Below are 72,089 nucleotides of genomic sequence, written 5' to 3'. Positions count from 1 at the left end.
TATACTTTCTGAGTCACTGACTCAAAACTAGCATACACTTTTCACTGTACCCATCAGACAGTGCTAGGACTGGTGCATTCTGCTGTGATTTTAGACAGAGTGGGGTTGATTTACCAAGGGCAAACAGGTTGTTTACTTTGCAAGGAAAGTTGAACACAGAAAGGTAATTATCCCCAGAGTTTAGAGAATGAGATAAATATCTGCCTAATTCCATCATCATCATGTGCAAAAATGCTGTTTTTTTATTTTCCTTGCATATGATCGGGTATTCTTTGCAAAGTGAAACTTCACCACGTTCACTAAGCTCAGGGCAAATTGCCTTGAAAAGTGCAAATTATCTTGCAAAGTGAATTGCCCATTTGCCTTTTGTAAATCAACTCCATTGTGCTCTTCAAATGCTGCTCCATGTAATTGAGGCATGTTTTTCAGACCTATTGTAATGCATCATGCCTCATCCGAAAGACAGAATAAATAGAATCTATATTTTACAGTTGTCTTTGAAGACAGTATGATTTTTTTTTTCTTTATGACTTACTGCAGCTATTTAGCAGTGTTATGTTGTGTATTTACAATAGATTTCAGAAATTACGCCTGCAGTGTCTACACATGTAGTTACATCCCAGACAGAAGATATCCCACATTTTTTGTTAACCCATTGCAAGAAATAATCTCAAATGTAGCACTTCCAAGGATACATTCCACTCATAAAATCTTCTTTTTAAGACTGTTTTTCTCACTTTTATTTAAAAAAAAGTTAAAAGAAAAAAAAATGTTTTACCTACCCAGGGGTTGTTCAACATTTCTCTGCCATAAGCAAATTCTTCAAACTCCAGACTCTTCGGTTAGTCCCTTGCCTCTATCCTCCAAACAGATCTCTAAAATCTTTGTGCATAAAGGCATCGCTAGCTTGACTTCCACCCTGACCCCTGGGTGGAGACTTACTCTCTAATGGAGCCTTGCACTGTTGCCAACATCTGTCCTAAAAGGAATATACATGCCTGCACAATCAGTGTGCTTGTTGCTGGCAAAACTTGGACCCAGGATTGCAAACTTCATCCATCCCAAGTCTCTATAAAGCCTCTTCTTCAGGAATCCCCCTAAATAAGTCTCGTGCCCTGTGATGAAAAGCCTTGGGATGGGGCGTGGAGGATGTCCCAACGCTCACACACGATGTGGCAAGTGTTTTGATTCTATTGCAGAGAGTTACCATATCATAGTCCATTAAGAGGGACACAAGCGTTTTGGCACCTAACACATTGTGGGAGGTAATATCATTAAGGTGAGAGCACACCTGGTGGTGGTGGTTCACAGAGAGTTTTTTTGTGTAGCACAGAAGTGGAAATAGATGTCTGATACAACTACACATCTTGAAGACTTGGTGATGACCTGTACTCTTTGATATAATATGGACATTCCTTCATGCACATTATATATATAATGTTGATATTATGTTGTGTTGGATTTTGATTTTGTTTATGCATATGTATTGTGTGTGCTACATATATAACCATACACTATAATGTCAAAAGTATTGGGACGCCTGCCTTTACATGCACATGAACTTTAATGGCATCCCGATCTTAGTTCGTAGGGTTCAATATTGTGTTGGTCCTCCCTTTGCAGCTATAACAGATTCAACTCTTCTGGGAAGGCTGTCCACAAGGTTTAAGAGTATGTCTATGGAAATGTTTGACCGTTCTTCCAGAGGCGCATTTGTGAGGTCAGGCACTGATGTCGGATGAGAAGGCCTGGCTTGCAGTTTCTGTTCTAATTCATCCCAAAGGTGTTCTGTCAGGTTGAGGTCCAGACTCTGTGCAGGCCAGTCAAGTTCCTCCACCCCAGACTTGCTCACCCATGTCTTTATGGACCTTGCTTTGTGCACTGGTGTGCAGTCATATTGGAACAGGAAGGGGCCATCCTCAAACTGTTCTCACAAAGTTGGGAGCATGAAATTGTCCAAAATGTCTTGGTATACTGATGCCTTAAGAGTTCCCTTCACTGGAACTAAGGGGCCAAGTCCAACCCCTGAAAAACAACCCCACACCATAGTCCCCCCTCCACCTAACTTTACGCTTGGCAAAATGCAGTCAGATAAGTACCATTCTCCTGGCAAACACCACACCCAGACATGTACATCAGACTGCCAGACAGAGAAGCAGGATTAATCACGCCAGAAAACACATCTCCACTGCTCTAGAGTCCAGTGGCAGCCTTCTTTACACCACTGCATCTGACACTTTGCATTGCACTTGGCGATGCACTTGCATGCAGCTGCTCAGCCATGGAAACCCATTCCATGAAGCTCTCTACCCATTGTTGTTGTGCTAATCTGAAGGCCACACAAAGTTTGGTGGTCTTTAGCTACTGACTCTGCAGAAAGTTGGTGACTGTCATTTTACGTGGCCTACCACTTCGTGGCTGAGATGCTGTTGTTCCCAGTTGCTTCCACTTTGTTATAATACCACTATCAGTTGACTATACCTTTAACAGTACTGTTCATTGTACCAGGTTGAATTCACTGAGCTCCTGAGAGCTACCCATTATTTCACAAAAGTTTGTAGAAGCAGTCTGCATGCCTAGGTGCTTGCTTTTATGCACCTGTAGCCATGGAGGTGATTGGAACACCTGAATCCAAGTTACACTAGTGCAGCACTGATCATGATTTATATTAACAATTAATTGTATTCTAAAATTGTTTGTTTAATGTATTAAAAAGCAATACTAAAGCCTAAGCTTAGTAACAAATGAAAAAAACTAAAATCTGCACAGGGGACATTACTTAAAGTCAAGATGTATACCTTGTGTTGCTGGCTCGTGCATTAAAATCTTCCCCCTATGATCCACTCCCCACCCTGCCAGCATAATTTTTAGATTCAGTGGGAGTTACTAGAGCTGACAGAACTGTGATAGACCCTCATCAAGATAGCCAACTATGCCCGCTCTTTTTTTGTCCAAATCCCCCATTTATAGAAGCCATACTATAGCTTCTATGAATGAAATGTGATCTATGAAAGGAGGAGGTAGACTTATTAACTCCCGCCAGACAAAAAGATTACGGCATACTGACTTTTGTTTTTTTTTTGTAACTAAACTGAGGCTTAAAGGATCGCAATAAAGACTACAAAAGAATGAGGAAAGGTCACAGGAGGACTTGAATATCAGTTTGTCATGCATTGTCTAAATATACAATAACATGTTGCCTGCACTACATGGTACCTGTCCTGTCTAATTTGCTAGATCAGACAAAATAAACTTCCCAAAATCAATGTTCTGAAAAAGCATAGCTATCTGACAAAATAATTCTGTCAGTCACGTTGGCTCAGGTTACAGTGCTCAGGACCCTCAGCAGAATTCCTTACGTGGATAGACGATGGATAAACTTGATGTGTTTTCCCTAAAGCTATCTCTTTTGTATTATTCATCCTGCGCAACAGGTAGCAGTAATTATTTATATGGTACTTTACCACAAAGCAGTCATGTATCATTTGTTAAGTGATAGTATAAAATGCCTTGCTTGGGAGTTTGTGTGTTGTTGTATTATAGGAAATAAGTCAATGTTGCTGTGTTTGTGGCATGCAGATTATTGTATGCCTGATCAAACTGTATTTAGACATCATGCTGCCCTAGGCATTCCTGAATGATGGAACTCTTTTCTACTGGCCCCACCATTTCATGTAATTATTTTGGTAAAAACAAATGCTGGCAGGAAATATAACTGTTGAAGCCCAACTGAGATTTCAAAGAAATTGATTTATATATTTGTCCTGTAAAGCAGCTTCAGTGTGAGTAGAAAATCCTGTGTCCTGCACTAGGCTGCAGAGAAGAATTGTCTCTGTAGAAGGCCAGTACTCCCCTGGGGAGTCACGGCTAGAGCCCAGCAATCAGTAAAGCTCATTCTCCATGCTGATTGCTGGGCTCTAGCTGTGACTCAGGCCACAGCAGAAAAACTGCTGCTTCCATGCAAAGACAAGTGTTCCTTCTCTACACATACATGACACAGGATTGTCTACTGTCTGACTACAAGGAAAAATAATGCTAAGATGCTTAGAACCTACTGTTTCCCTGCACACCAAATTTATATCAAGCATTTCAATTGGGCTTTACCAGTACAGACACAAATGAGAGCAAGGAGAGATGGTTTTATATTTTTTGCATTAGTCATATAATTAGTCTTTTGACTTTTTTCTCATGCTATAGCCAAGCTTTTCTCTTTACATCCACCATGAATTTAGAGACCAATGTCCGGAGGTGTCCACCAAAGGGAAACTAAATAGGAAAAAAGATCACATTTTTGGTTCTGCACCTTTACCTTGCTGCTATATGCACTGGCCCATAGGTGTTATTATGGTAAATGCAGCCCTGTGCGTTATACAAAAGGCTTTAATAATTATCCTTATTCACTGTAGCCCTAAAATAAACACAAGATACTATGTCTGCTGGCACTGCAGCATTTAACCACATTTGAATATCTCACTCCTAGTCAGTTTAAAGTGGAACTAAACCCATCGATTTAACATTTTAAAAAAACAGTTACATTCCCAGCATGCCGGGAATGCTAACTGTCACATTTGCTTGTGCTCCCAACCAAAAGGTCAAACCAGCAAATGGCAGGTGTCATAATCTCATCACATGTGCAGCATCATGGCAGTTGGGGATCAAACAGAGGATAAGATGGCCACTTCCTTGGCTAAAAATGATAACATTTAGAATATAATTTAGTGTAGAATATGATAGTATAGTAGTATAGAATATGTTTGCAATTTAGTGTGCTTCCTCAAAACTCATACAGACCTTTTTATACATTTGTGCAATTCCATTGCTATTTCTTTTATGGGGTCAAATAGGATGTTAACTCACTCCCCATAATATGGTTTCATTATTACTGTTACTTTTTTACTACCTTTATTGCTTTATGATTGTTCTGTTGCATTTCATGTTCTTATCATCACAGTGTTGAGCCTTTTATAAAGAAAGTGCTCGTTTCTAATGTTCTTAGTTATGTTTTATGATTGTTCTGTCGCATTTTTTTTTTCAAAATGTTTTAAACCTGTTTAAACTTTTTAAAGTGAATACTCAGTTCTAATATGTTTAATGTTATGCATTTGACAGGACAAAAGATACAATTATTTCAAAAGCTGTCTTTCAAAAATTATTTAAAAATGCTGTTAGACATCCCATAATTTGAGATCTAACTGTTCGGTAAGCAATTTTAGTGTATTCTATGGTGGTGTGCACAGCGGTGAAGAAGCTGATTCACATAAGATCGCTTGGTGCTGCTTTCCCTATTTATTAATGCACTTTTTTCCGCACAAAGACTTTTTCAGCTCTTTATTTGGGTGGACTATTCATGAATTTTGGACACACAGACATATATATATATATATGTCACTGTATGTGATTGGATTGAATTCTGGACTTTTCATTTGATTAACACTTCATACATTGGGATGTTTTCATTTAATTTATGTATGCACTGTAACCCTCTTCTTTTTGGATTTATTTATGCATGTTTTTAAGTTAATCTTATGTTGATGGAGTTGTTTTGTGGGACTGGCAGCCCAACATGATTGTTTGGTTTGTCTAACCCATATTTGTAGCTTTACCAAATCCTACAGCAGATTCAGGTAGTGTTTATTAGCGTCACTTTCACAAAGTGGCATTATTAATGCACCAATTACCACTATTTCATAGATTATGAAATTGGAGATAAATAGGATCAACTCTAAGTTAGTGTATAAAGAAAAGCAGAGTGTCTGCCTCTCTATGCTGTGCAGAAGTGCGGCATATTTTACGCTGTACAGAAGTGCGGCATATTTCCCCTCCCCTCTTCACATATCACTGGTTGTTATAGGCACTGTTGGCTTTTAGATTTATTTATTGCATTTTTTGATGATTATTATTATTATGTATTGATTGAGTTGTTTTGTGGGATTGGCAGTATAACAAGTGCAGCTGCCAGCAGTCCTAAGGTTTTGTAAAGCTTTCACAATTCCATGTCAATAATTTTTTAATATTGATTTGGTGTTGTGATTTTAGACACTTTTAGCTCAAGAAGTTTGCTTTATAATTATGCAAAAAATGGATGGCTGGAAATTTTCAGTAAATCCCATCCCAGTATGGCACCATTAATCTGGCATAGGAATTTTAATGATGCCATACCGGGATGGGATTTACTGATTTCCCCCAATAGTTACTACTTTATATTAGGACACTATTTGTAACTAAATTACAGTATTTAAAGCTTCAAGAAAATTTACTTTTTAGCCCCCATTCCCACTGTAAATTACATGCATATACAGGTGTCAAGTGATTTTTCTGCCAAAACACCACTGCCAGGAGAAAATACATTTAGAGAGATAGTTAAATGTCCAGTGTGCATGAGGCTGAACATTTTTGACAGAAAAAATAGCTTATTTTAAAATGTTTGCATTAAACATAAAAAAGATTCAGTTAGCCATAACAAATGCTAAAAACTACCACATATACAGTATTTTCACATATTATGTCCATATGTGAATAATAATATCTAACAGGTAATACTTAAAATGAAACTCTTTGATGATTTTCATCTGAAAGTTGGAAATTGTACACATATATTATACATTGTGGTTTTGGACAAATAAAGATAAGAATTTGAAAAAAGATACGAAGAACAGAAAAATATTTAAAAATGGCTTAAACCATGTCAACTAAAAATTAAATACAACAAAATAGGCCAAAAACCATTATAGGTAATTGAGTGTTTGATTTTAGAAATGGTATCAAAAGTTGAACTTCAAGCAAGTATAATAGACACAAAAAAAGATATAGGGATATCCTGAAGAAGTCTGATCTGATTGGATGAAACATGATGGAATACTTGTCATCATGCATGTGACATCACCACGTATGGTGGTAGTTCTGGCCAGCACAGACTTCATGACTGTATACACGACTTCTGTCATCTATCACTAATGAGGGCTCTAGCACCAGATACAAGATGGAAGGCCTTCGCAGCAAGAACCGCACTCTACATCACAATCTGGTGGATCACAGGTATACTACAGTGCCTTACCATTTCATCACAGGCGCCGATAGAAGGCAACTAGGGAATGCAGGTTCAAGTGAGCTATACATTTGGGCCCCTTACTGCTGAGTCTGGGTATAGGGTTTTTTTCAGACACAATATAGCCCAGAAAGATTCCTAGTATGCACCTGTTTATGCCCAGTACTCCATAGAGGACTTATACAGCCCACACCTACTCTCTGGATAAGTTTGTATGTGGACACACCATGGACACATTGCACTTTATTTGCTATTCATTCAGCATGAGCATTACACTCTAAACCACTGTCTTTGACTATCAGGATATCTTGTGGACGTGAATAGACACTACCTTGCATAGACCATCTGTTTGGCCTTCTTATCCACTTGCCTGGTGTACTGCCAGTGTCAATTTACTGACCAGGCTGTTCCCGCCTTACTCTCATTCATCGAACATAGTGTTAGTAGTGAGGGTAAGTGTGTGTGATATTAGTATATGTGTGCTGGCTGTACAGCTACAATGGTGACTAGACAAGGTTGTCTTTTTATTTATTCATGTGTGGTTTAGTAGTGGTTTTATGCTCTTTTGTGCCTTTTATATTTCTGTGATACTACAGTCTTAAATAAAGCCCTATACTATATAATCCACATGGTACATCTGATAACTTCCTTTTAGGCTTCTATCAGCCTAAGTGTGTAACTGTATTTGTATTTGAGTTACTTGGATTGCACTGCTATATTTTTCAGGTGAGATGGTGGGAGATTGGTGGTTGGTATTCCTATATTTATTTTTACCACCTCTTTGGCATTACTCAGAGTGGTCCTCTGCATCCTTTTTAGCTTAGTTCAATAATAGACACAAAAGAATGAAGCTCTGCATTCAATTGTACCTATTTTATGTATTTTATCCACTTGTATACCGGGCACTATTACCCCCTTCCTGCCCAGGCCAATTTTCAGCTTTCAGCACTGTCGCATTTTGAATGACAATTGCGCGGTCATGCAACACTATAGCTAAACAAAATATTTAGCTTTTTTTTTTTAGACAGATAGAGCTTTCTTTTGGTGGTATTTAATCACCACTGGATTTTTTTATTTTTTGCTAAATAAACTAAAAAATACTGAAAACTTTGGAAAAAAAAGTTTTTTCTTAGTTTCTGTTACAAAATGGTGTAAATAAGTAAATTTTCTCCTTCACTGATGTGCGCTAATGAGGCTGCACTGATGGACACTGATAGGTAGCACTAATGGGGAGGCACTGGTAGGTGGCACTGATGAGCATTGACAGGCATCACTGATGGGCACTGAAAGTCAACACTCATATATGGCACTGATGGGCACTGATAGGCGGTACTGATAGGCAGCACTGATAGGCGGCGTTGGCTGGCACTGATTGGAACTGTTAGGTGGCACTGATGGGTACTGATGGGCATTGATTGGCGGCACTGATGGGCACGGATTGGTGCACTGACTGGCACTGAAAGGCAGCTCTGATGGGCACTGATATGTGGCATTGATTGGCAACGACTGGTGGCATTGATGGGCAATGACAGGTGGCACTGATGGGCAATGACAGGTGGCACAGATGGGGCTACACTGATCTTTGGGGCTACACTGATCATCAGGGCACAGATGATCAGTGTAGATGTCCTCTCTGAGGAATGCCACTTACTGGCTCTGCTCTCCTCTTCTCACACGCTGTCAGCGTGAGGAGAGGACTGCTGATAACTGGCATTTCCTTATTTACATGCAATCAGCTGTGATTGGACACAGTAGATCACATGACAGAGCCGACATCATCAGCTCTTTACTCCGATTAGTGATCTGCTGTGTCCCAGGGACACCACCGATCGCCGTGCCACATGACCCCGGGGGTACACATGCGCAGTTAGAGTGGGAGGACGTCATATGACGTCCTCCCAAAATGAGAGAACTGCCGCCCTTCTGTCATTTCCTTATATGGCGGGAGGGAGGCAGTTAAATACATTAAACATTATGAAATACCTGAATTTTACTTTGTATCAGTCCCTATACAGCAGAGCTCAGACAGTGCAGCACAATAAGCCAAACTGTTGTGCTGCAGTGCAAGCAACATACTGATTATTATTATTATTATACAGTATTTATAAAGCGCCAATAGTTCGCTCAGCACTGTACATTACAAAGGGGAACAGAACATGTGACAGAACAATACCAATACAATGCAAAACATGAGGGGATTGAGGGCCCTGCTCTTTCGAGCTTACAATCTAGGAGGGAGGGGATGGTGGCACAGGAGGAGATAGCTGTGGGGGATGGAGTGGTAGGAAGAGTGGAGGAGGTCGGCAAGTTAGCAGGGGGTGGGGTAGGCTTCCCTGAAGAGATGGGTTTTCAGGGTGCGCCTAAAGGAGAGGAGAGTAGGTGATAATCTGATGGGTTGGGGCAGGGAGTTCCAGAGGATGGGTGACACCCTGGAGAAGTCCTGGAGGCGGGCATGGGAGGAGGAGACCAGGGAACTAGAGAGAAGGAGGTCTTGTGAGGAGCGGAGTGTGCGTGCTGGGTGGTACTTGGATATTAGGTCAGTGATGTAGTTCGGGGCAGTATGGTGGACAGCTTTGTACGTCAGCGTTAGGATTTTGAATTTGATCCGTTGCGCAATCGGAAGCCAGTGGAGGGATTGGCAGAGGGGGGTGGCGGAGACAGAGCGGTTGGAAAGGTGAATGAGTCTGGCAGCCGTATTCAGGATCGACTGAAGTGGGGATAGCCAGCGGCGAGGCAGGCCAGTGAGGAGGGAGTTGCAGTAGTCGAGTCATGATATGATGAGGGAGTGGATGAGCTGTTTAGTGGTTTCTCGGGTTAGGAACATGCGTATTTTGGCGATGTTGCGGAGGTGGAGTCTGCACGAGTTTGTTAAAAATTGGACTTGGGGTTGAAAGGATAGGTTGGAGTCCAGAATGACACCAAGTACTCTGGCCTGCAGGGCGGGTTTGATGGTAGCGTTGTTGGATGTGACGGAGAAGTCAATGGGGGGTGGTGTCCGGGCTGGGGGGAAGACAAGAAACTCGGTTTTGGAGAGGTTCAATTTAAGGAAGTGGAGTGACATCCAGTCTGATATGTCGCTCAGTAGGTGTGTGATTCGGGCTGAGACCAAGGGGGTGAGGTGGGGGGTTGAGAGATAGATTTGTGTGTTACTCGGCATAGAGGTGGTAGTTGAAGCCGTGAGAGTGTATGAGTTGGCCAAGGGAGGAGGTATAGATGGAGAAGAGAAGGGGCCCAAGTACAGAGCCTTGAGGGACCCCAACAGAGAGGGGGAGGGAGGGGGAGGTGGTAGCATTATAGGTAACGCTGAAGGAGCGTTGTGACAGGTAGGATGAGAGCCAGGAGAGAGCAGAATCTCTGAGGCCGAGGGAGTGTAGTTTTTTGAGGAGGAGGGGGTGGTCGACTGTGTCGAAGGCCGCAAAGAGGTCAAGGAGTAGGAGCACTGAATAGTGGCCATTAGCTTTGGTGGTTAGCAGGTCGTTGGAGAGTTTGAGTAAGGCAGTTTCGGTGGAGTGTAGGGGACGGAAGCCGGACTGTAGGGGATCGAGGAGGTTGTTGTCGTTGAGGTGAGAGCATAGGTGGGTGTAGACTAGGCGCTCGAGGAGTTTAGATGTAAATGAGGGCAGGGAGATGGGTCTGAGGTTGTTCGGGTCATTGGGGTCCAGGGAGCGCTTTTTAAGTATGGGGGTGATGTGTGCATGTTTCAGAGGGGAGGGGAAAGTGCCGGAGGAGAGGGAGAGATTGAAGATGTGGGTGAGGGAGCGTAGGATGGAGGGGGAAGGAGGTCGTAGGAGTTGTGAGGGGATAGGGTCGAGGGGGCAGGTGGTGAGGCGGGCATCAGAGAGGATCTTGGAGACTTCCTCGATGGTAGTAAGGTCAAAGGTGCGGAGTGTTGGGGGAGCTTCAGTATGAGGAATGTAGGGTGGGGTGGAAGAGGAGGTCAGAGCAGTGGTGGGACCGTGGGAGAGGGGTGATGAGGGGGTAGCTGAGTGAGGGTGAAGGGGGTTGGAGAGAGTTTGAGCAGCGACAAAGTCCCTGCAGGTTATGTCGAGGGGGAGGGGGGATAAGGGGGTAGCTGTGTGAGAGGGGAAGGGTTGAGAGGGCGTGTGAGTTGCGGCAATGTCCTTGGGAATTGTGTCAATCTTGTTTTTGAAGTGATTGGCAATCTCAAGGGCAGTGAGTGAGGTGCTGGGTGGAGGTGGGGGTGGAGAGAGTAGAGAGTTGAAGGCAGAGAAGAGTCGGCGAGGATTGGAGGAGAGGGCCTTGATGAGGGTCAAGAAGTAGGCCTGTTTGGCAGCATGGAGGGAGGAGGTGTAGGTGTGGAAGGCAGATTTGTAGCGGGTGAAGGCTTGTTGGGATTTGGTTTTGTGCCATAGTCGCTCCAGGGCACGACTGTGTCGTTTGAGGGTTTTGGTGTGATCAGTCTGCCAGGGCTGGAGCGGTCGGGGTCTGATGTTGCGTGTGGTTAAAGGCGCTGGTGAGTCAAGGGCTGTTGAGAGCACATTGTTGTAGGCAGTCATAGCCAAGTCAGGGCAGGACAGGGGGAGGATGCGGTCATGGAGTTGATCAGCTGCAGAGTGGAGGGAGGCAGGGTTAAGGTTGCGGAGGTTACGGCTGGTAGTAGTGTGACATTCGGAGGGGTAGGCGTTGGAGGACGAGGAGATAGAGAAGGTGATCAGGTTTGTGGTCAGAGAGAGGGAAGGGGGTGTTAGTGAGGTTGTGGGGAGCGCAGCGGTTGGAGAAGACGAGATCAAGGATATTACCGTCAGAGTGGGTGGTGGATTGTATGCACTGTGCAAGTGTAAAGGAGGAGGTTAAGTGGAGGAGACGGGCTGTGTCCGGGTTGTCGAGGTTGACAGGGATGTTGAAATCCCCAAGGATGATGGTGGGTAGCTCAGAGGAGAGGAAGAAGGGTAGCCAGGAGGAGAAGTCATCCAGGAAGCGGGGTATGGATCCAGGAGGCCGGTATATCACAGCAATCTTCAAGGGGGTTGGGGAGAATAGTCGGACGCAGTGGGGAGAAGGATAGGGAGGGGGGGTTTGGGAGGACTCGGAAGGCGCTCTGCGGTGACAGGAGCAGACCAACCCCACCACCTTTACGACCGTTGGGCCTGGGTGAGTGGGTCCAGGTGAGACCTCCGTAGGAGAGTGCAGCAGGGGAGGTAGAGTCAGTGGCCTGGATCCAGGTTGCCGTGATTGCTAGGAGGTTGAGGGAGCGGGAAACAAAGAGGTCGTGGATGGCGGTAAGCTTGTTACACACCGATCGGGCATTCAGGAGTGCACATGAAAACGGGGTGGGGGAGATTTTAGGGAGCAGGGGGACAGATACTAAGTTGCGGGGGTTGCGGCGGGACGTGGAGGCGGGAGGGTGTTCTGCGGGTGAGGGAGGTGGTGGAGGGCCAGGATTTGGGGAGATGTCCCCTGTGGTTATGAGGAGGAGAAGGGTGAGAAAGGTGGCATGGGAGCGGGATGTGTAGGAGCGTGAGAAACTACTAGTGGAGGTGTTCGGGTCAGTTGGAGAGTGGAGTAATAGGAGGAGGTGGTGGGTGCCGTAGAGGGGCAAAGGAAGCAGTGAGGACACAATATACAATTGTTTGGGAGGAGCAGAGGGATATAGTGAATGGATTTTGGGAACGGAGAAGAGGAAAATGAGAAGGAGGAGTGGAAGAGGCATTTTGGGGAGGTGAAGAGAGCAATAGTAGGGAGATGATAGCAGTGAGGGGGAGATGTACAAGTTTTGGGGTGGAGCAGAGGGGTAAAGAAATGAGATTTGGAAATAGAGGATAGTGATGTGATAAGGAGAAGAGGGGTGTATTATATAAAGGTACACAGAGTGGGTCTCAGGCATGTAAGAGATGGTTCCCAGGGTGTTTGCTTGCAGTCTGTCCAGCATGCAGTTGAGTTTCTTGCTGTTGTTGTGTCTTCCTGCTGCTTAAGTTCTCCTGCTTTAGTTCAACTGCTGTGTTTAACTGCTTCGCACTCGTTCTAAGCCGCGCTCAATCAGAAGCAGCACCCCCATCAGAGACTGTGCCCCCCATCAGAGATCTCCCCCATGAGCTGATCTAAATTTATAGGGAGATGCTCAAATGAGCATTCAACTCCGCCCCAATTAGAAGCTGATAAGGATCACATGAATAGTGGGGGATGTTTCTCAGGAAACAGACAACAATCGTAAAACGGGTGCAGCTAAAGGTGAGGACTGGTCAACATATACACAAATATAAATACACCATTTGTTCTGAATATAGCAGGAGTCAATGCGTTTTTGAGTTAAGAGTGGAGGTAGGAGAAAGGTGCATTTACCCAGGAGGAAGGCAGCAGGAGTCAATGCGTTTTTGAGTTAAGAGTGGAGGTAGGAGAAAGGTGCATTTACCTGTGAAAGTAGAGAAGGCATAATTAGATTGCTGTGTTTAACTGATACTGATAAAAGCAGAGAGCAGAGTGACAAGGAATTAATCTGTTTGTTGCTTCACTTTTCACTGTTCAGTCAATGACTGGGATTGGGGAAGTGATCTGGAAGTATTAGTAAGATGCAGTACAAAAGAAAATGCAATACAGGGCTGTGTAGTGTGGCAGAGCTGTGCAAGTCTTACAATTGGATAGATAGAAATAAACATTCTTTGGCAGATATAACAGCTTCCACTTACTGTATGTATTTTATTTGTGTATTTAGCTGTTTGATGGAAGGTCCAGCTTTAAGCCTTTCCTATATTCTGTAACACTGTTAGATGTTTTTTACACTGTTGGTTAATTAGGACTGTGACAGCTAATGAAAAATCATATGCTGGATCTTGGATGAACATAAAATGTTGGTGTTAGCTCATAGCTCTTTACTTTGAAAAATATCTGCTTGCCTATTTTACCTATAGAATAGGGTAATACCAGCATCTAGTGTCAGTAAACTATCGCTGCCAATCTATTATGCCTGGACAGCAGAATGACAGCTGCTATCATCTGCAAATATATACCAGCAGCCTGTGTTGCCTGGAAATGTATAATGTCATCTTCATGCTTCGAGCAAGATATTGGCAGCCCTACAATGTTGGCCTTTAATAACTGTAAATACACTATATAATAAATTCTTCTGATATTTCTGGTAACACACCCATACCAGCCTCTAGGCAGTTACGTAATAGCCATATTCCTAGCAGCTGTAGCCTAAGAATTTGGAGAGTCTTTAAAGTGGACCCCCTCCCCTCACTTAAATCAGTATTCAGTTCTGCATTCTGATATGAAATCATCTTACATTTATTATTTAAAAGAGATGTATGGGTTTATGAAAAAAAATGTATACTCATCTGCATGGATGCAGCATCGGTCCAATGCTGAATCTGTCCCTCACCACTTCTAAGACTAGGAACTGACCAATCAAATACCACAGTTCACTCATTTCTCATCTTTAAATATGCAGAGAGCTGGTGATTGGAGCGCTGGTCTGTGGAGGGGGTGGGGGCAGAAACGGCTGGCTCAGGCTCTTAGCGGCTCGCTGAGAGGCTGAGCAAGCTGCTGGTCAATGCATCTAGGTGGCTATCAACCATATGGTTGGGATCCTTGGCTATACTTTTCCTTTAAATCTGAACTTCAGGAATACAACCAGTTTTTGAAATGTGCAGGTATACTATGAGTTAAAGTGTTACTTAACCCAAAACAGTAAAATTAGTCTGTATATGCAGTAATGCATGCTTGTTATACTCACTGTGGAACCTAAGGGGTTAATCCTCCGCATTGTGTAAATGGATGTTTGATTTTGTCTTCTCTGATCCTCCCCTTCTTCCACAGTCCACAATCCATCTGCTTATTAGAGCCTTGGAGGCAAGCTGCACATGCTCAGTTTGGTGTGTAGTTTTTTTTTTTCTTGGCAGAGTGCATGTGATCAGCACAGGGCCAATCAGCACTGTCCAGACAGAGGCTCAGGGGTCTTGCAACCTTATAGGACAATCAGGGGAGAATGAAAACTCTTCCTACAAGCTTTAACCAATGTTCTGCTGGGCACTGATGAAGTCACAAAACTGCTATAACTACTGATGATAAAAGGTATTTTGAAGTTTATACTTACTAAAATAATTGCATTTCCATGAATTGTGTACTGTGGGAGACCGGATATAGTGTATGCAGGGTCATGAGTTTAGTAACACTTTACGTCTAAAGAGGTACATAAGGATAGATGTCACTATAATTCCAAAGCTCCAACTCTGTACTTTCTGGTCTCCACTCCTTCAGCTGCTGTGCCTGCCCCTCCCATCTGCTGCACAGTTACAGAAGCCTTTGTGTTTTGTGAACTAACAAAATACAAAGGCTCCTGTGAATGGGTAGCAGAGGAGAGGGGAGGTAAGATATGCTGTATGTGAGTACACAGCATTTCTTCTCTAAGAGCCCATGGAGAAAACTGTCAGATCTAAATTAATGAGATACATCCACGAGGTGCATGCACCCCAACAGACTTAACTCATAGTATGTCTGAGCATTTATCAAAGTGTCTGAGTTCCTGGAGTTCATCTTTAAATAAACATTGTTTTTATTTTACTTACAGTTACTGTTTTTCTACATTCTACTGGTTAAGTGAGACACTGGTAATGGTACCAGGGCTTCACAGATGAATCCTGGGAAGGCTACATCATCAGTGTTTTCCCCCTCAAATGATATCCACGTTCACATATTCCAACAATTCTACCAGACCCTTGTTCTAGAGAGGAGTCTGGTATAAATTTTAGGGGGATATTAATATGAAGACAAGTCAGTTTTGCAGGGGAGCTATCCTGGCAATGTACCCTCGCCATGTTGTAGGCATGTGGCCTAGTATGGTTAACAGAGGAGGGGCACACACTCACTGACCCCTCTCTTTCTTGGATATCCAAGCTGCATGCTCCAATAAGGGTCTGGTTTGGATTGTGGGGGACCCCATGCAGTGTTTTTCCATATCATCATGTCAATCTTCCTATAGTACATTGCACAGCTTCATGTGCAGGTATAATGCATCCCCCAAGTATTCTACTTTGTGTACTTCTTATGCTGCCATTTAACCCTTTCACTGCCAGAGCTTTTTTTTTTTTTTTTTTTTCATATTTTGCTCGTTTAAAAAATTATTTTTGGCATGACAATTATGTAAAATCTCAAAATACTATTTATTTTCTGAAAACAAACACCTGAGAGAATAAACTAGTGGCAGTTCCAATTTTTTATGTCACACAAAATTAGCGCAGTGGTTTACAAAATGCAAAATTTCAGTAAAAATGTCACTAAACATAGGGCACAAAATTGTAATAAAATACCCAATTTATTCCAAAGATATAAAAGATTAATTGTCTGAATAAATAGATACCCAGCATGTCAATCCTTAAAACTGTATAAGCCTGTGAAATGGTGACAAATTTAGGTACCTTATAGTTTCCATAAGCTGAGCTTTAACCGCCTCCCGCCCGCCATATAGTACAATGACAGGTGAAAGGCGGTTCTCTCGTTCTGGGAGGACGTCATATGACGTCCTCCCATTCTAACCGTGCATGCGCAGCTTCGGGAGCGCGCAGCACGGCTATCGGATACAGCCGATCACTGATCAACGGAAAGAGCCGAAGATGTCAGCTCGGTCATGTGGTCAGCTGTGTCCAATCACAGCTGATCACATGTAAATAGGGAAATGCCGGTTATCGGCATTTCTCTCCTCACGAGCTGTCACGCCGACAGCTCGAGAGGAGAGGAGAGCCGGTAATCGGCATCCCTCAGAGGGGACATGTACACTGATCATCAGGGCACTGATGATCAGTGTGCCCTGATGATCTTTGTAGCCCCAGTAGTGCCACCTGTCAGTGTTCATCAATGCAGCTGTCAGTACTCATCCATGCCACCTGCCAGTGCCCATCAGTGCCAGACACGGTGGAGGTCCCAGGTTAAAGTCCAGGCCCTGACACTAGCCAAGGACTTATAATAGGGAAAAGTGATCTGCCAGAATTTCACTCCTCTGTTCCGTAATACAAAATGTCAAAGCTTGTGGTTGCCCTTGAAGAAGGGAGATGATAAAACCTCCTTGGGTGCATTCATCCAGAAAGCTTCCTGAGCATAGGGTAAAATAGATTAGGTAGGCACTATGGAAGACCCAATAGTGATAGTGATCCCCGCCAAAAATGAGCAGGCAGTGAAAACTTGGTGGCAGGAGTTGTTGCTGAGAATGAAGCAAAGCAAGATGAGGTGACCTTCAAGATAGAACTTTGCACTTCTTCCACAGAAAATGTAAGTTCTATGACTTGTGTACAAAGCTTATTGAGCAGGAGTCCTCAGAATTACCCCTCCATGAAATGAATGTAAACAACAAAGCTATGATGTGGAGACATTACATCAGGAGGGTGACTAGAAATGTCAGGTCTAGGCAGATAATGGCAAAGGGCAAGACAGCAAAAAAGTAGGCAGGAAAATCCAAGTTAGTAATGGGAAAGGCAGCAGAAAAGGAGTCAGGTCAATTTAGGTTGGCATTGGGCATGATAGCAGAAGAGTGGGCAGGTGTCAGGCAACAGAGTAGTCAGGTCAATCTGAGTCATCAGTGAAACAGGAAATCAGTAGTATAGTATATCTCCTTTGCCTTTTCCTCTTACTACAGTTTATTTCTGTATTATGTCATTCTCAGAAAGGGTCATACCATGGTCATGCCATGGTCTGCAATTACAGCTTTCAACCTATTACAAGAAGAGCACAGTTAGTGGTAGAATCTCTCAGTAAATGCTATGTTTTCATTGCTGACAACTTTATATGCATTCACTATGGTATTTAGATTCTTCAATGGGAGCTATTCGTGGAAGATTATTTTTTGGATTTGCAAAAACTTTAAAGAAAAAGTACACAATCTATGGGACTTGTAATTACTCATCCTCTTGCCTACTGCAAGCTGCTTAAAGCTTGATATCAGATTGCATAAAAAGCATTGCTTGCACTAATAAAATAGGCAGCTATAAATGAAAATGTAGATTTGTTAGAAATGTTTTATCCTTATTTGTAGCCTGATATGTAGGTGCTTATATTTGCCTCTATATCAGACATTTCCTAAAATATCATGAGCTGCTTTAGTTTATCCTGAGCCATCTTAATCTTAATATACTGTAAATGTACTCAGGGATTAGAGCCTACTAGCTAGTTTCAAGTATAAATATTAGTCTTTCTGTATGTTCTGAAAAAAAATTCTCTTTAAACTACTGACTAATAATCTCTAAGATAATTATTATTGTCATTTGTTAACAGAATGAAGGGTATAAACAGAATAAATATATACACTGATCAAAAAGATTAAAGCAAAACACATCAGATCTTAATGGGGAAAAATCTCATGCTGGATATCTATACTGATGTGGACTGGGTAATGTGTTAGGAATGTAAGAATGCCCCATCGTTTGATGGAAATCAAAATTTGCAAACTACAGTGGACTGAATTCAAAGACACTCTGAAAATTAAAGTGAAAACATTATACAGCAGGCTAGTCCATTTTGCTGAAATTTCATTGCAGCAACTCAAAATGGTACTCAGTAGTTTGTAGGGTTTCCACGTGCTTGTATGCATGCCTGACAATGTTGGAGCATGCTCCTAATGAGACGAGGTGTCCTGGGGTATTTCCTCTTAGATCTGGACCAGGGCATCGCTGAGCTCCTGGACAGTCTGAGGTGCAATCTGGCAGCGTCGGATGGACCTAAACATGATATCCCAGAGGTGTTCTATTGGATTTAGGTCAGGCAAGCGTGGGAGCCATTCAATGGTATCAATTTCTTCATCCTCCAGGAACTGCCTGCATACTCTCGCCACATGAGGCCGGGCATTGTTGTGCACCAGGAAGAATCCGGGACCCACTGCACCAGCGTAGGGTCTGACAATGGATCCAGGGATTTCATCCCGATACCTATTGGCAGTCAGGGTGCCATTGTCTAGAAAGTAGAGGTATGTGCGTCCCTCCATGGATATGCCTGCCCAGACTATCACTGACCCACTACCAAATGCTGAACGATGTTAGAGGCAGCATAACGTTCTCCATGGCTTCTTCAGATCCTTCAACGTCTGTCACATATGCTCAGGGTGAACCTGTTCTCATCTGTGAAAGGCACAGGGCGCCAGTGGCGGACCTTCCAATTGTGATGTTCAATGGCAAATGCCAATCGAGCTGTATGGTGCCTGGCAGTGAGCACAGGGCCCACTAGAGGATGTCGGGCCCTCAGGCCATCCTCATGAAGTCTGTTTCTGATTGTTTAGTCAGAGACATTCACACCAGTGGCCTGCTGGAGGTCATTTTGAAGGGCTCTGGCAGTGCTCATCCTGTGCAGCCTCTGTATGGTCCAGGTATCGCCTCATGCTACCAGTAGTGACACTGACCATAGCCAAATGCCAAACCAGTGAAAAACAGTCAGAAAAGATGAATAGGGAAAAAATGTCAGTGGCCTCCAGCTGTAAAACCATTCCTGTTTTGGGGGTCATTTTATTGTTGCCCATCTAGTGCACCAAAGCTACTTAACTGACCAGATCAATATCCCAGGAGTTTAATTAACTTGATGCTACACTCTGATTAAAAAGTGTCCCTTTAAATTTTTTTGAGCAGAGTATATATATCTATATATATACAGTCAGGTCCATAAATATTGGGACATCAACACAATTCTAACATTTGTGGCTCTATACACCACCACAATGGATATGAAACGAACAAGCTGTGCTTTAACTGCAGACTGTCAGCTTTAATTTGAGGGTATTTACATCCAAATCAGGTGAATGGTGTAGGAATTACAACAGTTTGCATATGTGCCTCCCACTTGTTAAGGGACCAAAAGTAATGGGACAGAATAATAATCATAAATCAAACTTTCACTTTTTAATACTTGGTTGCAAATCCTTTGCAACCAATTACAGCCTGAAGTCTGGAACGCATAGACATCACCAGACGCTGGGTTTCATCCCTGGTGATGCTCTGCCAAGCCTCTACTGCAACTGTCTTCAGTTCCTGCTTGTTCTTGGGGCATTTTCCCTTCAGTTTTGTCTTCAGCAAGTGAAATGCATGCTCAATCGGATTCAGGTCAGGTGATTGACTTGGCCATTGCATAACATTCCACTTCTTTCCCTTAAAAAATTCTTTGGTTGCTTTTGCAGTATGTTTTGGGTCATTGTCCATCTGTACTGTGAAGCGGCGTCCAATGAGTTCTGAAGCATTTGGCTGAATATGAGCAGATAATATTGCCCGAAACACTTCAGAATTCATCCTGCTGCTTTTGTCAGCAGTCACATCATCAATAAATACAAGAGAACCAGTTCCATTGGCAGACATACATGCCCACGCCATGACACTACCACCACCATGCTTCACTGATGAGGTGGTATGCTTAGGATCATGAGCAGTTCCTTTCCTTCTCCATACTCTTCTCTTCCCATCACTCTGGTACAAGTTGATCTTGGTCTCATCTGTCCATAGGATGTTGTTCCAGAACTGTGAAGGCTTATTTAGATGTCGTTTGGCAAACTCTAATGTGGCCTTCCTGTTTTTGAGGCTCACCAATGGTTTACATCTTGTGGTGAACCCTCTGTATTCACTCTGGTGAAGTCTTCTCTTGATTGTTGACTTTGACACGCATACACCTACCTCCTGGAGAGTGTCCTTGATCTGGCCAACTTTTGTAAAGGGTGTTTTCTTCACCAGGGAAAGAATTCTTCGGTCATCCACCACAGTTGTTTTCCGTGGTCTTCTGGGTCTTTTGGTGTTGCTGAGCTAACCAGTGCGTTCCTTCTTTTTAAGAATGGTCCAAACAGTTGTTTTGGCCACGCCTAATGTTTTTGCTATCTCTCTGATGGGGTTGTTTTGTTTTTTCAGCCTAATGATGGCTTGCTTCTCTGATAGTGACAGCTCTTTGAGTCTCATCTTGAGAGTTGACAGCAACAGATTCCAAATGCAAATAGCACACTTGAAATTAACTCTGGACCTTTTATCTGCTCATTGTAATTGGGATAATGAGGGAATAACACACACCTGGCCATGGAACATCTGAGAAGCGAATTGTCCCATTACTTTTGGTCCCTTAACAAGTGGGAGGCACATATGCAAACTGTTGTAATTCCTACACTGTTCACCTGATTTCAAATTAAAGCTGACAGTCTGCAGTTAAAGCACAGCTTGTTTGTTTCATTTCAAATCCATTGTGGTGGTGTATAGAGCCAAAAATGTTAGAATTGTGTCGATGTCCCAATATTTATGGACCTGACTGTATATATATATATATATATATATATATATATATATATTCACTGGACCCTACAGACGTTGCACAAGCAGTCCAACTCCTCCAGGATGGCACATCAATACGTGCCATTGCCAGAAGGTTTGCTGTGTCTCCCAGCACAGTCTCAAGAGCATGGAGGAGATTCCAGGGGACAGGCAGTTACTCTAGGAGAGCTGCACAGGGCCATAGAAGTTTCTTAACCCATCAGCAGGACAGGTATCTACTCCTTTGTGCAAGGAGGAACAGGAGGAAAACTGTCAGAGCCTACAAAAGGACCTGCAGCAGGCCACTGGTGTTAATGTTTCTGATCAAACAACAGACTTCATGAGGATGGCCTGAGGGCCTGACATCCTCTAGTGGGCCCTGTGCTCACTGCTCAACACCATAGAGCTTGATTGGCATTTGCCATTACACCCCAAAATACATTCTGCTACGCCTCCTAAATATGGCAATACCACACGTGTGAGACTTTTTCACAGCCTAGCCGCATAGAGAGGCGCAACATCCAAGGAGCACCTTTAGGTGTTCTAAGGACATAAATTACTCATCTAATTTACTGACTAGCTATCACACGTTTGAAGGCCCTGAAGCATCAGGACAGTAGAAACACCCACAAAATGGCCATATTTTGGAAAGCAAACACCCCAATGTATATTCTATGAGGCATAATGAATCTTTTGACTCTTTTTTTTTTCCACAAATTTTTGGAAAATGTGGAAAGAAAAGGAAACTTTTCTTTATACAAAGTTGTCAACTTCTAAGATATTTCTAACAGACAGCATGTACATAGCAAGAAAAGCACCCCAAAATACATTCTACTACTTTTGAGTATGGTGATACCACATGTGTAAGACTTTTTCACATCTTAGTTACATAGAGTGGCCCAGCATCTAAGTAGCACCTTTAGTGTTCTAGGGGCATAAATGACTAATTTCCTGACTGCAAATAACAGGACAATGGAAACACCCAGAAAATTACCAAATTTTGGAAAGCAAACACCCACCTGTGGTTTTCGAAATGCAGTTCTCAGCAGAGGATGAGTAGGACTGGTGTCTCACATGGTCAGTACAGAGGACTGGTTAAGGCAGCAAGCAGGAACATGGTCCATACAGTACAAGCAGCAGGTTGACACACAGGAAGCAGGCAGGACCATGATCCATAAACAGTGCAGGGCCCATGCAGCAGGCAGAGGCATGGTTGGCGAGCGTCAGATGGCTTCAGGCAGAAACATCAGGCTTCAGGGGTAGAGGCTTCTTCCCACCCAAATCTCTTTGAAGCCTCCAGTCTCAAAATCCTAATATGGGAATTTCAAAACCCAGAGAAAACCAAAAACTTAGTTCTCTCCACTCTGAAAAACTACCCTGGAGCCCTTCACATACGTGAGATCCCTGTGTTATCTTGAATCCCACTAACACTGTAGCAGGGCAAAGCATCAGTTCAGGAGGCAGGCAAAAAGCATGCTCGATTAATGGGCCAAGGTCAGTTCACGTGGAAGGCAAAAACTTGGTTTATAGTTCAGTCATCAAGCAGAAGCATTGTCGATAAACCGGCCACGGTCAGTTCAGGCAGCAGGCAGAGACATTGTCGATAAACAGTCCAGGGTTAGTTTAGGTGGCAGACAGAGGCAATGTCAATAAACAGTCCAGGGTCAGTTCAGACAGAAGGCAGAGGCATTGTTGATAAACAGCCTAGGGTCGCTTCAGACAGCAAGCATAGGCATTGTCAATAAACAGTCCAGGATCAGTTCAGATAGCAGGCAGAGGCATGGTCATACAGTGAAATAGCAGATAACGTACACTGGAAAAATATCTTCATTTCACTTATACTTCACTAATAGTGTAGTGATGTATGATAAATCTGGAAGCGCTCTCCAATACATAGGCCTGGCTGGGAAGGACATTGGGAACAGTAGTATCAGGTGTCATGGCGAATTCTGTTACTGGAACATAAACAACATTTTCTTTGGGGTTTGTTGCCTATTTGGGTAAGTGGGAGGATATTGGAGAAGTGTATTTCATGAAGTCAGGTCACTAAAAGCACATTTCTTCAGGGGCATGACCATCTGGATAGAGAAGGTCTGTAACAATGTCCTCTTGGTATTTTAGGTAGGATAGGGATCTTTGTGTGCACTTACAAAAGTTTACATAAGAATTGTACAGGTCTAACTGAAATAGTAGATGGATACATTTTTATACCAGTGGACTGATCTCCTGGCGGCTAAGTAGAGGTGTAACATTTGGTCGTTCATATCCACCCCCCCCCCCCCCATGAACTGGTTATAGGCCTGTATGCATTCGGGTTTTTAGAATGGACTTTGTCTTGTCTGAAGCTCCACCGAGGTATCATTGTGGATTGAGAAAAGGATACAGACATCTCTTTTATCTCTCCACTTTGGGGTTAGTATCTCTTCATTTATCAAACTGGCTGACTCTCCCTTTTTTATGTTTTGTGGTAACCACTTGTTGTAGGAAGCCCTTGAGGTTGGCCTTCGCTGTCCTACAGGCCACAGTTTGCTTGAGATAGAGATGGCGCAATAGTGGGAGACTTGTGAAAATTGTTGATGTACAGATGGAACCCTTCTCAAATACCGGTTCTATACGTTGCCAAACAATTTTACCACTAGTCCCCATATAAGTAAGGCATCCAGGGGGGTCTAGCTGACTGTCCTTTACCTCATACATTTTGAAGAGATATATATATATATATATATATATATATATATATATATATATATATATATATATATATATCATATAGCCCTCTTGCATACCTTGTAACACCTTGCCCAATATTTGGCCTGTTTGCTGGTGATGTACTGGCTGCTCTGTAAAGGGGGGATTGTAGGTTCTGCCAAATTAGCGGGCAGATATGTGGGATTTAAAAGTAAATCTGGGAGGCTAGTATGGGCCCTACCTCGTTGTGGACAGGACACCCCATTACTAGTACCTGGCCTATCATCAGGGAGTGCTGCGCTGCTTGTGTTTGCCACTGCACCAAAATTTACAGAGTTGCTGCTGGTTGCCTGCTCCTCCTCAGAGCACTTGAATCTCTTTGTTGGGACTCTCTCCTCTTCAGAATCCAATACTGACCTATTGCTTTCAACTGGCTCATACTCAGAATCTGAGAGTGAGAGAGTTCCCTGCTACTCAAACTCAGTATCTGGAACACCTCCTCGGTGGTGTATTTTTTAAACATGGTGTTTGGATGCTTATTGCTGATATTATGACAGATGTTGATGCTGCACTGCTGATATTATGACAAATGTTGGTGCACTGTAACACTGATAGATGTTGATTGTGCACTAGGACACTATAACAGATGTTTATGATCCACTGTGACACTATGGCAGGTGTTGTTGATGTATCAGGACACGGACAGATGTTGACGGTTCACTATGGACATTGACAGATGTTGGCGATCCACTATGGACATTGATAGATGTTCAGTCCAATACAGACACTGACAGATGTTAGTGGTCCACTACAGATGCTGACAGATGTTGACAGTCTACTACGGATACCGACAGATGTTGATGTTGCAATGGGACACTATTGCAGATGCTGCGCACTGGTACACTGTGATAGATATTGATTGCATAGAATGCATGAAGGTAAAAAACCTTCACCCTTTGCAACCACTTTCATTTCCAAAAGAAGAGTAAAAACAATAATAATATATTATATAATATATAATATTATATACATACATATATATAAAATATATTTTGTTGTCTAGAAACCTTTTGTATAACCTAAAAATATAAAATGTTAGTTTCTTCCTGGCATGTCTTGGAAAAAAAATGAATGGGTTTGTTCTTTTATAACTGTTCTTTTATAATACAATGTGTCTTTTATTTAAAAAAAAAAAATGAAGAAAAAGCTTTCAGTTTCCAAAGGTCCACCATAACCTGCTAAAACACTTTTGGATTGCATAAGTATTCAAGAATAAATAAGCCATAATCATAAAACTTGACACACAGTAGAATGCTGCTTTCACGAGTTCTGTGAACTTTTAATATGACCCAAAGATTTAAAGACTGAATTCTTTTGTATTAAATGGGCATGCTCTAGAATAAAAGCAGTACAAAAAGCATAATAGTTTTACCTTCCACATTATTCGAAAAATAATGTGCTCATTTACATGAAACTTGTACTGAGGAATGCATGTAGACTGTCATTTAATGTCTTCCTTTGAAAACTCTATTTGCCTGGCTGCTATGCTAATCCAGGTAGTTCAATACATACAAATCAGACATTTTAAAGCAGCTTGCCAAATCTTAGGCTTTCTTTCTTTCATTTTCATCTGTTGATCTGGCCAGTAAGTCTGTTGTTTTTTTTTTTTAAAAGAACAGGCTCTCCTGCAGATGTTTTAAATTACAGGGATGAGACAAATCACTTACCACTGACCACTGTGCATACAATGATCATTTTTATAAATAAAATGGGTGCAGCGCTGATAACAAATAAATGTATAAAGTGCTTGATGCAAAAGGAGAATGATGACTCATTCAAAAGCATATAACTGATTTAAAGTGCCAAAAGTGCAAATGATAAATCAAATTAGTGACATAGGTGCTAATAATAAAGTCTGTATAAAATTCAATAAATATAAAGCGCAAAATATAAAACCACACAAAGTGGTTATAGTGATGGATTTGTGAAAGTCCAATTAATGAACGTGGGGATCATGGAAGATCTCAACAAAGGTTCCAATCTCTTATTCTGGAGTGATGGATGGTGTGACTGGTAATAAGTAAATTGCGCACTCACCAGATGCGCGATATAATCATGCATTTGAGATTACAACTGTCTCATCAGGTCAGCCAGATCATCCATTAATGTACAAGGCCAGGTTCCTGTTTCCTTCAGGGTCCTCCAATTGGTAACACTGTATCAGGTTTCCTCTAAGATAGGCAATGTGAATGGTTAGACTCACAAAGAGCCCGAGAAAGGATGCCACAAAGCGTGATACTGCATTTATCAGAGGATTTTTATTTCCAAATCAGGGTGCACAAACAGAAACAAAATAGACTGACCATGTGTATCCAAGATGGCCGCCAGCAGCGGCGTGACGTCAAGACACTGTAGCTCCTTCCTGACGCATTTTGTGCTCTAGAACATAGTCATAGGGGGTATGCATACAGTGCCTGACGTCCAAATGATTCTATTTATGGTGAAAAATGGCACGTGCGCATATCGCGCCTGCCATTTTGCCAGCTATCCGGCACATGCGCAGTGCCCCGGCGGCATTTTGCCATAGACCAAAAAGTTAACAACACGTCCATGATATTGTAGAAGGAATACATGCACATTGCAGCACCTCTTTCCTGGTGATATCAAGCCACAACAGGTCACATAGTTTACCAGAGCAGGAATTAATACTTGGAAATATAATCTTTAACCAGGATAAAAGGAATAAAAATCCCCATATATCCAATAAGGGTGAGGAGTGGATGGTCCTAATTAGAAATGCCATCAATAAATTAATACCCCACGGGTCACAAATCACTGCGCATGCGCAGTGAAAACCACCCTGCATACATATGTGATCAGATTCTACGGCCATCTTGGATGGTCAGTCTATTTTGTTTCTGTTTGTGCACCCTGATTTGGAAATAAAAATCCTCTGATAAATGCAGTATCACGCTATGTGGCATCCTTTCTTGGGCTCTCTGTGAGTCTAACCATTCACAGAGCCTATCTTAGAGGAAACCTGATGCAGTGTTACCAATTGGAGGACCCTGAAGGGAACAGGAACCTGGCCTTGCACATTAGTGGATGATCTGGCTGATCTGATGAGACAGTTGTAATCTCAAATGCATGATTATATCGTGCATCTGGTGAGTGCGCAATTTACTTATTACCAGTCACACCATCCATCACTCCAGAATAAGAGATTGGAACACCTTTGTTGAGATCTTCCATGATCCCCACGTTTATTAATTGGACTTTCACAAATCTATCACTATAACCACTTTTGTGTGGTTTTATATTTTGCACTTTATTTTTATTGAATTTTATACGGACTTTATTATTAGCACCTATGTCACTAATTTGATTTATCATTTGCACTCTTGGCACTTTATATCAGTTATATGCTTTTGAATGAGTCATCATTCTCCGTTTGCATCAAGCACTTTATACATTTATTTGTTATCAGCGCTGCACCCATTTTATTTATATTTATTCCTAGGAGGTTTTATGGTTACCTTTTGGTGTTTCAGCAGCTTTGTTTTGGTAGCACTCGCTTAATTCTTCTTTTTAATGATCATTTTTAGTTATTTATGTTAAATCTTTATCCCCCAAGGAAAACAATGTTTGCTGTAACTGCTTATAAAATATTAGCTGGAGGTCATATTCAGTTTGTTAATGTTTTTAAATCTGCTAGTACATCCGATAACCCCCCCCTTCCCCCAGACCGACATTGTTGCTGTCGAAAGATGCCCCTGTGCTCCTTCATTCAGAGTGGGGGGGACTCTAAACACTAAACAGGAGGAGTATTATTGGCCAGATCACCAGGTGAAAAAAGACGGGAAAATAGCCTAAAAAGAGAAAAATATTGCAGCCACCACATCTATTGGTAAGCTGCAATATATTACATTTTTGGTTTTCGGTTTAATACCACTTTTCCCGGCTTTTAGCTTTGTATGGGCCTGTTACTCAGAAGGTATTAAAGCCAGGTACAGCCAGACAAACAGCATTTTCAGAAGGATAAATCGGCACTTTCCTATAAATAAAAAATTACAAATATCAAATTTTATATCCATTTTTTATATTTACATTTTCATTGTGCAAATTAAGTTCTGGGTTATTTTCATATATTTACCAATCATTACTAATTTTTTGAAAAACAAAATTGCTGTTTATTAAGCTGAATATTTCAACCTGAAGTTTACACACATAAATTTCCTCTTATTTTCTTTCTCTGCCTGTTGAATTAATGTGTGGCCATGTTGACATTCAATTACAAAGAGACACTCTAAAAGCTTGCTCTCATTAGAAAACCATTACTTAAAGCAAATCTGAATAAAACTGACCCATAGTCATAATTACCATGTAGGACCCATTCACACAGAAACAGACAGCTGCACCAGTTTAGTGTCCGGCAGCTGTCTGTTCTAGCTGCAGTGAGCCAGCAGTAGGGGACAGTGTCATGCATGTTTCAGTTCATCACACAGCTCCTTGCTTTTCATTTTTATTTTGTACAAACTTTATTTGAAGTGCACAAAAGTGGCACTTCATTCATGTCACTGTACAACAGTGCAGTGCATTGCACTGCTGTACAGTGACATGCCATTATCTTCAGTGTGCTGCAATAAAATGCAGCATGTCATCATTTTATCGCAGATCACTGCACCGCAATTCAGCATTTCTAACATGGACATATTGGACAATTAAAAAGAAAGTTTACAAAGTTAAAGAACAGCACAAGCAATTTCTAATGCACATTTTACCTTAAAATGTTACCTTACTCTTCATGTATGTGTCACACGGCAAAACCTTTTATTTAGCTTTGGTAAGGATTAGACCCTCTGTCATTTTTTTTTTTTTGTTGTCTGTTTCCCCTTTGGGGAGATTCACCTCTCTCTTTGTAATGGTGATGATTGCCACCGAAAGACAGTGAGGAGAAAATTAAAAAAACAGCATTTGTGGCCAAGTTGTGCTAGCAGTGGGTGGGGCTTAACAATTTCTATTGTTCGAGGTGGATGTCATATCCAACAGACAGCTCACTGTACCGGCCCTGCTGCTAGTACCATGTGATCACTGTGAACAATGACAATTGTAAGCAATAAATGGCTTTGATTCATGCCATTCATTGTGTGTTGCTAGCTGTGATTGGTCACAGTGATCACATGGTACAGACATAGTCAATCATAGCCCATCTGTACCATGTGATTAGCTGTGGCTAATCACAGCGAATCACAACAAACATACTGACTTAATGTATTTCATTCAATAAAAATGACTGCTCATAGCTTAGATTGTACACCCCTTGAGGGTTAGGGACTGATATGAATGTACAATATATATATTTGTAAAGCACTATATAAGTACCTGAAATAAATAAATAAATATCAGTGAATCTCAATTATATAAACAATCATAATGTGTAAAAAAAAATCCTGATCACTTTCCCAGAGTAGTACAATGTTACTATGGTAAAACTATATTGATCTGGTCACAGTGTGTTAAAAAAATGTTTAAAAAAAGAAAAAAATAATTATTAAAAAAATACATAAATAAAAATTGAAAAAAAAAACTATTTTTCATACTGTCACCAGTCAGTGTACCTGAACACCACCACACCAGTTATTTGGTGACACTGTACTGCATTTAATTTCTTCGTTTTCCAAAAAATTATGACAAAAAAGGACAACTTAAAAAAACTTACTATGCCCCTTACTACACACATTGGACTGTTTATGTTTACCGCTGCTCAAGGTAGAGAGACTCCCAATCTCCAAGCACAACTCCTCCTGTAGGTGCTAGCCCAGCTCGTGTGCTGCATAGATGAGAACAAAGGATGTTCGGTCAGCTGCACTCCAAACAATCCACTTTATTGAACCAAAATAAAAACAATACAGACAGTGGTCTGGCAGGTAAACGCATTTCACGCTGAAGACAGACGCTTATTCATTACCCAGAATATGTACAGCACACATATGCCACAGTCTGTATACCCACAAAATGTGCCAAAAGTGATAGCCCCACAGACATATATAAATCTTAAAAAATGTGTGTAGTTGTTGGGGCCAGAAATACGTATTTCACAGATCAGAGTGGTCAAGAGTATGTAACATACAGAGTGAAGAGGTCAAGAGTATGTAACATACAGAGTGAAGAGGTCAAGAGTATGGAACATACAGAGTGAAGAGGTCAAGAGTATGGAACATACAGAGTGAAGAGGTCAAGAGTATGTAACCAACAGAGCACAGAGATCAAAAGTATAGAATGCACAAAGCACAGGGGACAGAAGTATGTAAGGCATAGAGCACAGGGGAAAAGATTAAAAAACATAGGGATCATGTATAGAAAATCAGTGCAGACCTATGCTCATGCTCATGTGTGTGCACATTGCACACATGCTCATATTTCCAAGTAAATTGGCAATGTTAGTGTAACGTACCTGATAGTAGAGCCTGACTTGTACAGCCTCTCTTACACCTCCTGCTCAGGGACCACTGGTGATGAAACAGTGGCTGCAAGAGCACATCAAGGGACGAGTGCTTGCAGAGTGTCTAGCAGACTGCACAGGTGAGGGGCAGGTTCTTGCCTGGAATGGATCAGATGACCACTGCAGCAAATGGCAGCAGGAGCAGCAGACCCAGCATTCAAGCGTGGTCAGGGCAAGCCGGATCAATCACTGGAGTCAAATACAGGAATGGGTATAGGAAGGCAGGGAGAGCTGTAGATCATACAGCACTGACTAGTACAACTGCTGTACTTAGATAGTCCATACGGCACCAGTGTCAGCGGTGGGTGCAGGCACCCACGTACATATGTGCATGGCTATGTTTAGTAAAATGAATATCCTAGGGCCTGCACCTGTGCGTCTGTGTATGCCTTGAGATTTGACTGTACTATGGCCAATGCTTCCATAACAGTTAAATGTACTGTTCCACTTTGTTGCTCTTGTTCATGCGTGAGCGTGCACACATGTGCATACCGATTTGCATGTGCAATTGGTGCCCTGTGGCCTATTGAAACTGGTCTGTTACTGTGAGCAGTTTCTGAATGTCCTTCAGCTTGTTAGCATGTTTCTGAATCCTTATCCATTGCACCTGTTTACCTGTGTATGACCCGGCTTGCCCTTGGACTTCCCTTCTGCTCCTGCCTCACTATTGTTCACCTAATTACTCTGATCCTGACCTGTTTACTGGACTTCTATTTGCTGATTCTGTACCACTTTGCCTGGCTGATACTGACATTCGCCTGTCTGCTGGATTTGATCTGCCTGCTGATTTGGTCCCTCACTACCCAGCTGTCGCTGACCACTACCTGTCCCCCGGTCCTGCTTTCATCCTCTGCTCTGGTGCCAAGCTGTTCCTGCATCCTCTCCTGAGGATTGCAACTATCAACTTTACCCACCTAAAGAGAGGACATCACCAGCCAGCACTTGTGCCACTCCATGCCTCTTTGTCTCCACCTTCAGGAGTGTTGGGCAGGAGGTGCAAGAGAGGCCACCACACCGTTCCAGTCTTCACCAGGTATGTGATAGATCAGTAGTATCTAATGCAGAGAGCACAAGAGAAATGAGTACAAAGCACAGGGATCAGGAGTATGTCATCTACAGAGTGTATGGATCAATAGTATGTAATGCACAGAGCACAGGTTAGGAGTATATAATGCACAGATCAAGTGCTAATGTACAGGGTGCAGGGGTCAGGAGTACATTATGCACACAGTATAGTGGTTAGGGGTACGTAACACACTGAGTGTAGGGGTCAGGAGTAAGACATGTGCAGAGTAAAGACGACAAGAGTAGGAAATGCACAAAGCACAGGTGTGAAGAGGAAGTAACAAACAAAGTGCAGGGGTCAAAAGTTAATAGTGCACAGAGCACAGGGGTCAGAAAAAGAACTTCCTGAAAAAAAAATTCCAGTTCTTTCCACTATAACCCTCAAAGGACAAATCTTCCCCCTGCACAAATTATGTTATGCATGATGATGTTTAAAAAAAGGAATGTTTTAAACATTTAAATTCAAACAACTGTTGACAAAGCTATTTGAATAATTACATTCTCCTTAAAATTGTTTAGGAATTTAAAAAAATCTCTTTTGATAATCTTAGAAACATGAAGACTAGAAAATAAAGCTCATGAGGCCGGAAGATCCAGGGCACCACATCCCAACAACACAACAAATTTGTAAACTAAGTATATAGGGATTTTTAGGGTGCCAATCAAACAACATATATGATTTTTATTAAAACACAGTAGTTTATTGAAATATATATATATAAATCAGCAGATATGTAGATTAGGTTAAAAGCAGATATAGGTATCCGTGTGATAAATGTCTATAGTAATTTCCATTCTCATCATGTTTCGCCATTCATTGACTTCTTCAGGAGATTACAAGAAATTACATAAGGATACCACTAGAAATAGAAAAATGCAAAAATACAAAATTAGCAATTTGAATTTACATGAGTGTAATGCACTATTTAACAGAGAGTGCTATTAAAATTAAGTTTGGATACACAAATAGACATAAATAAAAAAAATACTGATATAGCAATCAGATATAAGCAAACCTTCCCCTGAAAGGTCACTCGCTGTTTCCCTTTAGTATAGATAAAACAATATTCAAGCATGGATCAGCAGCCCCCAAATAAAGATGTGTAATAGTAACCACATGAGAGGCACGAAATACCAAGATGACATCCTCAATTGCATCTAAAAGGAAAGATACACATCCAAATAAATTTAGAAAGTATATAAAAAAAATGTAAATTACAAGTTTACAAGACAAGAAATTTGCTTGCACATACCTATTGTAGATATGAACTAAATGCCCCAGAAAAATCTCATGGTGCAACATGTGCAACTTTGGGAAGACTTACCTTATTTCACCATGTCTAGGGCATTGACCTCATATCTACAATAGTTACAATATGTGCCAGCAAATCTCATATACTGTATGTTGTTTGATTGACACCCTTAAAAAAAAGCCAAAATACTTATGTTCCAAATTTAGAGCTTTGAGATTATATGCTCACATATTGAATGAGTAAGTACATGTAGTCTATATGCCAGATCACCATCTGAACAGTTTGTGATAGTTTGATAGGCAGCAAGAGAGCCAGCAGGCAGGGGCAGAAGACAGAAGCACATACAAGGAAAATAGTTGTGTGGCACCCACAGTTGGTAAATCTCAAAGGAGCTCAGACTAATGTATATTTGTATAAAGAAGAGATTGCCCTTAACCACTTGCCCTCCAGAGGATTTACCCCCCCCCCCCTTCCTGACCAGGCTATTTTTTGCGATATGGCACTGCGTTACCTTAACTGACAATTGTGGTCATGCAATTCTGCACCCAAATAACACTCTTTTACATTCTTTTTTTTCCAACAAATTAGGCTTTCCTTTGGTGATATTTGATTGCCTCTGCTTTTTTTATTTTTTGTGCTATAAAAAAAAAGACCCACAATTTTGAGAAAGAAATATTATTTTTGACTTTTTGCTATTAAACATGTCCAGTAAATAAATTTTAAAAATCAAATTTCATCATAAATTTAGGCCAAAATGTATTCTGCTACATGTCTTTGATAAAAAACAAAATCCCAATACATGTAAATTAATTGGTTTATGTGAAAGTTATAGCGTTTACAAATGCTGGTATATATACTGGAATTTTTTTTTTTACTAATAATGGCGACGATCAGCATCTTATAGTGGGACTGCGGCAGGCATTCTGACACTGGGGGGGAACTGACTTGGTGTCACTGACATCCAATACAGTGATCAGTGCTAATAAAAAGCACTGATACTGTACTAATGGCACTAGGCAGGAAGGAGTTAACATCTGGGGTGATCAAAGGGTTAACTGTGTGCTGCGTGTGTGTTTTACTGTGTGCCATACGAAGCAGTGTGCATGAGCTGACAGGGGAGAGATCTGTGTTGTTTATGCACAGGTCTCTCCCCCGTCGGTGATACTCGGCGTTCACCGGGTGCCAGTGGGCAATCACCATCCATGACCTGGTGATTGACAGCCGAAGCCGCGAATGGCAGCGCGGTGATTTTGCACAACCGTGCCGCTTGTAGCAGTATTTCTGCTATAGAGCTGTGCAGAAGTGGTTAAATATTCCACATTTTTAACCTCTGAGAAAGCAACAGCTCTTGGTGCTCCTGGTAAGTAGGTATTCAAATACAGCAATCTAAGAAAACAAAACTTCAGAGAACTCATACCATATCACTCTTCTTAATTTGATCATGAATTCCAAAGGCTAAAAACATTTAAAAGTGCATGCTTTCTCAAGGCAGTTGGATCTATCTTCACTTAGGGTTTACCTACTATTTAAATATGTAGGTGTCTCCTTAAAGGAGCCTCTAAAACTTTGCACCAGCGATCAGCAGATCATTGGTGCTGTGCAGGTCTCCAGCAGACCATCAGGGTATATGCTTGCCTGTACATCCCTTACGGGCAACACAATACTTGCTGACATAAAGACTCAATCAACTACCATAGTGCTCACATCTCCATGGAAGTTCATTGAGGACTACAAGCTGACAGCCGATAAGGATGTCAGGACTTGTAGTCCATTCATTCACAGAACACTATGAATGAATGACGTGGCCATGTGGGCAGAGCCTCACATGTGCTGTTTTTGAAAACTGGCAGCTAATACCACAAACTTCTCCCGTACTTCTGTTTCAGGGAGGAAGGGGGCAGCGGGCGGTGGTTGCAGGATTGGAAACATGTTACATGTTCCACCCTAAAAATGGGTGGAACGTGTAACATTTTCCCAAAGATGAACTTATCCTTTAAACATCCCCTCCCTCTGAGTGAAGTTCATTTAAAGTGGTAGTAAAGTCATCTGTCTGATTTATACCTACAGGTACGCCTATTAACCACTTGCCTACCGGGCACTTATACCCCCTTCGTGCCTAAGCCAATTTTCAGCTTTCAGCACTGTTGCACTTTGAATGACAATTACACAGTCATGCAATATTATACCAATATAAAATTTTTATCATTTGTTTTACACAAATAGAGCTTTCTTTTGGTGGTATGTACTCACCACTGGGTGTTTTATTTTTTGCTCTATAAACAAAAAAGAGCAAACATTTTGAAAAAGTTTTTCTTTGTTTCTATTATAAAATTTTGCAAACAGGTCATTTTTCTCCTTCACTGATGTGCACTGATGAGGCTGTACTGATAGGCAGCACTGATGGGCACTGATAGGTGGTACTGATGGGCACTGATAGGCGGCACTGATGGGAACTGATAGGCGGCACTGATGAAGTGGCACAGATAGGAAGCACTAATGAGCACTGATAGGCGGCACTGATAGACAGCACTGATGAGCTGGCACTGATGAGGCAGCACTGATGATGCTGCACTGATATGCAACAATGATGGGCACTGATAGGTGGCACTGCTGGGCACTGATAGGCAGCACTGCTGGGCAGCACTGATGGGCACTGATGGTTGGTACTGACTGGCGGCACTGCTAGGCACTGACTGGTGGCACTGCTGGGCACTAATGGGTGGCACTGCTGGGCAGCACTGATGGGCGGCACTGATGGGCACTGGTGGATGGCACTGATGGGCACTGGTGGGTGGCACTACTAGGCACTGATGGGCACAGGTGGGTGGCACTGATGGGCACAGGTGGGTGGAACTGATGGGCACAGGTGGGTGGCACTGCTGGGCACTGATCATCAGTACCCTGATGCTCTGACAGTTGCCAGTTGCCAGGAAAGTGCAGCTGATAAGAGGCAACTGCACTTACCGGTGATCTGCTGTGTCATTGGACATGGCTGATCATGTGGTAAAAGGCTGCTCTGATTGGCCTTTTACCACATCATGTGATCAGCTGTGTCCGTAGGACACAGCAATCATGCAGATCGCCAGGTGCGCGCACCTATGGGTGCACGGGAGGGTGCTTTCTGAGAGGACGTCATATGACACCCTCCCAGAACTGGCCGGTCGCGGTGACCCCGTCATTTGGCTATCTGCGGTCAGCAAGTGGTTGGGCTTACCTGTAGGTACTGTAAATATCTCTATAACTTGCACTGTTTAGAGGATACAGTATTTACTTTAGTGGCAACCGGTGATGTCACTTTCGCTTGCGTATTATGCTCTGAATGAACTGTACTGTCCATTCAGAGCTCAGTACCTGTGGGTTGTTGGTTCAAATCCCAACCACGGCACCACCTGCCTGGAGTTTGCATGTTCTCCCTGTGCCTGCGTGGGTTTCCTGCGGGTTCGTATGTATGAATGTGAGTTAGGGACCTTAGATTGTATGCCCCTTGAGGGTTAGGGAAGAATGTGAATGTACAATATATATGTGTAAAGCTCCTCGTAAATTGACAGCGCTATATAAGTACCTGAAATCATAATAATAATGTGCAGGAATGACGTAATCATAGCTCAGTCATCCAAGCATTGTTACAAGCTACATATACAACCACAACAAATACTGATAGTGGAAACATACACAGTCATACCAAGCATTGCCATAAGCATTGTTACAAGTCCTGTCACAAGCACTGCTACAAGCCACATAACAAGCCAAAGGCTTAAGTCAGGCAGTAACAAGCACTACTACCTGCACTGCTACAAGCACTTTTAAAAGCCACATACTGTATACCATGTACAGCACATTCACAAGCACTATTAAAAGTACTGCTACAAGCCCCATATATAGCCACAACAAGCACTGTCATTGCCACAAGCACTAATACAAGCCACATATACAGCATATCTACCCAGGATGTCACTACATGAACACATTCAATGAATTTCTTTTCTTTAGTCCCAAAAGGAACATTGCATTAATAGCTGAGATTAATTTAGCTTTTTCCTGTAAAAGTATCTTCCCACAATCACTTCCACAATGCCCTACTTTTATCTTTTTTCACTCCCATATCTTTCAATGCTTTTACATCCCCATTATGATGCCTTTCTTGAATATGACTAACAACTGTTGCTGATCCTATTCCAGTTTTAAAAAAATAAAATACTAATATGTGTTGCGCTGCTGAGGGAAATAAAAAATAAATTACATCCTGTGCCGCTGTGTCGTATGTGTTTATTGAAATATATTACAACACTTCATCAAACAAATATTAATATTATTATTATTATACAGTATTTATATAGCACCAAAAGGTTTGCTCAGCGCTGTACATTATAGTGGGGGACAGAACATGAGACAATACAGTAGCAAAACAAAACACGAGGGGGTCAAGGACCCTGCTCTTTCGAGCTTACAATCTAGGAGGGAGGGGATAGTGGTACAGGAGGAAGTGGCTGTGGGGGATGGAGTGGAGGAGGTCGGCTGTTAGGTGAGGGTGGGTAGGCTGCCCTGAAGAGATGGGTTTTCAGGGTGCGCCTGAAGGTGAGGAGGGTAGGTGACAGTCTGATGGATTGGGGTAGAGAGTTTCAGAGGATGGGGGAAGTCCTGGAGAAGTCCCGCAGTCGGGTGTGGGAGGAGGAGACCAGGGAGCTAGAAAGTAGGAGGTCTTGTGAGGAATGAAGAGTACGGGTTGGGTTGTATTTGGGTATCAGGTTGGTAAGGTAGTTTGGGGCAGCATTATGAATGGCTTTGTATGTCAATCTTAGTAGTTTGCATTTAATGCGTTGGGCAATCGGAAGCCAGTGGAGGGAATGACAGAGGGGGGTGGCAGAAGTGGAGCGGTTGGTAAGGTGGATGAGTCTGGCCGCTGAGTTCAGGATAGACTGAAGTGGGGATAGCCTGTGTTGGGGTAGGCTGGTGAGAAGGGAGTTGCAGTATTCCAGGCGTGAGATAATAAGGGAGGGAATGAGTTGTTTACTAGTGTCTGGGGTTAGGAACGTACGTATCTTGGAGATGTTGCGGAGGTGGAGCCTGCATGAATTTGCGATTGGACATGGGGTTGGAAGGACAGGTTTGTGTCTAGGGTGACACCTAGGTCTTTGGCTTGCGGGGTGGGATTGATGGTGGCGTTGTTGGTCGTGATGGAGAGGATGGGGGGGGCGTGGGCTGGGGTTAAAACTTGGAGCTCGGGTTTGGAAAGGTTCAGTTTGAGGAAATGGAGCGACATCCAGTCTGATATGTCGTTCATTAGGTGGGTGATACGGGCGGAGACTGAAGGGGTGAGGCGAGGGGTGGAGAGGTAAATTTGCGTGTCATTGGCGTAGAGGTGATAGTTGAAGCCGTGGGAGTGTATCAGTTTGCCGAGGGAAGAGGTGTAGATGGAGAAGAGAAGGGGCCCCAGGACAGAGCCTTGGGGGACCCCAACAGAGAGGGGGAGAGAGGGGGAGATGGCAGCGTTATAGGTAACGCTGAAGGAGTGTTGGGATAGATAGGAGGAAAGCCAGGAGAGAGCGGAGTCTCTGATGGCAAGGGAGTGTAGTTTATTAAGGAGGAGGGGGTGGTCAACTGTGTCGAAGGCAGCGGAGAGGTCGAGGAGTAGGAGGACTGAGTAGTGGCCATTAGCTTTGGCGGTTAGCAGGTCGTTAGTGATTTTGAGTAGGGCGGTTACGGTGGAGTGTAGGGGATGGAAGCCAGACTGTAGAGGATCGAGTAGGTTGTTGTCAGTGAGGTGGGAGCTTAGGCGATTGTAGACTAAGCGCTCAAGGAGCTTGGATGTGAATGGCAGCAGGGAGATGGGTCCAAGGTTGTTCAGGTCGGTGGGGTCCAGGGAGGGTTTTTTGAGTATGGGGGTGATGTGTGCATGCTTTAGGGGGGAGGGGAATACGCCAGTAGAGAGGGAGAGATTGAAGATGTGGGTGAGGGAGCGTAGGATGGAGGAGGAGGGTAAATATAAACTGATCTCAATATAAAAATCAGTTCTATATAGTGAAGAAAATGTCCCATATATTTCCAATATAGTCTCCTTAGTGAATACATGCCTTTGCAATACCAGCTTCCCATGGGTAAGTGAAGCCACAATCTCATTGCTTTAAATACATTTCACACCAATGTGCACCACCTCAAACAATGAATAAGGATGTGCCCTCGCCTTGAAGCAATGACCTATAAACAAAATAGTTCCAACAGCATTTCCTCCACATCCTGGGGATGATATAAAAAAGCCTTCTTTGGTCCAGGTCTCTCTACTTGCCAACTTGCTCACAAAAGGTCACTGTATCTTTGAAACTCCGCTGCACAGCTGTTAATAATCTGTGAGAAGAACTCAGAACCACAAGGCAGCTACTATAGTGTAGGATTAACTGTCACCATGCCCTTTATTAAAAAATACACTCAAATATTTCCATATAAAACTAATTTCTTTAAAAACAGTCTCTTAGGACATGACCATTTTACAGTACTGCCACACTTCCGGTCCTTGGCTCTAATGACACCTAGGCTCTGGTAGGGCCATCTTTAACATTGATGGGACCCTGAGCAAACATTTTCTTGGGCCCCCCATGAAAGTTTTCTATCCACCTGCTCTGAGGCATAAAATAAATAGCAGCTGAACTCAAAATCAGTTTACTCCAGCAGATCAGTCATCAATTGCAATTGATTACCGGAAGTTACAGCATAGCATTACCACTCACTGACTGATTGATAGAGGTTACAGCACACTTTAGAGCTCACTGATTAGATACTAGAGGTTACAGTACATGATTTCTGCTTTATTGATTGGTTGCTAGAGGTTACTGAACATCCTTACTGCTCACTGATTGGTTTCTAGAGGTTACTGCACATCATTACTGGTCACTGGTGGGTTGCTATAGGTTACTGCACATTATGACCGCTCACTGATTGGTTGTTAGAGGATACTGCACATCATTACCACTCATACATTGATTACTAGAGGTTACAGCACCTAATTACTTCTCGCTGATGGGTACAGCACATTATCTCCTCACTACCTGCACACCATGGACTGAGAAGTTTAGGGGACCCACCAATAGACCGAAAACTCCTAGGACTTCTGGGATCATGGGCAGTGCTGGGGGGAGGATGTGATCAGTGGCAAAGCTGTGGGGAGGGTTGATGGGATCAGTGGCAGTGGTGGAGAGGATGGGATAAGTGGCAGTGCTGGGGGATGGGATGAGTGATAGTGCTGATGGGGGGGTGGGATCAATGGCAGTGCTTGGGGAGGATGGGATCAGTGGCAGTGCTGGATGGGGATGGGAGGTAATATTTCTACACCAATGTTAGGGGGGATTAAAATGATGAATTTGCACTGACCACCAATGTAATGAAGAATTTACACTGATATCCAATGTAATGGGGGGTTTTACACCAACAACCAACACATTTCTACACTGGCCACCACTGTAAAGAAGAATTGACACTGACCACCAGCAAAGGTGTTGATGGCTGGAACTGTGGGGGGGGGGGGGCTAATATACATCTGAATGTCACTGCTATTTACACATCAATGCACATTACCACCACTATTTACATATGAATGCACATTACCACCACTATTTACATATGAATGCTGCTATTATTTACATGTGAATGGTGACATGATCTGCACACATGAGTCATCTGTACATGGCAATAGGACAGAGCTGGGCAGTATACATGACAGCACTTCACACTCAGATATCTGATACAGCCCTGAACAAAGACTTCCAGACACAAGGGAGTGTAAACCAGTACAGTTGGCAAGTATGGGACAGATGCTTTGGGCCCCACAACAATGACTGGGCCAAGGAAAGCTGCCCCTTTTGCCCCTCCTTAAAGATGGCCCTGGGCTCTGTGGGCTTCCTGTGGGAAGTTGGTATTGTGAAAGCACATATTCACTTAAGAGACTATATTGGAATTACTGTATATGGGACATTTTCTTCACTATATAGGATTGATTGTCATATTGAGATCAGTTTATTGGTATTTCTATTTGTTTGATGAAGTGTTGTTTCAATAACCACATAGGACACAGTGGCACAAGATATCATTTATTTTCTTATTGTACTCAGCAGTGCAAAACTCACTAGTTTTTTTTTTGTGGTGAACACACATTGTGCTGCTTGCAGCAGCTGGATTACACAAAGTACACTTGTTTGTATGTACTGTAGAAATAGTGGCAGCGCATAAATAATATTAGAGTTTATTATTCCAGTTTTAATCAATCTCAAATATTCTTGAATGTAACAAAAGCCAGCAGCTAGCACACAAATTATAGAAAAAATGGGAGAGATTGTGGTGTAGGGACCTAGGGCAATCCCCAACAGACGCAGGATATGTGCACCAGGTGTCTAGCAATAGTGATACCCAGGAACAAAGTAACATTATGCTTTAACAGCAGTCTACAACCCACTCATTTTACAGTACCGACACAAGGTGCACACTTCTGGGAATCCTCCAGCTTTGTTCTGGCTAAGAGCTCCAGCACACTCACAACTATTCAGAAATTAGCATTTGTAGTCAATTAAAATGTGCCACGTGCATTTCAGAACTCCAAGCCCCACTGGAAAACAGGAAATGTTTTATTTCCAAACACAGCCATTGCCTTTGCTTGATCACCAGTCACCTATCATGCTTAGCAGTGAGTCTACCAATGATTTATCTGTCTGAGAGTTCATTCGGAGGAGAACAATTTAACCATTTCAAGTCCGGACACGTTTACCCCCTTTCTGTCCAGGCCAATGTTCAGCTTTCAGTGCTATCACACTTTGGCAATTGCGCGGTCATGCAACACTGTACCCATATGAAATTTTTTGCATTTTTTTGAGACAGATAAAGCTTTATTTTGGTGGTATTTATTCACCACTGGGATTTAATTTTTTTTGCTATAAAAATGAAAAGTCCAAAAATTTAAAAAAAAGTGGTTTTTCTTATAAAATTTTGCAAATAAATAATATTTCATCATAAATCTTGGCCAAAATTTATTCTGTTATCTTTTTAGTAAAAAAAAATCACCCAAGTTAGTTTATAACCAAAAATTATAATTTTTAAACATTTTTTACATTTTTATTTTATTTTTTTATATCATTATTTATTTATTATATTTTTTTTTACATACTGTCACCCTAGCAGTACAGTGACCATGGTGACACTGTACTATTTTTTTTGGGGGGGGGGTGAAGATTTTTTTTTTTTTTACACTAATTGCTTTTACACCCATAAAGACTGTAAAAAGCAATCATTTCTCCTTCTCTCTGGCTGCATTCTTGCAGCCATTGAGAACTACTGTGTGAGCTGTGATTGGTCACAGCTTGTCACATGGTTCAAGGCTGTTGTGAATAGCCTTGTACCATGTGACCTCTGTGATCATTCACAGATTTCACACGTAGTAAGCAATGATGTCAGAAGTGACATCTTGCTTACTACTCTACATGTGATCACTCATTTGCCAATCAGTGATCACATGATCGGAACCTCCCACAGAGGTCCCGTACAACGATCAGTGTCCCACTGTGTCCGGAGGACACAGTGGGCACCGGATGATGGTGCTGCGCACTCCCAGGGAGCGCGCACAAGCAGGGGGCGGGGAGGCTGTTTATAAACAGCCACCCGACCCTGCACTGCCACCGTCCGACCGTTTATATACAATGGCCGGACGGGAGGTGGTTAACTACTTACCCTCCAGAGGATTTACCCCCCTTCATGACCAGGCAATTTTTTGCGATATGGCACTGTTATTTTAACTGACAAATGTGCGGTCGTGCAACGCTGCACCCAAATTACATTTACGTCGTCCTTTTTTCCCACAAATAGAGCTTTCTTTCAGTGGTATTTGATCATCTGTGTGGTTTTTATTTTTAGTTCTATAAAAAAAAAAGAACGACAATTTTGAAAAATAAAAACCCCAATATTTTTGCCTCTTTGCTATAAAACATGTCCAGTAAAAATTTTTTAAAATGTATTCTGCTGCATGTCTTTGCTAAAAAAAATCCAAATATGTGTAATTTAATTGGTTTACGTGAAAGTTATAACATTTACAAATGGCGGTATATATACTGGAATTTTTTTTCATACCAGTAATGGTGGCGATCAGCAACTTATAGTGGAACTACGGGACAATGGCAAGCATTCTAACACTGGGGGGAACTGACTAACTGTCACTGACATCCCCAGTGACACCAATACAGTGATTCGTGCTAATAAAAAGCACTGACACTGTACTAATGACACTGGGCAGGAAGGGGTTAACATCTGGGGTGATCAGAGGGTTAACTGTGTGCTGTATGCTGTTTCACTGTGTGCTGTGTGTGTGCTTTACACTGTAAGCACACTGCATGAAAAGCAATGTGCAGGAGCTGACAGAGGAGAGATCTGTATTGTTTACATACAGGTCTCTCCCCCATCCGTGATACTCAGTGATAGCCGGGTGCCAGCAGGGAATCACTGGGCGGGACCCGGAGATCGACAGCAAATGGCATTGCAGTTAGGGCACGAGCGAGACGCACACGTGCCCCCTACCCAGAAATGCAATCATGTATATATATGTGATTTTGCACAGCTGTGCCACCCTGTAGTAGTATTTCTGCTATAGGGTGGTGCAGAAGCTGTTAATATACTAGTTGCAAGCACCTGGGAGCATATTTTTCAGTCATCTTACCTTCTGTCATACTCATGTGCACTATTTATTATATTTATTATAATGTTTTTGCAGGTCTTAGGGTGAGAGACAGATAGGAGCAGGCAGAAGAATAATCCAAGGACAGGCCAGAAGTCAGGGCAGGAGGCGATCATGCTTCTGCCATCAGGAACAAGCTGGCAACAGGAATCAATCACAGAAGTCAGGAAACACGAGCAGGGGGAAAAGACCATACGGCAATGAGATAACCACAGCAATCAGTTTAAATAGCCCTCTTGGCGCCAGCATTAATGACAGGCACGTGCCCGCGTGTGCGCATGCGTGAGCGCAACTGCGCGCGCCTCTGTCCAGGCGCCTGCACATCTGCTTGGCTTGCCAATCCCAGGGAGTGTGCGCCGTGGAAATTAACCTGCACTTAGGGCAGGCCTTCCCTGACAACATGTTAGAAAACTTTTGTTGTTCAGCAACTTCAGCAAATCAGCCAGTCCTGCCATCAGAATACAATGTCCTGTTGAGGGAGATTCTTCCAGTACCTTGCTTGTGTGGATGAAGGAATCTCTTGTTTTTTTTTTAGTTCAACCTGAAGGCTGAATTAAAATAAAAAAAATAGCTGTGTATAGCCAGCTTAACAGGGTGACCGCTAATGAGTTCATTAAACCAAACAAGCAGCACCTTTTTTTAGTGTTCTGTCGGTATTTTCACTCAGCAGAAGGCTTCCACAGCAGAGAGCGAGTGTGAGAAAGAGAAAGAGAGAGAGATCCCTGAGCAGTATTCAGCTTGCATAAATACAGGGCGTGCACACAGCTGAGACTAAAAACAATGTGTGACTACCATGTAATATGTGGACCTAGGACCAGAGGCTTTATCTCACCTAAAGCTCTACAAAACCTCCAGGCCTCAGGACCCATTAGGGCGTTATTACAATTTCTCCATGTCAGTCATCAATCCAGGAGCCCCTCATCAAGTCACCACCTAGGTCAACCATATACACCATCTACATTCCTGCCAGATTTTTGGAATGTATATATATATATATATATATATATACAGTCATGGCCGAAATTGTTGGCACCCTTGATATTTTTCCTGAAAATCAAGTATTTCACACAAAAAAGGTATTGCATTAACACATGTTTTGCTATACACATGTTTATTCCCTTTGTATGTATTGGAACAAATATAAAACAGAGGCAGAAAAGCAAATATGACATAATGTCACACAAAACCCCAAAAATGGGCTGGACAAAAGTATTGGCACCCTTAACTTAATATTTGGTTGCACACCCTTTGGAAAACATAACTGAAATCAGTCGCTTCCTATAACCATCAATAAGCTTCTGACACCTCTCACCCGGAATTTTGGACCACTCTTCCTTTGCAAACAGCTCCAGGTCTCTCTTATTGGAAGGACACCTTTTCCCAACAGCAATTTTAAGATCTCTCCACAGGTGTTCAATGGGATTTAGATCTGGGCTCATTGCTGGCCACTTCAGAACTCTCCAGCGCTTCTTTGCCATCCATTTCTGAGTGCTTTTTGACGTATGTTTGGGGTCATTGTCCTGCTGGAAGACCCAGGATCTTGGACGCAAACCCAGCTTTCTGACACTGGGCCCTACAGTGCGACCCAAAATCCTTTGGTAATCCTCAGATTTCATGATGCCTTGCACACAGTCAAGGCACCCAGTGCCAGAGGCAGCAAAACAACCCCAAAACATCATTGAACCTCCACCATATTTTACCGTAGGTACTGTGTTTTGTTCTTTGTAGGCCTCATTCCGTTTTCGGTAAACAGTAGAATGATGTGCTTTACCGAAAAGCTCTATCTTGGTCTCATCTGTCCACAAGAAGTTTTCCCAGAAGGCTTTTGGCTTACTCAAGTACATTTTGGCAAACTGTAGTCTTGCTTTTTTATGTCTCTGTGTCAGCAGTGGGGTCCTCCTGGGTCTCCTGCCATAGCGTTTCATTTCATTTAAATGTCGACGGATAGTTCGCGCTGACACTGATGCTCCCTGAGCCTGCAGGACAGCTTGAATGTCTTTGGAACATGTTTGGGGCTGCTTATCCACCATCCGGACTATTCTGCGTTGCAATCTTTCATCAATTTTCCTCATCCGTCCACGACCAGGGAGATTAGCTACAGTGCCATGGGTTGCAAACTTCTTGATAATGTTGCGCACTGTGGACAAAGGCAAATCTAGTTCTCTGGAGATGGACTTGTAACCTTGAGATTGTTGATATTTTGCCACAATTTTGGTTCTCAGGTCCTCAGACAGTTCTCGTCTCCTCTTTCTGTTGTCCATGCTTAGTGTGGCACAGACAGACACACAATGCAAAGGTTAAGTGAACGTCTCTCCTTTTTATCTGCTTTCAGGTGTGATTTCTATATTGCCCACACCTGTTACTTGCCCCAGGTGAGTTTACAGGAGCATCACATGCTTGTAACATTCTTATTTATCCGCAGTTGTGAAAGGGTGCCAATACTTTTGTCCAGCCCATTTTTGGAGGTTTGTGTGACATTATGTCGAATTTGCTTTCTTTCCTCCCTTTTTTTGTTTTGTCCCAATACACACAAAGGGAATAAACATGTGTATAGCAAAACATGTGTTAATGCAATACGTTTCGTGAGAAATACATGATTTCCTGGAGAAATATCAAGGGTGCCAACAATTTCGGCCATGACTGTATATATAGGGACAGTGCGGTGATCTGTCATGATGATTTCCTTGAAGATTGATAAAACTCGGTTTGGGACCTGGAGCCTGGAGATTTCACAGTGATCGGGGTGGAAGGAAATCTCCAGTCCTGGGACCAGGTTTTAGGAATAGCCAGGACACTGATTGCACAGTTGAGCTCTAGGCTTTTTGTAGTGTCAGGACCAGGGTTCTGGGCTCCATCATCTGGATGGTGTGTGTAAGGGAGAAGCCAGAGGGGTGCATTTGTACATTGGACAGGACAGGACTCCCAAGCCTGAGGACCAGAACAGCAAGGGGCTGCCACCTGTGTGGACAGTGTTGGCGAGGAAGTGGCCTGTGGGAGATAGAAGAGGGCCTGATGTTTAATGCCTGAGCAGAGCCATTATATGTGTAAGCCAGGAGACTGGATAACTATCTTGTGGCATGTGTGAGCCAGGAGACTGAATTTGCTGTTATTTTGTGTTGATGGTTTATAGGAAACATACATATTATGGACTTTTTTTGTTTTCTTTAATAAAAGTGGGCCCACAAGCCCTTAAGCGACAATTTCCTGCATGGACTCTACTCTCTGATGAACATTACCCTGAGTTAAATAACCACCAAACTTCACAAGATAGATAGATAGATAGATAGATAGATAGATAGATAGATAGATAGTATATGCTGTATATAATGTATTTACAAATTTTTCCACGAATGCATTTGCTCTGTTTACCAGATGAGCAGCTTGCTTTCTACTATTTATAAAGCATGTCTCACAGTAGAACATATTGCAGATGATGCAACGCAATGCAGTAGTTTATCATGTGAAATCCAAGTCAAATAATAATCTGCTGAGATGATAATCCTAGAAAATGAATGATTTGCAAAATCGCTGAGGCTGTTATGACATTGTAACCTTTAGCATTTTTTCTTGTCAAATCACATATGTTCTGTTCTGTCTCACTGCATTTTCGATTTATATGTGAGCTGACAGAATGCATGATGTGCCAGGAGTCTTGCTTCTTTGACTATTAGTTGTAGAGTATGGCGCATGTTCTGTACAGTGCCACAACCTAACAGCCTTTCATTCACTGATTTGTATTTTTATGCCTTAAGCAGATGATAAAGATGCAAAAAACATGGCAGTGTATTGCCTCTTGGTAAGAATTTAGCATAACCATTACCTTCCTCTGAGCAGAAGCAATAAAAACTACAATAAGCTGTTCTTATTTTTATAGCACCCACTGAAAATGCTTAACCATTTAAATTCATCAGAGTTTGTATCCATAAATACAGCTTAAAGATGACCTCCAGTCTAAATTTAAAAAAACAACTATTGGTTGAATATAAAGAATGAGTAAACTTGGTAAAATTAATCAATTAACACTGTAACCTACTTGCTAGGCAATGAGAAAGTAATCGATCTGAAAAAAAATAAACTCATAGACATATTTTCTGTGCAGTTCCTCTGAACAGAAAGACTAGATATCTGTGACATGCATGCCTTATGAATTATCAAATTATCATTCTGATGTGTGTGTGTGTGTTTACGAGGGGATCTACTGGTAAAGGTAAACATGTTTATGCCCAGGGCCTCCTGCTGCCCCATTGCCACCATTTTTGTCTATATGCATGCACTCCAGAAATGGCTGCATAAAATGTCTTGTGGTAGGTTTCCTAGATTAAAAAAATCTTTAGAATTCCATGCCATGGTATATAAAATTATGAAATGAAAAAATGAATATTCAATCTACATGAGCAGCCACCCCAACATTGCAGGCAACAATACATATAAAATAATATACAAAAGTACGGCACTTCAAAACATTTTTAAACTTAAAAGTCCAATCCACAAGATGAAGATATATAAAATAAGCCCCTCTTCACCGGAACCTCAGTGCTGCTAAAGAGGTCTCAAAAATGGCCAGGAGAAGATAGAAAAGAGTCCACCATCACCAAACACTGCCTCTTACCAGATCAGGTTGACCCCCAGTTATGGATGAGTCAATAAACGCTGTATAAGTTCCAAAAGTTAAGCCACAGACCTGGACGCTCTTTGGTTCCAAACTCTCACATTAGAAGGTGGGCTATAAGATGAACCTACAAAGGAATTATTTTCACAGAGGACAACCTTGTTGTGTTCATGTTGGATGGAGGTGCATCCATGAGAATCTTCAAATCATAACATGATGAATGAATCCCAAATTAATTTAGTTACTCCAGTCACTATCATCCAATCAGCTCATTCCATTTATCTTCGTGGACGATCTCCCCAAGGTGGTGGATAGGCAGCAGCAGGTGACAACCAGCAGGAGGAGTGAGTGTAGTCTCCTGCAACTCAGTGGCTCATACATGCAAGGTCTGCTTTCCTGTGGTCGTCATGGAGCTCCACCCAGCACCAGGCTGATTATGAGAAGCTGATTCCAGGGAAACTAGTTTGCTCCGCCCACCACCATACCCCTCTGGTGATCAGGATTAGTGATGTAATGTCTACCTTCATTTTGTAAAGAGCTGCGCAAACTGTTGGTGCTATATAAATCCTGTATAATAATAATATTAGGTTTCCTAGCAGTAAATAATAAGCCATACCTGTATAATATGTTTTGAAATGGCGAGTTGTAGCTTCCATCTGAAGCCTGTGTGACAGATGACAGCACAGGAGCAAAGCTGGGAGACAGAGTTAGAATTTGCTACCTTGTCACCCTATATCAGAAAGTGTCTGAACAAGAATGTTAATGAAAGGATAAACAGCCATTATTTTAATGGAAGATGCAGATTTGAAAAGATTACAAATTATTTTTGAAAATATATTAAAGTGGTTGTAAAGGTTCAAGGTTTTTTTTACCTTCATGCATTCTATGTGCAGCATCCCCCCAGCCCTCCCTAATACTCATCCCCGTACCCCTCTCCTCATTGCAGCAACTCAAAATGGTACTCAGTAGTTTGTATGGCCCCTCACGTGCTTGTATACATGCTTGACAATGTCAGGGCATGCTCCCAGGGGCGGACTGACCATTTGGAAACTCGGGCACTTCCTGAGGGCCCGGGGTCAGTAGGGGGCCCCATGAGATGCCCCTGGTACCTTTTTCATAGGCTTTTTGAGTTTGGGCAAGGACACAGGGGCCCCATGATCCCCTATTGCCCGGGGGCCCCATGAGTTGTCAGTCCGCCCCTGCATGCTCCTAATGAGACAATAGATGGTGTCCAGAGGTATTTCCTCCCAGATCTGGACCAGGGCATCACTGAGCTCCTGGACAGTCTGAGGTGCAACCTGGCGGTGTCGGAAGCACTTAAACATGATATCCCAGAGGTATTCTATTGGATTTAGGTTTGGATGGGGGGGGGCATTCAATGGTATCAATTCCTTCATCCTCCAGGAACTGCCTGCATACTCTCGCCACATGAGGCCAGGCATTGTGCACCAGGAGGAACCCAGGACCCACTGCACCAGTGTAGGGTCAGACATTGGGTCCAAGGATTTGATCCCGATACCTAATGGCAGTCAGGGTGCCACTGTCTAGCCTGTAGAGGTCTATGCGTCCCACCATGGATATGCCTCCCCAGACCATCACTGACCCACCACCAAAACGGTTATGCTGAACAATGTTGCAGGCAGTATAATATTATCCATGGCTTCTCCAGACCCTTTCACATTTGTCACATGTGTTCAGGGTGAACCTGCTCTAATCTGTGAAAGCACAGGGTGCCAGTGGTATACTTGCCAATTGTGGTGTTCAATGGCAAATGCCAATCGAGCTCTATGGTGCCAGGCAGTGAGCACAGGACCCACTAGAGGACGTTGGGCCCTAAGGCCACCCTCATGAAGTCTGTTTCTGATTGGTCAGAGATATTCACATTAGTGGCCTACTGGAGGTTATTTTGTAGGGCTCTGGCAGTTCTCATCCTGTTCCTTCTTACACAAAGGAGTAGATACAGGTACTGCTGATGAGTTAAGAACCTCATATGGCCCTGTCCAGCTCTCCTGGAGTAACTGCCTGTCTCCTGGAATCTCCTCCATGCTTTTAAGACTGTGCTGGGAGACACAGCAAACCTTCTGGCAATGGCATGTATTGATGTGCCATCCTGGAGGAGTTGGACTGCCCGTGCAACCTCTGTAGGGTCCAGGTCTCGCTTCATGCTACCAATAGTGACACTGACCCTAGCCAAATGCAAAACTAGTGAAAAACAGTCAGAACAGATGAGTAGGGAAAAAAATGTCAGTGGCCTCCACCTGTAAAACCATTCCTGTTTTGGCGGTCGTCTTAACTTACCAGATAAATATCCCAGGAGTTTAATTGACTTGATGCTATATTCTGATTAAAAAGTGTTCCTTTAATTATTTTGAAGATTGTGTATATACTGTATATACTGTATCTCTATCTATCTATCAATATATATATATATATATATATATATATATATATATATATATATATATATATATATAATACTTTTTTTTAATTCTTCTACATTAGGCATAGGCTGCATTTTCCCTGCCTCCTTCACTCTCTGCAACTCTTGATTGCCAAAGGTTTAAAAAATGGAAGCATCCCAGCTGTTCACCAGTTGAAAAGTTTCATTTACATTACATTACGTTACATTTCGTATATAATTTTGCAATTAAATGTTTTATGACCCATTTGACTGGGAATAAATACTGAAAAATACTACATTCTGAAGTGCCATTTAGAAGTAAGCACGGCCCTCAGTAAAAGTAATGTGGCCCATAGTGGACATAATGCCTCCCCCTTGAAGATTTACAGTAGTTTTTTTTTCTTTTCAGCCTACTGCTTTGCCTAATTTTGGATGCCTGGTTTACATAAAGTTTGATGTTCTGGGGGTGAAATGTGGTTATGCATGCCTGCCTCATATTAAATTGGTCCTTATCAGTCAAATACTCTGCTTAAAGTGGATTAGTTTGTTCATCCTTATTGCTGTTTTTTCCTTTATATTTAAGGTGACTCGCTTCTTGTTATGTAGATGTACATATGTACAGGCATTGATTTATTGCGTACTACTGTGTGTGTTTTCCTTTTTTTTTTCAAGCTGAAAGCTTTGCTAACGTAAGACTTCAATGAACTATTGTAAATCATGTGGATTCATAACACAGCTTATGTAGAGATGAATAGACCAATACAGCATTATGGAGCTGATCTTCTTTAAACTTAGAAATATCCACTGTGACATAGCGAGGATGAAGAGTTGAAGATACACAAGCTAAAGTGTATATGCATTGCAGTTGACTTTCTAGATACAAGGCTGACATTTTCCAATATGATAACGGTATATAAAGTGTCAGTCAGGGGCGGACTGACCATTTGGAAACTTGGGCACTGCCCGAGGGCCTGGGGTCAGTAGGGGGCCCCATGAGATGCCCCTGGTACCTATTTCATAGACTTTTTTGAGTTTGGGCAAGGACACAGGGGCCCCATGATCCCCTATTGCCCGGGGGCCCCATGAGTTGTCAGTCCGCCCCTGGTGTCAATATTAGATAGATTAGCTTACCTGAATTTTTAAAAATAATTATTTTACAAATGATAATTTATCTATGCAAGAACAAGGATTGCAGCTACAGCCTGCAGGAAAAACGAGACACGGTATGTACTACAATGTATGTTATTTACAAATCTAAAGTATATGCAAACCCCAAATCACTTTTTAAGTATGTTGGGCGTCATGTTTCAATGCATATATTTTTCTTAAAGAAATGACTTTGTGAATTTATTACAAAGTTTCTTACTTGGAGATCTTGCCAGTAACAGCACTTACTGTTGCAGGATGACAATTCTAAGGCATTTTCTTGCAAATGTCAGCAACGTTGTCAGCCTGCCATGTGCACTCATTCAGTGAGCCATTGGACTGCTTATTAAGGTCTATCAAAAAAGCAGTCCAATGGCAAGTTGAAGGAGCCAGCACAGCAGGCTGACAATGATACTAACTGAGTGGCAGTGGCTTCGTGTCATTGGCCAGAAATAGGAACTGTTGTTACTGGTAGGTAAGAAACTTTGCAATGGATTATCAAAAAACTATTATATAGTGAGACATGCAAATTGTACACAGTGAGGCAAGAACGTTGTATACAGTGAGACAATGTCAAGTGTCAAAGGAACATTATAATGAATTTACAGAAAAGTAGATGTATTGTTTAAATACACTTTGATGAAAAATCATACTGTATACAATTCATTAAATATTCTTAAAGCTAAACCCCTGTTATCTATTCACATTGCAGTTAGTTATCTTTTCATTAATCTATCAGTAGATACATTTTAAAATGGAACAATGCATGCATTTGAATTTGGCCTTGTTGTCCCCTGTCCAGCAGAGCTCATACTTGAAGAGGGAAGGGCAGTGCTGAGAAGGAACAACCTGAAAGAAGAAGATTGAAAAGCAAGTAGAAGGATGACTCTTGCTTCACTCCCAGGATCTGGTCACATGATAAGTTCAGAGAAGTGACTTCTATGTTGTATTGCATAAATGCAGTAGAGAAAATTCAGATTAGCAACCCAGCTATGCTCTGAAAAATTACTGCTCCCCACCCAACAGAATGTTTGCCGAATTGTACTTGCTTGGGTACATATCCTCCAGGGCAGTACATGCCCCCCAATGCCATTTGTTTGACCCTGCATTCACTATATCTGGTCTTCCACAGTACACAGAACATGGAAACACAAATATTGTAGTAAATACAAACTGCTAAATACCTTTTCTCATCAGCGGTTAGAGCAGTCTTGTGACTTCTATCAGTGTCCAACAGAACACTGGTTAAAGCTTATAGGAGGAGTTTTAAATCTCTTCTGATTGTCCTATGAGGCTGTAGGACTCCTGACCCTCTGTCTGGTCAGCGCTGATTGGCCCTGTGCTGATCACATGCACTCTTCTGAAAAAAAAAATACTCTCTAGCAATACACACCAAACTGAGCATGTGCAGCTTGCCTCCAAGGCTCTGTTCTATCAGCATATTGATTGGGGACAGTAGAAGAGGGGGAGGATCAGAGAAGACAGGATCTTTTTACATAATGTGGAGGATTAACCACTTAGGTTCCACAGTGAATATAACAAGCATGCTTTAGTGCATATACAGACTGATTTTACTGTTGTGGGTTTAGTAACACTTTAAGTGTAAATATTAGGGTCTACATAGGGAAAGATTGAAAGTTAGGGACATTTAATGGAACTTTTGTGTGAAATTTTTAGTTCTGAAAGCTCCATGCTGACAACAACTGGAGCTGCCAGCCAGAAAACTAATGTGCTGCCAAAGGGGATAATTAAAGGAAGGTTAACTCTTTCATAAAAAAAACCTTACAAAGCAAATATAGCTTTGAAGGTTCTTTTTAGATAAAAGCATCAGTTAAAATCATGAACTAGATATAAGCATACAAGATATAAGTCAAGCGTGTTTTGCTCTAGATGTGTATTGTAAAAAGGTTAAACATGTGTGAGTATTGTGCAGTCTATACATTTCTGGGGAGGACAGACAGTCATTCAGTCTTAACTGAATTTTAAGAGTTCTTCTGAATGAAATGGCTGTTTGCAGGGAGGAGAGAGGCAGTTTTGTCCAGTGGTTCTAGAATTGTCCTCGATCTGAGGCTATGTCTAAAGCAGTTTACATGATAATTTTACATAGTGTAGATTACTCAAACTGTGGCCACAATGTTTGTATATTTAATGATAAGGAACTTTACACCATAATTTTGATTCCATCTTGCCCTGTTATGAAATTTTGCAGCCAGGATCTAACAACATGTCTGTTTCAGTCAAAGATGATTCACTTGTATAATGCAAAAGCATGCCACCTCGTAGTTGGATGTAGGGCTTTTTTCTCGAAGAATATGTGCAGGTACTCCCCAATTCTGTGTCACCCCTTGTCTCTGACCCCTACCCACCTCGGAGCATCATCCCTTGGTTCCATCCCCTACCCACCTCCCTGTACTGCTCCTTTTAGAGAATACAGAACCAAGTATCATGTTTTGATGATAAGTCATTTTTATGGAATTTGTTAATAATAAGAAATGCAGTAAAATATATCCCCTGCTGCCAGCAAGAATAGACCCTCCAGCAGCAATAGATCCCCCAGCAACAATAGATCTCCCAAAAACTAATAGCCCCCCACAGCTACAACAAACCCCTTCAAAACAAAATACCCACATGCAACAATAGATCCACCTCAGTAAAAATAGACCCCTGCTAGCAACAATAGACCCTCACTAGCAACAATAGATCTCCCAGCAGTCAGCAACAATAGACTCCTTCCTCAAAAGTAGATCCCTTTTAGCAATAATTGACCCCCTCAGCAACATAAGAACCCCAAATCAACAATAGATCCCTTTCCAGCAACAATAGACCCCCCTGCAACAACAGATCCCCCAGCTGCCAGCAGCAATAGACTCTCCAGCACACCCCAGAACTCCTTGCCATTACATACATTCAGTGCTGGTGGAGCTAGAGGTGCCGAACTGCGTCCCCCACATTCCCACTGAAAAAAAGCCCTGGTTAGATGTATTAGTAAGTAAAAAAAAATTACCTGAGATTCAAACAACACTCTTATGGGAATGCTTAAATAACCGAGATGACCAAAGCATGACAAAATACAAATTTTCTTTATATTTTTCACATTGACATTTTTGTTTGGCACATTCATCTAATCATTTTCATAAGGGTATTGTTTAAGTCTCAGCTAGGTTTTTTTTGGCCTACATACGAAAAACTCCTCCACCCCCAAGGTGACTATTCATCTGGCTATATATATTGGGGAACCATGAGAAATTAATTAGATTGTTGGTAGATGTGGCAGTAGTTTCTAATGAAGCATTTTTGTGCTTGAGTGTTTTGTGATTTATCTAAAGTAATTCAAGTTTCTATAAAGGTCGTATATTTACCTGCTCTACAGATTTGCACAGAGCAGCCCCAATCCTCCTCTTCTTGGGTCCTGCTGCACTTCTGGCCCTTCCCCCCTGCTGAGTGCCCCCCCGAGCAAGCTGCTTGCTCTGGAGGCACTCGCACTTGCTCGCGTCCGAGCCGCCTCTGTGTGTTTAGAGGACATACAGAGCATGGCTTAGCCCTGCTCCCACATCGTTCTCACTGGCTGTGATTGACAGCAGCAGGACCCAATTGCCCCCGCTGCTGTGTCTCAACCAATGAGAAGAGAGAGACCCGGGAGAGCTTTGGCTCTCGTGTACATCTCTGGCTCGGGATTGGGCTCAGGTAAGTATTAGGGGGGACTGAGAGGGGAGCTGCACACTGAAGGTTTTTTACCTTCACGCTTAGAATGCATGCAGGTAAAAAAAAATCTTCAGCCTTTACAACCACTTTAAAGTAGAACTCCAAAATAACAAGACAAAAATTAATAGCAATTAAAAGATAAAAGCAAAAGCAAATTTTGATAAAATATTCAACTTCAATCTAAAGCTGCTCCATGCATTCGTTATTTCCCACCACTAGATGTCCTCAATCTGGTGGCCAATGTAATTCAACTTACTTCCATTGAACCAAGACTGTCATGAAGAGTAAAAGGAGAAACGGCACAATAGTGAGCTCATCTCTCTGTCACTCTTCTTTTTCCTGCTCTTTTAAGCACATTGTGGGAAAATATGAGCTAGGGCTATTGATTCATATACCATTTTGTTTTCATTATGCTCGCATTGTCTTATAACGAGTTAGAGTGATGCTTTAAGTAAATGAAATAAGAAATATCAACATTATATTCAAGCTTATATGGAAAATTTTAGAATATGTTTTAGAATGTGTATGTAACAGGTATAACCGCAATTGTATCAGGATGAAGGCTATATTGCAGATGTTCTCAAAATTTCTTAGAAATCATAGATTGACACTTAGATAAGAGATCCGGGACATAACTAAATAGGTAGAATGGGCAGAATGGGGTTTAACTGTTTAGGGAAAGTTAAACTTTGTCTAGTATCTGGGTAAAAAAGAAAGGTATACTTTGCTATTGGATAATTTGGGTTTGTCTTACTATTGGATAATTTGGGTTTGTTGTTTTTGTCAATATAAGCTGTAATGTACGTAATAAACTTCGCAATCTTCTTGTATCCCACCTGAGTGTTGGTTTATTTTGATTGCCCGATCGATCGAGCCCGTGCCACACCCAGACAGCTGCGCAGCACAGAAAAGGAAAATACTGATATAAAGGAAAAGGAGTTTAAAGGTTGGAACTGATTGGATCCTTGTGCTGCTTCTTTCTCTCACACTCCAGCCCTGCTGTACAGTTGCTGCAAGCTGCTGATATCAAGTCAAATACAAGTACTTAAACTGGATGACTTTAAAAAAACTAATTTAATTAAGTGGTAGTGATTACAGCCTTGTATATCTGCCCAGAGTTCAGCTTTGACTCCATGAATGTTTTTTGCCCAGAAATGAGTATACAGTTTAACGTATCTACATATTCTATAAGAACATTGCTAAAAATAACAAATTGTTTTCCCTTTCAGAAAACTGAGATTTATGAACTGTTTGAAGTCTGCTAGATTATTACATCATCAGTACATTGTTTGGTGCAAGATATTATTTTATAATTTCCATATACACTATTGAGTAGAGATGAGGTCTTGCCACCAAAGTGTTTTGATCCCTTTGATGATAACACTTGACTGATATTCCAGAAAAATATTCTACCAATTCCTGGTAAGGATTTCGTTCTGTCCTTTCAATCAGTTTCTTTGACATTTTCTATCAGATACAGTATCTTTTATGTTTTCCCAAGCATGCTACTTCATAATGATATATGAATTATTGCAAGATTTTCTGATAACTGTTACATTCACAGAATATATCTGTCTTTCTTTCTCGAGTTGTGGAAGCCATCATAAATAATGCATACTCAATTTCCTGCAAGTCTCGAAGAGCTACTGATTATTTTACAGGTCATTTTGTTTTAAATTGGTTTATTCCTAAACAAACAATACAATTTTCATCCTGCAGGAAAGACCAATGTTCATTTTCTGTATAAAATCAAATTTTCTTTTTAGAACATGAGAACAACAAACTATAAATTATAGAGATTCTGCATTTGGTATGCATATGGATGTGTATTTTACAACATTATTATGAAGAAGTAATACAAAAAGTATACAGTTTGAGAATCACTTTTTAAATTGCATGAAGAATAATGGATTTATGAATTAGCAGGCACTTGCTCATAAACACAGTAGGATAAAGATTCTTCATCACCCTGAGTTGGCAAGCTTTAATTATTTCACATTAAAACCCATTCAACATGTGTGACATCATCAAATCTACATTTGTTGATGACTTGCCTCTAGGGGAAAATAAAATGAAAATACCTTGATTTCCAAAATAAAAGTGCTGGAATAAAGTAAGTTCATTTCCTAAATGAACTTGTGTGACATGTTTTTATTCCCCTATAGGGAAAATAATGTAATATTATTGCAAAAATGTTAAGGTGGTTGTGTTTGAAAATGTTTGTTTTATGCTTGAAGATGATAAAGAAGCCATATGACTGCAGACTTAGGAACATACGGTATTTGTAAATCAGGGAATGTTACTTTCATTAACCTTTCACTGGTGATGATTTAATCACTGTAATTTAAAACATGTGTATGAGGAAAATTCACCTGTAGTGAATGTTTGGTGAACCCTAGTTTATCTGCTTTATAAATATGCCCCAACAAAGTTTGAGGGCACCAAGAAAATGTGTCACCTCAAAGGGTTTTACTCAGTGTTGAATGACGGCATTGAACAAAGGTATACTTCTTTTTTCAGAAATATCTTTGTGCAGTTTTACAGATGCCATTTGAACAGAAAAAAATAAAAAAGGTCACTTCAGAAAAGACTGAGGAGTGATAAATAAACTGGCTCTTCTTAGCTGTAGCAAGAAAAGACATAGGTGTGGAAATGTCTGCAATATGCATGGTTCAGTGACCATTAATTGGCACCACTTTCCATTAATCTGAGTCATTCTCTGACTCTATAATGGGAAACGAGTCAAGCAAAATTACTGTTCGGTGTGTCCTAAATAGGAAGTCAACGTTATGCTTTGTAATTGTGAATGTTCAAATGTGAAGATGAGCAGTCAGCTTGAACTTCGGCCAAGAAAATCTTTAAATGTTTACTTGTGTTGCTGCCAATTTCACATACACATGCAAACCTGATGAAGCTTAAAGCTGTCCCAATGCAAAATGATTTGGACACTTCTTTATGGGGTTTTTTATGTGTGTGCGTAGCTTGTGTATAGGCATCATAAACCTGCATGAGAAACTAGTTAGGTCTTCATAGACACTAACCATGAAGTTGTATTTTACACTGACCTAGGACTGACCACATTTCCAAGTTGTACTTGCTACATCTAATTTTGTTTCCAGCTATCATAGATGGTAGCTTCTGTTCCGAGACATGGATGTTAGTATGTTTGCTGCCAGTGATGAACAAGTCTCAAAATATCTACTCTGCTGATTTACATGAAAAACATCCTGGGATTTGCCATCAATTGGATATTTACAATTTTTCCTGACATGAAAGGGATTCTTTATTTTAGCATCTTCTTGTTAAAACTTTACTAAACCCACAACAGTAAAAGCAGTCTGTATATGCAGTAAAGCAGGGGTGTCAAATAGGCTGACCTCCAGCTGTTGAGAAACTACAAGTCCCATCATGCCTCTGCCTGTGGAAGTCATGCTTGTAACTGTCAATCTTGCAACGTCTCATGGGACTTGTAGTTTGGCAACAGCTGGAGGGCTGCCAGTTTGACGCCCCTGCAGTAAAGCATGCTTAATATACTCACTGTGGAATCTAAGGGGTTAATCATCTGCATTGTGTAAAAAGGCTGTTTGATCATGTATTCTCTGATGCTCCCCTTCTTCTACTGTCCCCAATCCATCTGCTGATAGAAGAGACCCTTGGGGGGCAAGTTGCACATGCTCAGTTTGGTGTGTATTGCTAGAGAGTTTTTTATTGGAAGCGTGCATGTGATCAGCACAGGGCCAATCAGCACTGTCCAGACAGAGGGCCAGGGGTTATGCAGCCTCATAGGACAATCAGGGGAGCATTAAAACTCCTCCTACAAGCTTTAACCAGTGCTCTGCTAAACACTGATAGAAGTCACAAGACTGCTCTGACTGCTGATGAGAAAAGGTATTTAGTAGTTTACATTTACTAAAATAATTGCATTTCAATGTTCTGTGTACTGTGGGAGACCAGATATAGTGAATGCAGGGTCCTGGGTTTAGTAACACTTTAAGTAATTTATATCACAGGCGTTAGTCAATCTTGTCTCAAAACTGATTTTGATCAGGACAGAACACCTTTCCCACAATGCACTCACTTACAAGCTGTGTACTAAATAAGAAGATTCACTTGACTGTCTGTCGCCAACATGCTATTTAGTGACCTAATCCAGGTGAAATCTGATGTCATCAGCTTTCTTTCCCATGTATTTCTGTATTCACAATCCCTTATGTGTATGTAAACCCTAAAAATTAACTTCTCTTATTTAATTCCTTTTGGTCTTCTAAATATAGTATTGAAAGTGTTTTTTATGTCTCTTTGAAAAGTCCAAAAATATATATGAGCTGATTCTTCCTGTGCTCAATGGCTATTGTGACTGTTATCAATTACACTGTTCTCAGCAATGTCTGAGGACAACAGAACCACAGCTTTCTGTGTTATGGAGAATAGTAGGGGGCAGGTCTCCACTGTCCTATCTCGTTCCTATTGTCCTGATACAGAAGTGTGAGTGTACGTTGTCATCCTAAGACTGAAAGTATTTTATTGGCAGAATCACCAGCTATTGCTCCACCCGAAAGGGAAAGTTCCATTTTAAAGTGTTACTAAGCCCACAACAGTAAAGTCAGTCTGTATATGCAGTAATGCATGCTTGTTATACTCACTGTGGAACCTAAGGGGTTAATCCTCTGCATTGTGTAAAAGGCTGCTTGATCCCTTCTTCTCTGCCCCTTGTTGAAATGACCACCTGATATAGACTTAATCCGTAGTCACGTGCACATGCTCAGTTTGGTGTGTTTTGCTATAGAGGTTTTTTTTTCTCTTGGGAGAGTGCATGTGATCAGCACAGGGCCAATCAGCACTGTCCAGACAGAGGGTCAAGGGTTTCACATCCTCCTAGAGCAGAAAGAAAGCTCCTCCTACAAGCTTTAACCAGTACTCTGCTTAAGTCATAAGACTGCGCTAACTGCTGATGAGAAAAGGTATTTAGCAGTTTGTAGTTACTAAAATAATTGCATTTCCATGTTGTGTGTACTGTGGGAGACCTGTGAATGCAGGGTCCTGGGTTCAGTATCACTTTAAGGCTTTGTCCCCTGTTTCCCGTTAAGGATTGGCACCTTTGGGGAGCTGGGGGGCAGGTGCCTGTCAAACTTGCCTAAGGCAATTAGGAGCGGAAGTTGTCCTCCCCCCGTAGTATTCTGGGACATGCGCAGTGGGCACCTGGCTGTGAAGCCGCAAGCTGTCATGACCGGGTGCCCACACTGAAGTTGCCAGCACCGTGGAGAGAAGGTGGCTGGTGAAACCAGCCGTGGTGAGGGCACCGCTGGACCGAGGGACAGGTAAGTGTCTGTATTTTAAAAGTCAGCAGCTACAGCTGCGGACTTTTATTTTTTTTTATTCAACTGCAACTCCACTTTAAATTTTGATAGTCAGCACAAACTTATCAAAATGCACACAGCAGCTGCACTTGAGTGGAATCAGCCATTGTTTGGTTGAATATTTTGCAGCAGACTCCTTGTACATTTGTCAAACTCTGCAGGGATAGCAGGGACACCTACTGAGAGGATTTAATTTGGGTTGCATAGTTTTTTTATGTCCTACCTTAACATTAATTCCTAAACTGCTGCCATCCACTTACCTAGTCCTTCTCAGCCACTTTGCCCAGAAGGAAGCAACATAACAAAAAGGAAGAAGCATAGTGAGACTTGAAGAAGCTACATTATTCTTTGCAGAGCCATGCTCTTCTCCTTTTGCAGATAATAGAGTGTCCTTGTGTGTATAGCGGAGGACTGAAAAAAGACCATAACCTCTAAGCCCTGATCAAGGCAAAAGTCACAGAGCTTCTAGGGTCCTTATGCTGCTCTGGTACATTACGTTTTTATGCAATTAATAATGTAATAAATGCATGTTAAAATAATGAACCTACAGTACAGTCTGCTTGAAAGTTACTTGTAATACAGTTGTAGCTTTATAAACTGTACTTTGAAATCCAATGTTACAGATAGAATCGCAGAAATTCAAGGACAAATTCTGGCTTGTCTGATGTCAGTTATACATGTCAGCATTGTATATGAAATCTTCGTGTGAAAAAAAGTCAGTGTTTCTGCTTATAAAAAGATGTCTTTGAAAAAGGTAAAAAAAAATGCTTAAAAACGTTCAGCATGCAATTCTTTTTGTTTTTTGAAAGATGAGAAAAAACGCTAAAAAGCAGGAGCATGAAGAAATCCCTGCCAAGGAATTTTGTTTACCTCTTGGTTTTTGGCTTATATAGTTCTGTATTCACAAAGAGTCCTTCAAACACACATTTTTTTTTAAAAAAAAAAGAAAAGGTGTTAAGCTAGACTTTCCAGAATGAGAAGATAATTACCATCACACAGATTTCAGAAAATCTCAGTGGGGAAGCATTTGACTGCATTTATCCCTCTCTTTCATGCTGAGTTTACAGTAACATAACACTACCTGGTGCTTTCATATATTGTTATGAATCTACCCTGGTACACTTAAAGAAATTAAGAAAGCTCCTTGATTGTTTTTAACCTTAACAATGTGTTGAATGCTAGTGCACAGAACTCTTCTTTTTAATTAAAAAGAAACAAAGGAGCGTAATTAAAGCACAATTCTAATTTTCATTTGAAACAGCAAATGAGCAGCAATGCCCCCTAGACACTGTACGTACGTTATCATTAAAAAGCGCTAATTGTATATCCAGCTCTTTTTGATATAGTAAATCTTTTCACGGTATTTAAATTGAATTGTGTGCGTCCCCCTGCTTTCTCTGTATTTACAATACAGATGAATGGTTTTCGATAGTAATTCTAATTCTCTCTTATAAAGTTGGCAAAAGTTAAAATGAGTGCCTAGACACATTAGGTAAAAATAATTCCTGGTTAAACTATCACAGTGCAGCCAATTCATTTTGAGTGTCAAAGGTTCAATAGTTTGTTGAAGGTAAGGACCATAGTTCATCATTTTCCTGAATACAGGATTCACTTAAAGGAGCCATGCCAGAGAATAAGGTTTGCAAGCAGATGCTGCATAATGTCACAATAGCAAAGTGCTGAGACTGAAAAGCACTGGTGTTTTGATACATTTGATACATTCAATTTAATATATTCCTTCATCTCCTGGCTTAGTGGACTACTTCTAAAGCCAACAATGCACCCCATTTTGAAACTCAAGAGCATGGGACGGAGCTTAGAGTGGATGATTTTTCCTTTAGACATTTTGTATAATCAATAAATACATAGGTCTCTATATTTAACAATGTTTTTCTTTTTTTGTCAATAGTACAATAAGAAAAAAACTACAGGTTAATGGTAGTAAGTGCATACTTTGAATGATTATTTGTAATACTGTATTTATGCAACTTTCACTTTTTCATTGTACATGGTTGTTGAGTAATATTTCCATTATTTTTTCTGTAGATTATTCCTCTGTTTTAACTTCAGTTTATCAGCATTTCAGATCAAACATTTCTGAGGGCTTTATTCATTAAAGGATAAATTCACCTTTGTGAACATGTTATATGTTCCCACACTAATAAAATAGTGCAGCGCAACCCCTCAAAACATCAAAAACTAGTAAACATCAAAGTCTACAATATTAATCATATTTCAATTATATATAGTGAATATAATCCACATTTGTGAACAAATGACAACTGTGAATAAATGGTAAAGTCCTCCAATTCAATCATTTGATAAAAAAAAAACAAAGTCCAAAGATTAAGCAGAATCACCACCGTGCTCAGTGTGAAGTATCATAATATAATGATGAAACTTTAGGTGTCAAAATGTGCCTCCACCATAAGTGAATCGTGTCTGCTCACCTCCAGCTTATGACCACAGTGAGGTCATAATGTGCTTGTCCCCTTCAGGGGTTAATCCTCTGATACCATGCTAGCCTCTCTCAGCACCTCCAAGTTTAGGGATATGTTCATAAAAAGCAAAGAAAAAGCCACTAGTGTTCTTCATTTTAAATACTTGTTATGCTAATATATGCAAAACACTTACAGATATGGCACTAACACAGTGCTAGCATGAGCGCATCAAACAGACCGGCTACAGCCACTTGCAAGGTGTCCACAAGTGTTAATTTGAAGGTGTTGTGAGATCTCCCTGCAGTGGCTAGCTTGCAACCTTGGTGTGTTATATATGTTGTTTCCCAATTTTTGGTATTCTTATGTTATTACCATAATTTTTGTTTTTTGGCTGCACTGATTGAGACTTTTGCACTACATTTTTTATCCATTTTTAGGGTAGAGCATGTAACATAGTCCAGCTCCTGGAGCTCCCCCCCCCTCCCCCGACAGCAGGCCAGGATTCTTCTGCCCACGTCCACTGTTTGAAAAAAGTGCAGTCACACTGCCACATCATTCATTCATTCAGAGTTCTGTGAATGAATAAACTTCAAATAACATTAGCCTTTGTAATGAATGGCTTGCAGTTCTTAATGAACTACAAAGATGCTAGTGAGCATTCTTCTAGTTCATTGATTCTTCCTGGACTGAAGTAATTACCTGCCTGTATCAGAGGTACAGGCAGATAGCTACACTGATAGTCTGCAGGAGCCTTACAATTCCAGACTCCTAAGGGAAAAATATTAAATGCACATTTTTTTTTTACCTGCAAAAATGTGCATTTATTATTTTTTATTTAAAGGTAAACTTGTCCTTACTTGCAGGCAGTGAGTGCAAGCAATGTGTCACTTACTGTATCTCCACTGTCAATACAAAAAATGCTTGATTAAAACAGATGTAGACATTAACCTAATTACATTTTTGGGTATCATAAACAATCTCCATTTTAGTTTTAATAAAATACATGTTTTCACCTTTTTTCCATCTTTTGTAGCAGCTTCCACCTTCTGTCCGCACACATGCACTTTAACCATGGTGGAATGGCCATTTCTTGGGGCAAGCCTCCAGATGTTGGGTAGCCCAGTGGTAAAAGGTTAGCACTTCTGCCTGGCAGCACTATGGTTGTCGGTTTGAATCCCAACCATTGCACTACCTGCCTGGAGTTTGCATGCTCTCACTGTGCATGTGTGGGTTTTCTCCCACACTTCAAAAGACATGCTCGTAGGTTAATTGGATCCTGTGCAAATTGGCCTTACTATGTGTAAAAAATATATCTCCAAGATGACTAAGGTATACGCATGCCTGGAGGCACTGGTGCTTTTGGTGTAATTTCAAAAAATGTCAGGTATATACTAGATTAAATCACAAATGTTAGGAGTTTTAAAGTTCTGAAAAATGAAGTTAGTGAATTGTAACCAGAAGGTTTGATTTTAGCACAGTCATCATATAAATATACAACCATATAAAGTATGTGTATCTTTGTCCAATTGACATTTGTAACAAATAGGTGTATCCCATGTAACAATTTAAAAAATTCTAGCATGTAATAAAATAAAACATGCTATGCGAAAATACCCCAATTGTATGAAGTTAACTCTAGCAGATATAAATATGGCTTACATAAATAGGACTGAAGTAAAACAGTTTGCAAACCCAGTCGGGCGTCTGCTGAATGTCTGAGTTTCAGATATCTGAAATGCTAGGCATCTGATATCCCTGATTTTTGCCTTAGTGTATGAAAAGATTTAAATCAACCTTGAGAGTATATATTAGGTACTGGTGTGTTATTGGATAGTGCCATCACCCACAACATATAAACAACAAGCAAAATCCTCTTTGAATGGGAAGTTTAAGGCATGAACTGTGCATGCATTGTAAAACAATAAGAAAAGCTTTATTGTACAAAATAACAATAAAATCACACTACATATGATCAGCTGTTATATGGTTTTACATCAATCATAATTTACAAATAGTACGCAGAAAGGAGAGCCAACATTGCACAGATGAATAGCAAGGCATCTAACGCATTTTGAGACAAGAACAAATCTCTTGTTCAGAGGTGCCAATATATAAGGCATTTTGCCTATTGAGGGTATATATGGTGTAGGTATTTCAGATTGTTTTGTGCCAGCTGAGTGCCATCAGGAATTTCTTGAGTTTTTCAATTCAAGTTTATACCACATGGGGTTGTTCAGAGGGATAGTTTGAACTTCATGTGGGAGCATCTGTGGATATTAATAAGATTGTATTGCCAATATTAGCATGCAGAGTCTGCATGTGTATAACATTTGTCTTCATATGAGAATACCACTGATGCCTCCATGATTGTGGACACATTGTTAAGTTGTGGGGTTAACCACTAATGTATGTTCTGTATGCCAACTTGGAAAGATAGTAATATCTCTGTAGGTTTCAAGCGTCTGTGGTAGTGAGCCCTTGTAGATCTCCAACTCGGGGTTCCCCAGGGCATGGAGCCTATGCCCCAGTCTGATTCTTCACCAGAGCCCCTGATGGTGGGGATGGACTTGCAACAAGCTGAAACCAGGTCATGGCCCCAGGTACATCAATCTGAGGATAAGGAGACAACTTGCGTGTGCAGAGTAAAACCAGCAGGAGACAAAAAGAAATCCAGGAGACAAGCAGAGGTCAGGACAGGTAGCAAACAAGCACAGCCGGTACATGGGTAGCAAGTTACAGGATACACAAGTAACAATGACCGGGAGCTCAGAGAACTGTTGCACAGGCAATGTGGGCTAGACTGAGCATGTCTTATATAGGCAAGCAAACTAGGAGGCGGGCCAGGAAGTGGTGGAAGGAAATAAAAACCACAGAATAGCAGGCGACACCCATAAGTGAGTACAGCCAAACCACACATGTAAAAGGAATCAGGGCAGGATAAGCACTGCAGCAAAGTGGTAAGAATATGCAAGCAAGAAACTGTAGGCTAACTTGTGACAGTAGGACTGGCAGTGCCAAGCTCCCATGGATGTAGAGAAGTTGCAAAGTGGATAAAGAAAATCTGAGAGGCATGTGATAAATAATGCTAGATATTAAATAATTTCAATCCTGGAAATTTCAATTAGGAACATAGAGTTAGAGAGAATACTGTAAATGAGCATTTTTGAAGAAACAACATTTTGAACAAATTGGTTTTTCCATGGAAAAAAAGGGGTAGTCCTATCTAAACAACTATTTTATATTTAAATGTTGTGATAATATTATTTTGAATGTACCTTGATAGGGGAAACCATATTTTCACTCGCTGGCATCTAAATTTGTTAGATATTGTTAAAGGTTAGTTGTGATTGAATCCTAGATTTGTGAATTTCTCATTGAGAAGAAAATTGTTTGACTCCAGATTACCTTAAAGCTGGAGTAGGTGCCAAACATATAAATTGTTGCCAGAATTCTGTCTATCACAGTCTGCTAATTAGTTAAAGACTAAGTTCACCTTTTTTTTTTCTAAATTCCAGCTCCCCTATGTACCAATATACCAATAATGTACCTCATATGCATAAAAATAAAAGCTTTCCTCATTAGCACACACACACCTTGCACCCATCAACTATGTTTGTTCTTCTCTCCCTCCCCCCCCGCTTTCTCTCTCCCCCTTTTTCCCCCTTCTCCTCCCTCCCTTCCCCTTTCTTTCTCCTCCCCTCTCCCTGTTCCCCCCTTTTGTTCCCTTTTCTTGTCGTTTTTGGTTTAGTTTTTTTGGCAGTTTGTATTATTATGGCTATTTTTGATCTTCCAGATCAAAAGATCAACCAGTGGTTGGGTGTCCCTTGTGCCCCCCATGCCCCAGCCCTGTGGCTTCCTCATATGACATCCTCCTTTGGGTGTTTGTCCCTGTCAGTCATAAAAATCCTGTATAAGTCAATATGCTTTTTATTTTCACTCTATTGTATTGTGCCTTGTGTTATGTTACATAAATATGCTATTGCGTTTTATTGTGGACAGTTTCTTGGCTCATTTTTCCTCCTGGGGAAGCGGTGTAGGTCACAGAACATGCAGAGGCATGGCCACACAGTGTACTCCCATACTCTATCACCTGGAATTGGCTTAATTGTCCAGTGTGGTCAGAGAAGAGTATGAAATACCGAACCGATCATTCTTTAGGTATCTGCAGATTAGGCATGCTTTGGATAAGCAATTCAAAACAAACAAATGGTGCTTAATGGACCTGCTGTATATACTACCATACACATAGTATCATTGGAAGGGAATATTGATCTCCCATGTAAAGAGCGATGGAGTTATGTGGGGAATATAACAAGGGAACAATGGAAATATATATTGGAAACAGTGCCACAATTGTTTTTGTCTCCCTCACAGAAAATATTACATTTATACTTGTACTAACTTACGGTACCCCTCAGAAGTTAAGTATGGATGATGTCCAGATACTAAATGGCCACGATGTGGGGATTTGAGTCATATCCTCATCCTTATGGTCTGGAGGTGCCCCAAATTATTTAGATATTGGAAGGAAATCCTTACTATTGTAAATTTTGTATTTGGGGTAGCGTTTGGATTATACCCAATGCTATGTGTACTAGGCCATATGGATGGGGATACAGTACCATTCACTTTACAGATTGTAGTGACTAGATGTTTATGGATGGACACTACAGAGCTTTCCCCAAAGGATATTATAGTTAGTAGATCATAAATTAGGAAGGAAGATATGTAGTGTAAGAATTTACTTTTTGCTTTTGATAATTTACAAAATATAGGTGGTACAGACAATTATATGTTTTACATATATATTTATGAGTGAAAGTAAGAAATTTTTGGATAAAGCGGTAAAGGAAAAAAAATGTACTGTTGGATATTGTATTTGCATGATTGGTAAAAGATTATTTGATTTAAAAAAAAAAGAATACCAATACTTAAATAATTTCCGTAGACTGTGCATATCCACTGTACATCAATTGTGGAGGAGAGGCTTAAGAAAACTGCCTGTTCCCCTTTGACCATTGGTACAACACAATGAGACCACGTGAATGTCTTTTTATGTATACAGTATGTGTATATAGGATGGGCACGACTTGAAATAAGCGATAAGTAGTTGAGGATATAGAATATAGTCAAACAAAAGGTTGGCGATAATATCTTCTGTTAGCATGTTGGGGCCATTAAAAGGTGAAGAGTAATGAACGACAGAGACAGATCTGCAGACAGAGCTAAGGGAATAGAAAACCAAGCATTCCTTGATTGATTTGGATAAACCAGTGTCTGCTAGCAGTGTCCTTATAAAACTGGGCAGCTGCCTTCTCACCAATCCTTGTACAGTGTCTTTGGCACTTCAGGATGAGCAGTTCTACATAAATTTGCAGGGGAAGCAACAGTGATACAGCAGGCTGCTGGTGCGCTGACAGCTGTGACAGATGATGCTGAGAAGATTGCTGGATAGAGGAGAGCAGCTGTGAACACTCGGTGTGATGATCTGTGGTGTAGCCGAGCAGATGAATGATCTGTGTGCCACTACCACCAGCTGGACTGCTGAGTCCCAATGCAGGTGGATGCAGAATGGCAGCATCCAACCTTCCCCTTTATTGTCCCCAGGCCGAGAGAGTGAGCCTGCCAGAAGTAGTCAAATATATAAGCTCTACCATAATCCTTTGATGGACCAGCTTTCTGGATTTTGTAGTTCTGAAGGGGCTCTAAAATACAGCGAGAATTGACTGCAGAACTACAGGTCCCACGATCCCCTGCTCTGTTCAAGAAAAAAAGCTCCCCTTCTCTATAGGCAGGAAGTGACATAACAGTCTGTGTTCTGGGCATTAAGAGCAAACTAACCAGTCTCTGTTTCTGTTTGATTATGTCCTCTTGATTCCATTTTGCAGTAGCCAGAATCTGGCCACATTAAAATCAGTCAAACCAAAAACAAAAAAAAAATTCCCAAAAGCAAGTAAAATGAATTGCCTCATTGATCCCTGGCTCTTTAAAACACTAACTAATGCATTAATTTACCCTAAATAGAAAGAAGAAAGTGAGCGCTATATATCAAAGCAGCTGGGACACCAAAAAGGTACCAATACAAACTCTCCAAAGTTAAAATATAAATAAAGGTGCACCTTTATTTATATATTAATTTACCCTCTTTCTGTAGGAGTAATCTATTCAAATCACCTACTCTCTTGTTTACATGCATTCTATCCAACATTTAAATTTGAGGCCCTTCATTTGGCTATCATGTATTAAGACAAAATTTCTAGCTATGAACGATCTAAAGTTGTAAGATGAAATAATGTATCAATTATCTGAGAACGTTTGGTTAAACATCATTTTCATCTTTCTTGCATAATTCATCCCATGGAACCAAATCAACAAATATATTCTTGTGTTTCACAGTTAGCATAACATTTTGATACTTCCTTGTAGGTAAAATAGTGTTACTTCCCACAGTGAGATATTTACAATAATAATATTTTGGAAGGAGAAGTTGCCTGGATATTTGCACTGGTGTTCCTTCCTACTGGAATCATACTAAACTATTTCTTTATATATCCCTTAGCAATTTGTTCTATCTAAATAGTAGGTAACTCTTGGTATCCCTGGGATATATTGGGAAAAATATTCTTAAGAAGCTCTGCTGATTTCTTTCACCCAATCATATGCAAGTAAAAATGCTGTTTATTTATTTTCCTTGCATGTTCCCTTCAGATCTAGAGCAACTGCACTTTCAGTGCGCTTCCAAGTACACTTGGAATGCACTTGCAGTACACAGCCAATTTGCCTTTAGTAAATCAACCCCAATGTGTCTTGTTTTTATTTCATCACCTTCCTCTCTTCTTTGAATACTCACCACATACAGGTGCCAAGTGTCATAAACATATAACCGAAAAAAATAAATTACAGTATATTATAGTATGAGATACGATATCCCCACTCCAGCTCAACTATGTGCATATTAATGTAAACAAATGTGCCACAAATCAATGCTCTTCCATGCAATCTGCATTCCATCTACGTTACCCAATAAATCGCACCTCATAAAACTTGCTTCAGCTATCCTTGTTATGACAAGTATTTCACCTAATAAGCTAACATTTCTAAAATAGTGAAGTGTTTCTTTATGAAAGTATTTACCAAAAATCAATTGTGCTCACATTTAAATTAATCACATGCAACAACACACTACTCAATCCTTCAATTGATAACAGTCCACCACCTTTATGTGAACACTCCTGTGCAAGTAAAAACTTTACCCACTTCACAGCCCACTCAGAAGTCAGGCTAAAAGAGCGTGATGTAATTCACACCACTCTCCACTTTATAACTTCCATCTAGTGTAAGTAGTAGCCATAAAAGAAAGTTTAAAAATGCCCTTAGTGCAGTACAACTGTAAATGTTAAAAGCTTTTATTTTCCCATATCGAGCCTACTTCAGTATAATGGCTTATGCATGCATATAGAACCTTTTTCAAAATGGCCACCGCACCACTTCCACCTCCAGTCATCAGTCTCACATCACTTCCTGACCAATTTTGTCCTATGGACTGTTTCTTGTGATGTAATTAAATGTGAGCACAAGTGATTTTTGGCTAATCATATTTTAAAGAAATACTACACTATTTAAAGCGGAGATCCAGTGAAACTGTAAAAAACATAATAAAAGTCAGCAGCCACAAAAACTGTACCTGTTGACCTTTCAAAAACAGCCACTCACCTGTCCCTCGATCCCGTGCTGTCCAGCCCCTTTGCACCGGCCATCCTGTGTTCCCGGTGCCGGCATCTTCAGTGTGGGCATCCAACTGTGACAGCTTGCAGCTTCACAGCCGGGTGTCCACTGCGCATGCATGCATAGCACTGCGCTTTCTGAATGGTCCCGTAGTCTTCTGGGACCTGTCACATGTTCCAGAAGACAACGGGGAGGGAGGACAATTTCCCACTTCTGATCACCTAGGCTATCTCATCGGAAGTGGGAGTAGGTACCTGTCAATTTCCTGATAAGAATTGGCACCTTTGAGGAGCATGGGACCAGTCCTTAAAGCAGAACTTCTTTTTTTGGGTGGAGCTCTGCTTTAAGAAAGTTTGTCTTTGGGTGAAATACTTGTCATACAAAGGACAATTGAAGCATGTTTTATGAGGAGTGATTTATTAGACTCTAGATATCTCCTCTGCCCTTAAAGAATCTGATTACACCAAGATTGGTGTGATCAGATGCTTTCCCAATTTAAAAATGACGCTGTTAAAGTCCGGCGAAACAGAAATGATGAAATGCTCATAGCTTCTGGTCTCTTAGACCAAAGAGATGATTGGAGCCATTCTTGTCTCTGATCAGCTCTATGGTCAGCCAATGGAACTGCTGGCTGTATTCTTCGATTTCCTGTGTGACAGGAGAGCCCAAGAAAACTTTGAAGGCAGCAGAGGGGGGTTGTCCCTTCCTGCTGATTGTAAAAATGATTCAGCAGCTAATTGGCCATTAGGATTTCTTTTACATGAAAGCCAACCGCCAGCTGAAAAAAACAATACCAGAATGATGCCTGTAGCTTCAGGCATTATTCCGGTATAACCACGCAAAGTCTAGTGACATATCAGTACATTGCTGGTCCATGTTGGGCATATATATAACAGCAGAGAACACGGGCATATGATGAATCAGGTCTGTGGACCAATATGGCTGCATTTCATTAATTTTGTAATGCCCATGTTGAGGGTTAGGCCCAATAAAGTTTTACATTCAGAAACAGTGATAGGTTTCCATGCGGATTGTCTGGTAAGAGCTGAATTTGGGAGGGTGGCGATGTATTGTTGTGCGTATAAATTGCTTTTGCCCACAATCAATTGGTACAAATCTTCTGTGAAAAACAGTGGCTTCTAATGGGTCTGATGCTGCTAACACTTTTTGGGGATACTATACTAAGGAGACACTAGTGTAGTTCTGTTCATGATCGTTATATTGATCCGTACAAGCACTATAC

This window comes from Staurois parvus, unplaced genomic scaffold, assembly GCF_062004578.1.
Source record: "Staurois parvus isolate SC_StPar_1 unplaced genomic scaffold, SC_StPar_1.0 ptg000334l, whole genome shotgun sequence".
NCBI classification, from domain to species: Eukaryota; Metazoa; Chordata; class Amphibia; order Anura; family Ranidae; genus Staurois; species Staurois parvus.
The sequence above is the reverse complement of the archived record's forward strand: the minus strand, read 5'-3'. Positions refer to the sequence as shown.